Below are 72,089 nucleotides of genomic sequence, written 5' to 3'. Positions count from 1 at the left end.
TTAAACTAGTTAATTTATTGATTAGCTCAAGAAGCTAGAGGGGGAGAATCAAGCAAAAGCAAAGGAAAGAACATCGAATAGCCGAGTTGGAACCATTTTACCCAACACAAGGTAAGTCATTAAGCATATATTTGGTATTGATTTAAATGATCATAATATTTATGCAATTGTGTTTAAATGAGTTGATGTGTAAATTCAAATGTATGTGTATGGAATGATGCCATTGTTGAATTTATAAAGGCAGCAAAATGCATAAGGTATTGGTCTCGGCACTAAGTGTGCGGGTATAAATGGACACGGTGACAAGATTGGCACTGAGTGTGCGGGTTTAAAATTGTACAGCACTAAGTGTGCGAGTTTGATTATATAGCACTAAGTGTGCGAGCTGAATATATATAGCACTAAGTGTGCGGATTCACTATATGCTCTTGCATTACAATTGGCATCGAGTGTGCGACATTATCGAGTTAATCCCGGACGGAGGATCGGGTAAGTACCGTGAGCTCATGACGAATGGGCAATATGTTCATGCTCGGGTTGAGCTTGGTAAGCTTTAAATCTATGTGATGATTGCAATTGTATGATTGTGGTGAAAATGAGTTGGTGTGTAAAAATGCCTCAAATATCGTATTGTATAGAATATGAAATGTGGATGTATGATTTGGTATGAGATTGAACCGAAAGGTCCGAGGAATTATGGTATAGTTTCGATATGGATGGAGTACCTAGCCTCGCTTATTGTTTCATGTTGTGATAATTTTATTAATGGATGGTTGTCGAATGCTTATGACTTCTTGAGTTATAAACTCACTCGGTGTTTTCTTGTCACCCATTTTAGGTCTCTTGGACTCAGATCGTTTGCATGCTCGGAACCGTCGTTGAAGTCATCACACCGCTGGAAATCTTTTGGTATTGTCTTCGTAGTTGAACTAGGAGAACATTTGGCATGTATAGGCTATTTTGTTTTGTTGAATCTCGGGTTGTAAACTTTAAGCCATGCGAAGATGGCCTATGTGGTCGGTTGAGTGTGAATCTAAAACCTATAGGCACGAGCCTTAGAAACCTTAATTTTGATAAGGTGGCCATAGTTTGTATTATGTATGATGAAATAGTTGGCCATGGAAGAATTATGAAATAGTCATTGTTTGCTTTAGTACCAGATGCTGCCAGCAAGCAGTGAGGTGAGATGGAAAAATCACTAAAAATAGTAGAAGTAGAATTAAATAGTGAATAAATTATTAAATTGAACCTTGATGAATCTATTTTCATATGGACGAAACGAAACGACCGTATGAGCTGTATTTTAAGAGATATTCAGGTTTTCGCGAAACAGGGCCAGAACGGTTTCTGGATCCCCTGCTCCGACTTGGAAAATTTACCATAAATTATCCAGAAACAATTAGAAGTCATGCCTTATATTCATAGATTCCCCTTTGAGTCTAGTTTCATTAGAAACAAACGGAATGAGCATTAGAGCTCTGTACGAGATGATATCCAGGTCGTAATGCGCAAAGGTCAGTGTAGTCGAACCCTGAAACAGGGGTGACTTGAACTAATAAACTGTACCAATTGGCCCAACCAAAAATTCTAGAAATAAATCCATGGATGGATATATGAGTCTAGTTTCAGGGAAAATTGACGGAACTCATTTTCGAGTTCTGGAACTCGAGATATGATTTTTAAGGTGATAGTGACGCAGTTAACTAGCCTGCCTGGAACAGAAAAAGGAAAACAAAAAAAAAAATTTCCAAGAGAGGAATAAGTAAAGTAAGCCCGGTAACACCTCGTGGTCAAATCCGGTGACGGTCACGGGTTTGGGGTGTTACATTTAATTGGTATTAGAGCTATGGTTTAGTCGGTTCTAGGACTACCATAGCGCGTGTGAGTCTAGCTATACATGCCAAATCGTTAGTGCTTAATAATGTGATGACTTCTGACGGTTGAAATTTTATTTTGATTAGCAATGGAACCCGGGGTAGAGAGACCCTTGGCGGATGACGTTGAAAGTGTAGCGGCTGCTCCTGCTCAAGGGACATCGCCTGTTGAGCCTCAGTCATCCGCGAATAATCAAAATGAAGGGCGAAACAAGCCTTCTTCACCATGATGAATGAGTGGGTCGCATAATATGCCCGAACCAATGGCTGTCCAACCATTCCCGAATTTAAATAATCCACCCCAAGAGCCCTTAATGCCATCGCCATCGATCCGTGAGGTGAGTAAACCACCGTGGACTTGATTAGGAAGCGTGGGGCGAGGAGTTTAAGGCCATAGTTACCGATGATGCCGAAAGGGCGAGTTCGCTTGATAACACCATTAGAGTGTTTGATGAACTGTCATGCACACCGATGAATGTCTTAAGTGTGCTATATCTTTGTTATGAGACTCACCTACTATTGGTGGAGGACCTTGATTTCCATAGTCCCAAAGGAACAAGTTACTTGGGATTTCTTTCAAACGAATTTGGAAGAAATATATTAGTCAACGGTTCATCGATCGAGCGTAAGGAATTTTTGGAGCTCAAGCAAGGCCGTATGACAAGATCTCGAATACGAACATGAGTTCGTAAGACTTAGTCGGTATGCTCGGGAGTGTGTGGTGATGAGGTTGCTATGTGCAAAAGATTTGAAGAAGGATTGAATGAAGATTTAAAGTCGCTAGTGGGTATTTTGGAGATAAAGGAGTTCGTAACACTAGTCGAACGAGCACGCAAGGCGGAAGAACTTGGAAAGGAGAAGAAGAAGGCTGAATTTGAAGCAAGAGATTATCGTAAAAGATCGGCGAGTAAAGCTCCGTTCTCTAATCGTAAAGAAATTCAGGAGGACACTAGTAAGTCGAGGGCGATCGGGAATTTCCATCGAGCCCGACCATCGACGGACTCCGAGCTACTTGGTAGCTAGTGTGGGCAATAATCGTCAAGAGAAACCCGAATGCCCCTAATGTGGAAGACGACACCTAGGTGAATGTTGGGGTAAGTTTGTTAATAGGGCCTGTTATGGATTCGGTTCGAGGGACCACTTCATTAGAGATTGCACGAGCTAGATGAGAGGAATAAGACGCAAGGTGCAAGACCTAGTGAAACGACGGCCGGAGGTAGGCCCCAAGAATTTTCGGAGGTAGGGGTGGTAATCGAGAGGAACCTCTAATACTACCGTCTCGATTCGAGACCCGTGCTCTCGCTAGAGCATATGCCATCCGCAAGCGAGAGGAGGCATCCTCCCCGACGTTATCACCGGTACTTTTACTCTCTTTGATACTAGTGTGATTGCATTGATTGACCCCGGCTCTACTCATTCGTATGTATGTGAAACCTTAGCATCCAGTAAGACTCTACCTGTTGAGTCTACTGAGTTCGTAATTCGGGTGTCAAACCCTTTGGGTCAATACGCATTCGTTGATAAAGTGTGCAAGAGATGCCCCTAATAATTCGAAAATCTCGCTTTCCTACCGATCCGATGCTTCTACCATTTGATGAGTTCGATGTTATTCTTGGTATGGATTGGCTGACCGTACATGATGCAGTGGTGGACTGCAAAAGGAAAACCATTGATTTGAGGAGTGTAAATAACGAGGTAGTCCGAGTCGAGTCTACTGATTTAAAAGGAGTGCCAGTGATAATATCTTCTATGACCGCCGGAGGTATGTGAAAAGGGTGTGAAACATACCTTGCGTATGTGTTTGAAAGTAAAGAGACGGAAAGGAAACTCGAATCGGTACCGATGGTTTGTGAGTATTCGGATGTTTTTCCCGAGGAGTTCCGGATTGCCACCGATTCGAGAAGTGGAATTCGCATCGAAGTTGTACCCGTTACTACGCCGATTTCAATAGCCCCGTATCGTATGGCATTAACTAATTAAAGGAATTGAAGGTTCAATTGCAAGAATTGACGGATAGAGGTTTCGCCGACCGAGTTTTTCTCCATGGGGCGCACCAGTATTGTTTGTGAAGAAGAAGGATGGAACTATGAGATTGTGCATCGACTATCGCCGCTTGAATAAAGTGACGATAAAGAATAAATATCCGCTGCCACGAATTGACGATTTGTTTGATCAATTAAAGGAGCCTCGGTGTTTTCAAAGATAGATTTGAGGTCGGGTACTATCGGTTGAGGGTCCGAGAATCGGACATACCCAAAACCGCTTTTAGAACGAGGTACGGTCACTACGAATTCTTGGTGATGCCGTTTGGGCTCACTAATGCCCTGCGGTATTTATGGATTTAATGAATAGAATTTTCAGGCCATACTTGGATCGGTTCAGTAGTTGTATTTATCGATGACATTTTGGTCTATTCGAGAGATGAAATCGAACATCTTGAACACCGAGGCTAGTGTTGCAAATTTTACGAGATAAGCGTTATACACAAAGTTCAAGAATGTGAATTTTGGTTGAGAGAGGTTAGCTTTTGGGGCACGTGGTGTCCGTGATCGGTGTCGAGGTGGACCCGAACAAAATTTCAGCCATAGTCGATTGAAACCTCCAAGGAATGTTACCGAAGTTAAGAGCTTTTGGGGCTTGCGGATACTATCGACGATTTGTGAAAGGTTTTTCGATGATAGTTGTACCGATGACTAAACTACTCCAAAAAATGTTAAGTTTGAGTGGTCGAACGTCATCAAGAAAGTTTCGATCGACTAAAAACTTATTTAACCAAGGCCCAGTGCTAGTACAATGAGTCCCAGAAAGAGTTTGTCATATACTGATGACGCATCCTTGCTTGGGTTAGGTTGTGTGTTGATGCAAGAAGGTCGAGTTATGGCTTACGCGTCGAGACAACTAAAGCCGCATGAGAGAAACTATCCCACCCATGACCTTGAACTAGCGACCATAGTGTTTGCCTTGAAGATATGGCGGCATTACTTGTTTGGAGAAAGGTGTCATATTTATTCGGACCACAAGAGTCTAAAATATTTGATGACTCGTAGAGATTTAAACCCGCGACAAAGACGTTGGCTTGAGTTGTTGAAAGACTATGAACTCATCATTGATTATCACCGGAAAGGCCAACGTGGTGGCCGATGCTTTAAGTCGCAAGGCACCGCTCGCTTCGAGAGCGATGGATGCTCATTTATCCGTTTCACCCGAGGAGGTGCTAGTAGTCGAATTAGAGGCCAAACCGTTATTGAGTCATCAAATACTTGAATCTCGAAGGTCGACGTTGAATTGGTCGCTAAGCGAGCGAATGTGTTCGGATGAAGAATCGAATTTCGATTGACGACAATGACCGCTGACGCTCAAGGGTCGATTATGTATTCCAAGGAACTCGGAACTTGTTTTGATGATTTTGAGCGAGGCTCACAAGAGTCGAATGTCAATCCACCCGGGTAGTACTAAAATGTACAATGACCAAACGCCAATTTTGGTGGCCGGTATGAAACGAGACATTTCAATTTGTTTCAAGGTGTCGATCATCAACAAGTGAAAGTGGAACATCAAGTGCCATCGGGATTACTTCACCAATCATGATACCGAATGGAAATGGGATCGAGTGACAATGGATTTTATATCCGGATTACCAAAGGTCGGCAAGTAAGAAAGATGCGATTTGGGTCATTGTTGATAGACTGACCAAGTCTACTCATTTTATCCCTGTCCGTACGGATTTTTCGCCGATAAATTGGCAGAATTATACGTCTCCCAAATTGTTCGATTGCATAGGGTACCTGTTTCTATCGATCGGATAGAGACCCAAGATTTACATCACGATTTTGGAAGAAATTGCAAGAGGCTTTGGGTACCAAGTCGCATTTTAGCACTTTTCATCCCCAAACCGATGGTTAATCCGAACGGATAATTCAAATCCTTGAGGATATGTTGAGATGTTGCATCCTTGAGTTTAGTGGTTCATGGGAAAGATATTTGCCTTTGATTGAATTCGCCACAACAATAGCTTTCAATCAAGTATTAAGATGGCGCCTTACGAGGCTTTATACGGTCGTAAATGCCGCACCCCATTATTCGGATGAACTTCATCAAGGTAAAATCTTGAGGTTGATTTGATTAAGGATGCCGAGCGAAAGTTCGAGTAATTCGTGAAAGTTTGAAGGTCGCCGGATCGCCAAAAGTCGTATGCTGATTTGAAAAGGAAAGACATTGAATATCGGGTTGGAGACAAGGTATTTCAAAGTCTCACCCTGGAAGAAGGTGCTTAGATTTGGCCGTAAGGGAAAATTGAGTCCGAGGTTCATCGGTCCGTATGAAGTATCCGAACGAGTTGGACCAGTAGCGTACCGATTAATGTTACCCCCTGAGCTTGAAAGGATTCACAACGTTTTCCATGTCTCGATGCTTCGACGATATAGGTCTGACCCGACACACGTAATTACTCCATCTGAGGTCGAGGTTCAGCCTAATTTGAGTTATGAAGAAGAGCCGGTTCAGATTCGATGCGCCAAGTAAAAGAGTTGCTAATAAGAAAATCCCATTAGTGAAGGTGTTGTGGCATAAACACGGAATTGAAGAAGCCACTTGGGAACTTGAGGACTCTATGAGAGAGCGATACCCGAGCCTATTTACCGGTAAGATTTTCTGGACGAAAATTTCTTAAGTGGGGGAGAGTTGTGACAGCCTAAATTGACCCTAGTCGGAAAGTGGTTTCGGGACCACTAAACCGAAGTCATAAAATAATTAATTGTTATATTCTATGCTTACTATGTGTGTGCATGCATATGTGGAAGTTTCATTCTCTAATTTTACCAATTTTATGAGAAATTATTAAATAGGGATCAATGTGAAACATGGTGAAATATGATAGGCTAATTTTAAATGGCTTATTAGTGCATGTTAACACAAAGGTGGAGTTGCATGTCAAATAACCCATTTCCTAAGGTTAGTGGCTGGCCATGACATGATGATGGGCAAAGAAAACATGTCCTAGACATGTTGGCCTAGTGCATTATGGAAGGAAAATAAAGAAATGAAAAAAAAAAGAGTGTGGATGCCCCCCCTTGTTGCCGTGAGTTGAGGAAAAAGAAAGGAGAAAAATTTTGTTGTTCATCCTTTCTCATTTTGTTACAATTGCCATGACTTGAGAAGAAGAAAAAAAAAAGTGTCCATTCTCTTATTTTTCTTTGCATGGCCGAATGTACTAAGAAGAAAGGGGGGGAAGCTTGAGAAAATCAGCCATTGGGTAAATGTTAAGTGTTAAATGCAATGGAAATGCTAGATTAATGTTGCACATTCGGCTATAGTTAGGCATGTTTATGATCTCATTTAGACGATTAGACATAAAAAGGGTGGTAATGAGGCTGAAAATTGTTGAATGGCTAGTTGGGTAATGAATGTAGCATTCGGCCATATGGGGTAAAAATGGGTCAAATGTTCGTGAAATAAAACTTTGTGAATTGATGAATTAATGATGATAGTATTGTTGATGTCATGTATATATGTATAAATATTTGGCAAGACGGTTAAACTAGTTAATTTATTGATTAGCTCAAGAAGCTAGAGGGGGAGAATCAAGCAAAAGCAAAGGAAAGAACATCGAATAGCCGAGTTGGAACCATTTTACCCAACACAAGGTAAGTCATTAAGCATATATTTGGTATTGATTTAAATGATCATAATATTTATGCAATTGTGTTTAAATGAGTTGATGTGTAAATTCAAATGTATGTGTATGGAATGATGCCATTGTTGAATGTATAAAGGCAGCAAAATGCATAAGGTATTGGTCTCGGCACTAAGTGTGCGGGTATAAATGGACACGGTGACAAGATTGGCATCGAGTGTGCGGGTTTAAAATTGTACAGCACTAAGTGTGCGAGTTTGATTATATAGCACTAAGTGTGCGAGCTGAATATATATAGCACTAAGTGTGCGGATTCACTATATGCTCTTGCATTACAATTGGCATCGAGTGTGCGACATTATCGAGTTAATCCCGGACAGCGGATCGGGTAAGTACCTTGAGCTCATGACGAATGGGCAATATGTTCATGCTCGGGGTTGAGCTTGGTAAGCTTTAAATCTATGTGATGATTGCAATTGTATGATTGTGGTGAAAATGAGTTGGTGTGTAAAAATGCCTCAAATATCGTATTGTATAGAATATGAAATGTGGATGTATGACTTGGTATGAGATTGAACCGAAAGGTCCGAGGAATTATGGTATAGTTTCGATATGGATGGAGTACCTAGCCTCGTTTATTGTTTCATGTTGTGATAATTTTATTAATGGATGGTTGTCGAATGCTTATGACTTACTGAGTTATAAACTCACTCGGTGTTTTCTTGTCACCCATTTTAGGTCTCTTGGACTCGTATCATTTATGTGTTTCGAAACCGTCGTTGAAGTCATCACACCGGCTGGAAATCTTTTGGTATTGTCTTCGTAGTTGAACTAGGAGAACATTTGGCATGTATAGGCTATTTTGTTTTGTTGAATCTCGGGTTGTAAACTTTAAGCCATGCGAAGATGGCCTATGTGGTCGGTTGAGTGTGAATCTAAAACCTATAGGCACGAGCCTTAGAAACCTTAATTTTGATAAGGTGGCCATAGTTTGTATTATGTATGATGAAATAGTTGGCCATGGAAGAATTATGAAATAGTCATTGTTTGCTTTAGTACCAGATGCTGCCAGCAGCAGTGAGGTGAGATGGAAAAATCACTAAAAATAGTAGAAGTAGAATTAAATAGTGAATAAATTATTAAATTGAACCTTGATGAATCTATTTTCATATGGATGAAACGAAACGACCGTATGAGCTGTATTTTAAGAGATATTCAGGTTTTCGCGAAACAGGGCCAGAACGGTTTCTGGATCCCATGCTCCGACTTGGAAAATTTACCATAAATTATCCAGAAACAATTAGAAGTCATTCCTTATATGCATAGATTCCCCTTTGAGTCTAGTTTCATTAGAAACAAACGGCATGAGCATTAGAGCTCTGTACGAGATGATATCCAGGTCGTAATGCGCAAAGGTCAGTGTAGTCGAACCTTGAAACAGGGGTGACTTTAACTAATAAACTGTACCAATTGGCCCAACCAAAAATTCTAGAAATAAATCCATGGATGGATATATGAGTCTAGTTTCAGGGAAAATTGACTGAACTCATTTTCGAGTTCTGGAACTCGAGATATGATTTTTAAGGTGACAGTGACGCAGTTAACTAGCCTGCCTGGAACAGAAAAAGGAAAACAAAAAAAAAATTTCCAAGAGAGGAATAAGTAAAGTAAGCCCGGTAACACCTCGTGGTCAAATCCGGTGACGGTCACGGGTTTGGGGTGTTACAATCCGTTGCCGAGAATTGATGATTTGTTTGATCAGCTAAAAGGAGCGACATGGTTTTCAAAGATTGACTTGAGATCTGGGTATTATCAGCTGCGAGTAAAAGAGTCAGATGTGCCTAAAACTGCTTTTAGAACAAGGTACGATCATTATGAATTTTTAGTTATGCCATTCGGGTTGACAAATGCTCCTGCTGTGTTTATGGATTTAATGAATCGTATATTTCGGCCATACTTGGACAGATTTGTTGTGGTGTTTGTAGATGATATTTTAATTTATTCAAAAGATGAGACGAGCATCTTTGAGCATTTGAGCATAGTTTTGCAAACTTTGAGAGATAAGCATTTGTATGCTAAGTTTAGTAAAAGTGAATTTTGGCTCGGGAAGTTGGATTTTGGGTCATATTGTTTGGTGATGGTATACGGGTTGATCCTAGTAAAATTTCAGCCATTGTTGATTGAAACCACCGAAAACGTGGCGAAGTTAGAAGTTTCTTGGGGCTAGTGGGTATTATCGGCGGTTCGTAAATGGATTTTCTATAATTGCTACTCCTATGACTAGACTACTTCGAAAGGATGTTAAATTTGAATGGACGGAAGAATGTCAATAGAGTTTCGAAGAATTGAAAAAGTTATTAACTGAAGCACCAGTGTTGATACAACCCGAATCAGGTAAAGAATTTGTGGTGTATAGTGATGCTTCTCTAAATGGTTTGGGGTGTGTACTCATGCAAGAAGGAAAAGTGGTGGCTTATGCTTTGAGACAGTTAAAACCTCATGAGAAGAATTATCCTACTCACGATTTGGAATTGGCTGTGGTGGTATTTGCTTTGAAGATTTGGCGACATTATTTGTATGGTGAAAAGTGCCGAGTACATACCGATCACAAAAGTCTTAAATACTTGATGTCACAAAAAGACTTGAATTTGAGACAGCGAAGATGGTTGGAGTTATTGAAAGATTACGAGCTTGTTATTGATTATCATCCGGGAAAAGCGAATGTGGTTGCCGATGCTTTAAGCAGAAAGTTGTTGTTTGCTTTGAGAGTTATGAACACTCAGTAGAAAATTTCAGATGACGGTTCGATTCTAGCAGAGTTAAGAGCAAGACCGATGTTTTTACAAGAGATTTCTAAAGCTCAAAAAAATGATCAAGATTTTCTAGCCAAAAGAAAACAGTGTGAAGCTGATACGGGATCAGATTTCAGAATCGGTTTTGATGGTTGTTTGATGTTTAAAAATCAGATTTGTGTACCGAAAAATGATGAGTTGATTCAAAAGATTTTTCATGAAGCACATAATGGTTGTTTAGCGGTTCATCCGGGCAGTACGAAGATGTATAATGACTTGAAGAAAATGTACTGGTGGAGTGGAATGAAAAGAGATATTTTCGAGTTTCTATCAAAGCGCTTAGTTTGTCAACAAGTGAAAGCTGAACACCAAGTACCTTCGGGATTACTCCAGCCTATTATGGTTCCTGAATGGAAATGGGATCGGATTACTATGGATTTTATATCAAGGTTGCCGTTAACTCTAGGGAAGAAAAATGCCATCTGGGCAATAGTTGACAGACTGACTAAATCGGCTCATTTTATTCCGGTGCGTACAGATTATTCTCTTAATAAGTTGGCTGAATTGTATATCCGAGAGATTGTTAGACTTCATGGGATACCTTTGTCAATCATTTCGGATAGAGATCCGAGGTTTACCTCACGGTTTTGGCAAAAGTTGCAAGAAGCATTAGGTACAAAGTTAAATTTCAACTTGCCTTTCATCCACAAACCGATGGACAATCAGAAAGAGTAATTCAGATTCTTGAAGACATGCTCAGATGTTGTGTATTGGAATTTCAAGGTAGTTGGGAAAAGTATTTACCGTTGGTAGAATTTGCTTAAAATAATAGTTATCAGACAAGTTTGAAGATTGCACCTAATGAAGCATTATATGGTCGTAAATGTCGGACGCCATTGTATTGGACTGAACTCAAGGCAAATCAGATTTATGGAGTTGATTTAATAAAAGAAACCGAAGAAAAGGTGAAAGTGATTCGAGATTGTTTGAAAGCTGCTTCAGATAGACAGAAATCTTATGCGGATTTGAAACGAAAAGAAATGGAGATTCAAGTTGGTGATAAGGTATTTTTGAAAGTGTCTCCATGGAAGAAAGTCCTTAGATTTGGACAAAAGGGCAAGTTAAGTCCGCGTTTTATTGGACCGTATGAAATAATTGAAAAAGTTGGACCGGTAGCATATCGGCTAGCGTTACCACCCGAATTAGAAAAGATTCATGATGTGTTTCACGTATCTATGTTACGTCGGTATCGTTCGGATCCTTCACATATAATTTCATCGACAGAAATTGAACTGCGACCGGATATGACTTATGAAGAAGAACCGATTAAGATTTTAGCTCGAGAAGCCAAACAACTAAGAAATAAAAGTGTTGCACTTGTGAAAGTGTTGTGGCAAAAGCATGGGGTAGAAGAGACTACATGGGAACCTGAAGAAACTATGAGAAACCAATACCCACACCTGTTTACCGGTAAGATTTTCGAGGACGAAAATCCTTAAAAGGGGGAGAGAGTTGTAATATCTTGAATTAGGGCTTAATCGGAATAGTGGTTTCGTGACCACAAATCTGAGATAGAAATAATTATTTTACAATGATTTTGATGTTTATGATATGATTGCATGATTGTGTGAAAATTTCGTGATGAAATTCTATGCCTAAAGTGCTTAAATTGAAAGTAGGGACTAAATCGAATAAGTTGCAAAACTTGCATTCTAGAAGTTTTTAGTATGAAATTGTTTTGGAATATTAATGAGGAGGTCTTAAATAGAAATTTGACCAATTTTAAGTTCATGGACAAAATTAGGACATGGAAGGAATTTTTGGAAAGTTTAGTAGTAAGGGTATTTTGGTCATTTAGTTATTAAAATGAATTAAAAACAAAATTAAAAGCCAATTTTTGTCCATCTTCTTCATTAGGCCGAAATTTCAAGGGTTCTCCATAGATAGGGTTTGTTTCAAGCTTCCAAGCTCCATAGTAAGTGATTCCAAGCCCCGTTTTTAATGTTCTTTACGTTTTTGGAATCCCGGAAGCTCGATTAAGCTTATGCTAGCAATAATTCAACCTAAGGTTTATATTTGGAAAAATACCCATAGGTGAAATTTGTGTATTTTGATGTTTTATGATAGAATATGGGGTTTTAAATTATGTTAGACAACTTGTGCTACTCGGTTTTTAGTGAAAACGAGTAAAAGGGCTTAATCGGCAAAAATACCTAATAGTCACAAGTATATGTTAGAGAGATAATTTGATGTTGCCATAGAAGGGAAAAGTGATCAGCATGTTATAAAACATAAGAATAAGGAATAAAGTTTAATTCCCGAGCCTAGGGGTAAAAGTGTAATTATGCAAAAGTTTAGGGGCAAAAGTGTAATTTTTTTAAATTTCGTATTAAATGCTGTTTTGATGAATGTATGTATTAAATAAGATTAATTTGGTATTATAGATCAAGAAAAACGAGATTCAAATCGTGATCGAGGAAAAGAAAAGATTGTGGACTAAATTGCAAAATCTTTATATTTTGGTACCAAGGTAAGTTCATGTGTAAATAATGTAGCATAATTGTTATTTTTAAGTTATTGATGTTAATTATATGATACGCTGATTTTTAATCGTGAAATATTATGCTTTGTGTTTAATGTTGAGTAATATGCAAATCATGTTTACTACTTGATAAATATGAATTGCTACCGAGTATCGGTTTCGATATTCCATGGAAGACGGCAAATGTGAGATCGAGGGAAAAATCCCGTTTGAACCTTAGGAATAGATTAGGATACAAGTGACATGTCACTAGGATGGTTGAGCATCCGAACTCGTTGAGTTGAGTCCGAGTTCACTTATGGATGCGAATACCCGAACTCGTTGAGTTGAGTCCGAGTTCGTGAGATGTAACTAGGCATTCGAACTCGTTGAGTTGAGTCCGAGTTCATTTATGGATGCGAATGCCCGAGCTCGTTGAGTTGAGTCCGAGTTCACTTAGGGGCGGGTTACATGATTTCTTGATTACATATGTGGCACTTATGTGCAAATTATCCATGTATCCGAGTTGTATTCCGATGTGTTCAACGGGTGAAATTTCCAGTTTAATGGAAGAGCACTTAAGATATAAGTGACGTTTTGGGTAAGTGTTGTGAAATGGACACTTTGGATAGGTATGTTCTTAACCCTCGGGTTGAAAATAGATACAACAACGATAAGGTGGTAAGATGATGAATGATGTTTAAAGATATGATATATGTTTTGGTGGTACCATGCTAAAGTTGTTTGGTATATTTGTATTGTTATGTTACTTGTTATTTACATATGAACTTACTAAGCATTTATGCTTACTCCTTCCTTTTCATTCACTGTAGTTTTGAACAAGCCAGCTCGAGAATCGGGACGGGTCGAAGGTTCGATCACACTATCCAAAGGACTTTTATCTTGGTAAATGGCTTGTACAACTACTTAAGTATGGTATGTATAGCAATATACCTATTTTGTGTAAATAATTTTATGATATGGCCATGTTTGGTTGAGAAAATGTTTGATATTGATAAGTCATGGTGATGGCTAATTTAGATCATGTTTGATATCATGGAAGTTTAACAGTTATCTAGTTCATAAAAATTCATGGAAAGATGAAACTTGCCTTAAAATGTAATATTGTCAAAGAATGACATGAATTTGAAAAATCACTAAAAATAGTATAAATGGAACTAAATGATGAGTAAGTTATGAAATTGAAGCTTAATGAGTCTATTTTCATATGGATTGAACAAAACAGGAATATAAATTATGTTCGGTAACCCCTCAAACTCGACTCCGGTGATGGTCTCGGGCGTGGGGGCGTTACATTACGGCCGAATCTGACGTGCCACATTGAAGTTAAAAATCCACGTTTCATTTTAGCACTTTAAAACAAACTTTTGTTAAGCTTAACCAAGTGAATGGAAGCTTAGCACCAGGTAGGAATCCGTTACAGAGGAAGTGAGCCATGAAGGCTGCTTAAGTACCAAGCTCTTCGATTGGATCCAATCCTAGACATGCCCACTACCATTGCCACACTTGGTTATAACGAGTTAGAATTTCCTTGAGTAGATATCTTTGATAAATCGAATAACCGTGACGTTGTGTTATTTTGAAAACAAGTATCGTTTTGAAAATGCATCCTAAGTCTAGCCCATTTAAATTATTATCAACCGGATTAAAGTTATTAGAAATAAATTAGTTCCAGAAAAGAAAGAAAAAAATAATAAAGTTAAAATGGCCTTATTACAACCCAAAAGTAAGTAATAAATAAAATAAGCTAAAGAAAACCAATCACTTATTTTGAAAGCCCAGAAGCAATCACTGTGGCCACTCTGAATCCCCTCCGGCTCCAAGTCTCCAAATCAAGGCTCACCTGCAAGGTTAAGGAAGGGGGCGAGTTTGGAAACTCAGTGTGCAACAAGCCCCTTTCAGAGCCCAAAACAATATCAGCTTGCTGGGCCTAAGCCCAAATTCAATCTCAGCATATATTGGGCCGAAGCCTTTACATTATTCATATCACTGGGGCGAAGCCTTTTCATTATTCATATCACTGGGCCGAAGCCTTTTCATTATTCATATCATTGGGCCAAAGCCTTTATTGTAACAATATGGCCCATAGGCCCATTTCAATAATACATGCAACATCAATAAACATATGCAAGCCCAATTGGGGAGACTACTCAACCCACCAACCGCTACTCTCCACCCGTACCAACCAAGCTCTCCATGTGGGGAATAACTCAACCCACCCAACCAAACTCTCCACTAGAAGCATAGCTGCTTTATCATATAACTGGAGGCCTAGCCTCTTTTAATAACTGGGGAAAAAGCCCTTTTTGATAAACTGGGGCAAAAGCCCTTTTCGGTAAACTGGGGCGAAGCCCGTTTCGGTAACTGGAGCATAGCCCTTTTGCACTTCCTCCATCCATATAAACCCAACCCATGCATAAATGAAAACATCATGTGCGTATCATGCATATCATGTGCATATCGTATCAAATCATATATACATCAAAATCTCATGCATCAAACTCATAATTAAACCCTAGGGGTAGAATGGTCATTTTTACCTAGAGGCAAAACAGTCATTCCATATTATAAGGGTAATTTCGTAATTGTACCAAGTATTAGGGTTTTCCATGTTCATTATCAGCTACTAACAATCTCATGCATTTTGACAGCGACTCTAGCCCATTCTTAGCGAAACCGAGTTGGGCCAAAAACCCCTAATGGGCCCTACATAGCCGAATTAGTCATCTAGGCCCATTTAGCCCATCTACCATAACGGTCTTAGCCGTATTAACGTGCAATCTGACAGGATTCCATTTTCTACCAAATTTACCCAAATGGGCCCGGAAGCCCGTTGGGCCTGATTTTAGCCCCTCGAGGCCCAACTTACCATCGTGCACCAAATCGTGCCCTTACCTATTCCAACAATCCCGACCATCGAACTTAGCGAATCTAACTAACCTATGAGCGTTCACATGCTCACGAGTCCTCAAAATGCCAGAATTTTGGTACTTCAGCTACGAAAGAGGGTTCGTTACACACTTGATTTGTGATATTCCTCGACAAGATCTCCTACACGATTCCTCCTATAATCAACCGCTTATAGATTAGATCATGCTAGTAATTAAACCAAACCGAAGACCCCTATTACCAACACTTACATATTCGGCCACCATCCACAATGGCCTTAAAATTCATACCTTTGCCGAAATTGATGACTAGATTTAGTCACTCCGATGATCCAAGCTAATACAAGTCGACACCCTTCGCCTTGCTGCTCCTCCACTATACAAACCATAAAAGATTAAAAGAAGAAACCTAATAAGGCCTATACCCACATTCGGCCACCTCCCTAAACTATAGGGGTTTCGACTTTTGTCAATAGTTACTATAGAAATCGTTTTAGAGTTCGAGCACTTACCATAATCTCTCTTCTTGAATCCATTTAAGCCTAGCAGATAAGGGAATTGGCCACCAAAAAGTGAAAAGAAAAAGAGGGTTGCTGTTCAATCAAGAAATCAGCACCACAGGTTTCGACTTTTGTGACTTTTCGGCAAAAGTAACGATAAGGAAAAAGTGGTAGATGAACGGAAGGGAATAGTGAACAGGTTACGAAAGAGAATAGGAAGGAAAGGTGGATGGAAGGGTGATGGTTCGGCTAGAGGAGAAGAAAGAAAAAGAAGAAAAGAGTAAAACCAGGGTTACAGAAGAAAATGGCACAGCTAAACTCCTAAATGCCGAAATACCCACCTAATATCCTCTCTGCCGAAATCCCCTCTCCATACCCCCCAAACCGGCTAACTCTATCTCCTTCTCAATCTCTAAAATCTCTCCCTTATCCCTCCTTAATCCATGCATTTGACTGATTCAAACTCCCTCTCACAGAGTTCCATTTGGCTACAACTCCTACATGCTCAAAGCATAAAAATTAGCATCACATTTGCCATCACAGGGAATCGAACCCAGGTCTTCCCCCAACCACTTACACGCAACCTTTTTAGCTCCCTAGTGGCATCACTTAGCCACTTTACCAGAGGCTCATTTGTGATACATTTTACCCACAATTTTTAATAAGACCTCCTATCCAAAACCCCTAACTTCTTAAGTCCAAAATTCAAAAATTACACCGAGTTTTGGCCAATACATGGGCCGTCCATAAGGCCATTTACACCCTCAAATTATGAATTTCACAACCAAATACCTAATTTTAAACACTTTACCAAAATATTGAGAATCACGACAAAACCCAAAAATCAGGATATTACACCTCGTCCCTGCCTCGGCCACTTACGATCCAAGCCGCTCCAAGGCATCGGCTCTCCCTCCATCCTTGAGGTATCTACAGGCCATCTTGGCTCATACAAGAGAGCACCAGCATCGTCACCACCCACGACACCTATTTCTTCTGGAGTATGGCGAATGGGTATGTCATCAACATCGCCTAATTTATTGCCCTTGCCATTCGCCACCAGACGGAGCGGCACAGGAGAGGGGTCATCTCTATTGGACCCTGCGTGACTCGACTGGCTCGGCACTTTGGGCTCCTCAACACAGCAGCCCAATCATCCTCCCTCACTCTCATCGGCCAAATGTCCCCACAGGGCATCTCGAGCATCCTAAGTATGAGGATGATCGAGAAACAACATAGCACCTACCCTCCTCAGTACCGCCTCATCCATTCTACTGAGGAGGAGGATCCAAAGGATATTACTGATGATGTCCCTCCACATCATGAGGACCCACCGTCTCAGCCACCACCCCCTCGTCCAATTCATACGGCAACTTCATACGCTGACATCTCTAAGTACCTTACTCAATTCGAGCAGTAATGTTTTCAACTCTTCGACAACATTGATGCTACTCTACACCAAATTTTTCAGTACTTCCACATCTCATCGCCACCCCCACCTCATGAACCATCTAGCGATGAAGATGTTTAAAAACTTTTATTTATTATTTTATGTTGTTACTTTTATTCTATTCTAAGACTATTTTTTATTTTTCTTTAAGCTTATTTTTATTAGGTTTTATAATTATTATTTTATAATTTTTAATTTCGGTTATTTCATTACGAGTAATTATTCTTCTTTATATATTTCCTAAAAAGTTCCTGATTCTATCACAATTATAAAGAGCTCCAAAGCTCACTATTACTTAGGAACTTGAAACTCCACTGGGAAAGGTTCTCCACGACTTCCATGCCCTGCTCGACCACGACAACAGCCAATGATCGCTTCATAACAAGTAATAAATATTTATAATGAAGATCAAACCTAGACTAACTATTATCACGACGAACAGGCAAGGGCACCTATCAAACAATAGTATAGTAATGGCAAGACCGTGATATCGTACCCAAGGGAACCAAAAGTACTAGTAATAATTATCTTTTTATCATTTAACCTAGAAATAAAAATGGGTTGTTTATTAAATTGATTAACTAAACTAATTAACTACTTAAACTAAAGCAAAGAGAAAATTTGGAAAAAGACTTGAAGAAAAGTAATTGATAAAGGCGACACCCAAGGAGGAATCCACCTAGATTTCACTTGTTATCTGACTCTGAACCAGATGATTTATTCACTTGACTTGATCCGTGAGACTTCCTAACCTATATTATTATCTCTTTCGAGACTAATAACGTCTAACCCTTAGTTGAATTAATTGAAATTTCTTTCTTAATTAAAACCCCTAGGGAAGCAGTAAATCAATCTATGGACTCCCATATTAGGTTTCACCCTAATCCGGTAAAATCTCGTAACCCTATTTCTAGGTGTTCGATCAACTCTGCTTAATTATACCAAATCTACCCTTAGACAGGGACTTTTGCTCCTCTGCATAAGCACATCAAATCATGAATTAATACCTGAAATATTAACTCAAGCATTAAGAACAAATAATTAAGAACAAATCAAGTATTTATCATACAGTTCAGATAATAATAACAAGATCCATCATAGGTTTCAACCCCCTTAGGTATCTAAGGGGTTTAGTTCATAATAAAATAAGAGTCCATCTCAAAAGTATGAAAATAATGAAACATAAAGAAAACTCTTAAACCCCTAAAGTAATTCTGAGAGAGATCTTCAGTTTGGAGTAGCTACAGCTTTTGGGATGGATTGTTTGGCTTCCTTCAAGTAATTCCCGGTGTGTGGTTCTGTATTCCAGAAAAGTTCTAGAGGGAGGGCCTTTCTAAGTCATACTTAGGGTGTTTATATAGGCTTTGGATTGGCTTTCTTCCTCCATAAGTATTCTTTTCCGTGTAAAATACAATTCCTTGAAAAAGGGACACGCCCGTATACCACGGCCGTGTGACGTGATTTCTAGGCCGTGTTCGATCCGTTAAATTACACACGGCCGTGTGGGTCAATAGCCAGGCCGTGTGAATCGTGAAAGCCTTGGTCGACACCCTCGAAAGACACGAGCGTGTGAGCTGCCCGTGTGGCAAGGCTTAGGCTGTGTCATCTTTTCGATTTGGTCTGTTTTGTCCCTATTTTGCTCGTTTTTGGCTCCTTTGACTCTTGGTGCTCTCCTGAGTACAAAACACGAAATAACCGGATTAAAAGCACCAAAATCCACAAATCTAGTAATAAAAATCCATAAATATGCTAAGTATTTGGGGTAAAAATATGTATAATTTGGCGTTTATCAAATACCCTCACACTTAAGCATTTTCTTGTCCTCAAGCAAAACTCTCATTTACTGCTAGAATTCATTCCTTTTAATAACATAATCATTACTGATAATGTTACAAATTATTCCACGGAAAATCATACAGTGAGAATTTAACTACAGGGGTATTAAAAGCCTCAAACAATCTAAATCGAATATTTTGATAATAAAATCATAGGTAATCTCCTTCCTCTAAGTAATTAACTTTAGTTCTAAATATACAAGAGATGACATCCTCACTAAAGATTCACTCAAATCACTCAAAGTGTTTAAGGTTCAAGATTAAGCACTCAATTGTCTAACATGAGAAGTTATTACCATAGGCTTGCATGAAAATCAAATCTCCATCACTTGTAAATGATATGATACACAAATCAAAAGGTCTTTGCATGGTTGTAACGGGATTTAGGTTATGGGTATGGATACAAGCCGAAGAGACAAGGGTTAGAATCGAGATAATTTCAATATATTACCCCATTATCAAAAACTTAATTACTGAATCACAAACAAATATCTAGAACTATATTACATGAGCTCTCTTTTTTTCATGACAACTTTAGCTTGCTGAGGATTACAATAATAATACTGAGTTTTTCTCCTTTTTTAAGAACAAGTCAAGTCAATACAATATAGAAATTGTACTTCATGATTCAGTAACAAAAAATGGTGAACATAGTGAGGTAATAATATTAAAGTTAATCTCGATAAAAGGGTAAATTAAGTAAGAGGATTTCAACAATAATGGGTTAATGATGAGGGTTAATCAATAAAAAAGTTTAGTAGGCTCAAAGGGGTTCACTAAGGGTTTAATTATATGGAAGGCTTTTTATGGAGTAAGTGGGTTAAATCCTAAGTGCCTTTATCATCTTAATATATCAAATCATACGTGTGATCTTGACATGTATAATCAAAGCAAGTTCTAGAATAACAGTTCAATGTTGACACACTCAAACCACAAAAGAAATGAGCAAAAAAGAAATCTATATGCTCAAAAGGCTCAAAAATCTCACCAAAAATTTGGGTTTTTGATGTCATTCATGTATACTTAATATTTCAAGATAATACCTCAATTTAGGAAAACAATCTAAGAATTTTAGTTCTCAAAATATCAACTTATCATGCTCGATTCTCTAATGTCCTATAATCAAATAATCATGCATAATTCCCATGGTTTAATTCATGACATATCAATAATAATTATAGATCAATCAGAATTCATTCGATCAATATTATGAGAAAATCACTTAAACACAAGATCAAATTCAGGGATTTAAGAATAATGCAAAAAGTTAGGCATCATGTTCATGTTCACCCCCGCCCCCACACTTAAGATGTACATTGCCCTCAATGTACAAAGATAGACTATTCAAAATAAAGAAAATCATAAGAGGGAAGGAGGTGAAACTCCCTGTTATATGGATGCGATGCTTGATTCTGAGGCTGGAGTATTTGGGGAGGATGGTAGCTACCACTGATCTTGGCTAGATAAAGAAATTGGGTCATTGAACATGGCACTCGTGAGGTATTGTTCCCCATTTGTTTCTTCATTTTGTAAAATATTCCTAGCAGCTTTGCTTGGAAGTCTGTAGAATCATGAAGAGCTTATTAAGAGTGGGTGTGAAAGATAGCATAGTGGGATTACTTGTTAGAAATACTAGAAAAATGAAGAAAGTAAAATTTACTAATATAGATATGTCTTTCAAAAGAAAATAATAAAATTGAAATAAAATTAAAATTAAAATTAAAAAGATAAGAGGATTCAATGATCCTCGTCAGTGAGGCCCTCAGGTGGTGGCGCTGGAGTGGCAATGTGAAAGTGTTGGCACAACTGCTGCATCATGGCCTGCATGTCGTCCATCTGTCTATCACATCGCCAATCTCGCTCGTGAATCATCTCGAATTGTGTAGTACAATACTGCTCGAAGTGAGCGAATCAGTCAGAAAGGTGTGCCAATGAAGCAGCCGCATGAACTAGTCGTTCCCTAGGTGGCGTGGTAGAAGGCTCCTCGTGCTGTGGGAGGACATCATCAGGAATATCCTCAAGATCCTCCTCGTCAATGGCATGAGTGAGATGGTACTGAGGAGGATCGATCCCACGTCGGCGCTCGATCATCCTCATGTGTAACATAGTAGTAATGCCCTGTGGAGACATCTGACCTATCAGTGTAAGCGCTAATGACTGGGCCACGGTGTTGAGGAGGTTGAAGTGCCTGGCAAGGCGCGTCACGTAGGGGCTAATATAGATTACTCCCTTCCGATGCCGCTCGGTCTGATGGCGAATGGCGAAGGCGATGAAGTATGCCAAGTCAGTCACGTGTACATTCGCCATGCACCATAAATAGTAGGCATCGTGGGTGTTGATGACGCCGGTGCTCTCTCTCCTTCTAGTCAAGGTGTGTGCCAATATAGCATGGAGATAGCGTAGAGAAAGGGCGAGAGCTGAGGCCTTCCAGCGACTAAGGTCGTAGGTGGAAGAGAGTAGTGCCAAAGCCTTCTAACACAAGAAGGGAGAAATGTGGATATTGGGTGGTAATGCATTCATATCCTCCTCCTCCATAAACTCATCGGTGTAAAGTCCCAGAGAAACTCCAAACTCTGGGACACTCATCGCGCGAACTAGACCACCTAATCGGAAGTGAATGGTGCCGGGGTCGTCATTGTTCGTCATCACCACCTGTAAATGAAAAGTAAAGCATAATTCTAAAGTTAACTCTAAATAAGTGGGCTCGATAATAGCGAAGAACCGTTCCCATGGGTCTGTTGATAGAAGGGCGCGGATGGCATCAGCTAGCTGGACTTGCTCCACGGTAGCCCAGTTGATGTAGCGACCTATAGTGAGGGGTTGCGCGCGTAGTATCTGAAATAGCTCCTCCTGTGAAGCTTGCAGAAACTCAAGGAATGGGTGCTGAACTTCGGCTGTAGCACGTACCGAGGAAGAACCCGGTCCCCTACGTCTCTTTAAGGATGGGACCGCGTCCTTCTTACCTCCCGATAATGACATAATGTACCTGAAAATGTATGAGCAATGATATAATAGGTCCAAGATGTGTTAACATTTAACGATATCAAGCGAGAGGTGAAAATTTTATATGATTATTCAGAAAAATTTACTGGAACTAAAGATGCATCATCAGTTAAGCAAGAATCCTAAAACTAGTATATGCTATTTAGTAACTTAAACAATTCAAATATAGAAAATACTAAAGTAAATTCCTAAAGTATTCAGGTTGAGAAAGTGAACTAAAAGCTGCTGCAGGGTTGCGTACGGGCATGTGGCGTGGGGGTACAACCGTGTGGAGGAAAAATAGAGGGAAAAGAGAGGGGAAAATGAGGATTAACGTAGAGGGAGTGGAGTTTAAGGTGGTTTGAGGGTTGAGGAAGTGAGAATCTGGGGAATGGTGGCCAGAATAGGGATTAGAGAGTGGAGAAGGGGAGATTTCGACTAGGGTTTTGAAAGGAAGAAGAAAATAAACAGTGATTTGTTTATATAGGGGAGGTGCACATAGCCTAGGGCACTTTGAAGGTGAGCCCGTGTTTTTCAAATTTTGCAATTTAGGTCGTTGCCAGCTACTATCCCATGCCCGTGTGTCTAGGGCGTGTGTGACACACGGCCATATCACACAATCGTGCCTAGATTTGTTCGCTTCTCCCACGCCCCTGTGTTAGTGTACCACACCCGTGTAATGTTGTCCACAGCTTAACGGCACGGGCGTATCTCATTCCCGTGTCGAAGAAACAGAATTGAGTATTGCCCCTGGCACGCCCGTGTTTTTCCATTCCCACGCTAGTGTTTACCTATCAAGTTCACCCACGGCCATGTCGCACGACCGTGGGGATTTATCGCATCCCGTGTTATGGGGAAATCATGTCCTGCTTCCACACGGCCGTATCTCACTGCTGTGTTTCTTCCCCTGCTTGGCCACGGTCTTAGGCACACCCGTGTGCCTGGCTGTGTGGGCTGAAAAACTTTGCAATTCAAAGATAAATTTAATTATTTAAAGTGTTAGAAATTAAAAATAAAGAAAACAAAATATGTTAGTGCTCGGGTTGCCTCCCGAGAAACATTTATTTATAGTCTAAGCTCGACTTACCTCTCTAGTGAATGGTCAGGGTGGTTTGAGGAGTTCGTACTCCTCTCTCCTACTATCAATCTCATCAAAATAAGGTTTTAAACGGGTGTTGTTTACCTTAAAAGTGCCGAACCTAGGATGACTCACCTCCACCATACCGAATGGAAAAATACTGAGTACGTAAGAGGGATTTCCTCATTCGGTGTGGTAGTAACAACGTGAAGATTTGGGGCATCTAGCAAGACTTTATCGCCAACCTTAAGTTGATTTGGAGAGGTATCGAACTCATTCCGGCGTAATTTTGGTTTATCGTGTGTTCTTGGTTTATGTGCTCTCCATTCGTCTAGCTCCTCTATCCGTAGTCTTCGTTCTTCATGAGTGTATCCTCTATCATTGCTAGAACATGGCTCGCAAACTTCTTTGAAACTCAATTTCTGCAAAGTAGGCTGTGTCATATTGTTAGTTTTAGTAGACTGGTGTGGGTCATTACCTTCACTGTTCGATGTGATGCCAGAACTATGAGCTTGAAGGGTGATCGTTTCATCTCCTACGCGAAACGTAAGCTCACCTGTGCCAACATCAATAATTGTTTTAGCAGTTCCTAAAAAGGGCCTCCCTAAAATCAAAGTGGTGTTATTATCCTCCCCTATGTCTAGAACAACAAAATCAACAGGTAATATGAACTTATCTACTTTCACTAGTACATCTTCAATAATACACCTAGGAAATCTTATAGTTTTATCTGCCAATTGAATGCTCATCCTAGTTTGTTTAGGTTTCCCAAGACCTAGTTGCTTAAACATTTTGTAAGGCATGACGTTAATACTAGCCCCTAAATCAGCTAATGCATGACTTATATCTAAACTACCAATTAAGCAAGGAATTGTAAAACTCCCTGAATCATTCAATTTGTGGGGTAGCTTATTTTGTAGAATAGCTGAGTAGACTGCGTTTAGCTCCACATGCGACGCTTCGTCCAACTTCCGCTTATTTATTAAAAGCTCTTTTAAAAATTTCATTGCATTTGGCAGCTGCGACAAAGCTTCAACAAACGGTAAGTTAATATGTGATTTTTTTAAAAGTTTGAGGAATCTACCGAATTGTTCATCTGAGTGGTCTTTCCTTGTCACGTTAGGGTATGGGACACGAGGTTTATATTCGACAGTCACTGGTTTGTTTGTATTTTAATCTACCTCACCTCTCCCTTTACTTACCACTATTTCTTGCCTCGGTTCTGGTTCAGGCTCAACGACTCCTTCGTCTTTTTGGATATTAATTGCGTTGAGATGTTCCCTTGGGTTGGGTTTAGTGTTACTTGGCAAGCTACCTTGTGGTCGTTCAGAAATTAATTTAGAAAGCTGGCCTATTTGAGTTTCGAGCCCTTGGATCAATACTTGTTGATTCTTAAGTGCTGTCTCGGTATTTTGGAAACAGGTTTCTGATATTGATATGAATTTTGAGAGCATCTCCTCAAGGTTCAGTTTCTTCTCTTGTTGATAAGGTGGCTGTTGAAAACCCTGAGGATTTTGTGCCGTTTGATTCCCTTGACCACCCGAGGAGAAATTTGGGTGGTTCCTCCAACCTGCATTATAAGTATTACTATATAGGTTATTTTGAGATCTAAAGTTATTATTACCCATATAACTGACTTGATCCTCTTCAGTTGTAGGATTGAAGGATTGATATTCTGTATGCACACCTTCTCCACTTGAGTCACACCTCATTACTGGATGTACCTACGTAGAACTAAGTAAACCATCAATCTTTTTTATTGAGAAGTTCTACCTGATTAGAGAGCATGGTGACTGAATCGATGTTATAAACGTCAGCTGGTTTCATTGGCTTCATCCTCATAACTTGCCACTGATAGTTATTCAGTGACATTTCCTCTATAAACTCATAGGCATTATCCGGTGTTTTATTGTTGATGGTTCCACCATCAAATACGTCAACCATTTTCCAAGTCGAGGGATTCAGACCATTAAGGAATGTTTGAACTTGAAGCCAAAGCAGTAACCCATGGTGAGGGCACCTTCTTAGTAAGTCCTTGGTGAGGGCACCTTCTTAGTAAGTCCTTGTATCTCTCCCATGCATCGTAAAGTGTTTCTAAATTCATCTGCATAAAAGAAGAGATATCATTACGTAACTTAGCTGTTTTAGCCGGCGGAAAGTATTTTAGAAAAAAAAATTCGGTCATTTGTTCCCAAGTTGTGATAGACCCTCGCAATAACGAGTTCAACCACTGTTTAGCTTTATTCCTCAATGAAAAGGGAAACAACCGAAGACGAATGGCATCATCAGAAACGCCAATGATTTTAAATGTATCGTAAAATTCCAAAAAGTTTGCTAAGTGAGCATTGGGATCTTCATCCTGCAAACCATCAAACTGAACAAACTGTTGTATCATTTGAATTGTGTTAGGTTTCAGTTCAAAAGTATTTGCAGCTACAACCGGTCTAACTATGCTAGATTCAGTTCCTATTAAAAAAGGTTTAGCATAATCATACGTAGTACGTGGAGGAGGATTTTGATTAGCCACAATTGCAGGAGGTAGCTATTGCCTTGGTTTTCAGCCATCTTTTCAGTTGGGGTTTGAGTATCGTCTTCTTGCTCGTTCTCCGTGTATCGTAAGCTGCGCCTTATTTCTCTTTGATTTCTACGAACTGTACGATCGATTTCTTCGTCAAAAAGTAATGGTCCCGACGGGTCTCTTCTAGTCATAAACTATAAAAACCTCAAAGAGCAAGAAAAAGTAAATTAATAAATAATAAAAATAAAATAAAATAAAATTGCAAGAAAAATCGAGATCTGAATCTGGGATCCCGGTCAGAGATAATCAAAACTGGGACTCCATGAAGTCGCACAATCTCCGCCACATACAACTTGGCTAACTTTTGGAGTGAAAAGTCAGTACATACAGGTATGAAATCGGCTGATTTGGTCAACCTATCCACAATCACCCACACCGAGTCTTTCTTCGATGGTGTCAAAGGCAGCCCACTCACAAAGTCCATGGTTACCCTCTTCCACTTCCAAAGTGGTATCTTCACTGGCTGCAACAGTTCAGAAGGTAATTGATGCTCAGCTTTCACTTGCTGGCATGTCAGACATTTCCCTACAAACTCTGTTACTTCTCGTTTAAGTCTAGGCCACCAGTACAATTCTCGCAAGTCGTGATACAACTTGTTCCCTCCAGGATGCATGGCACAAAGTCCCCCATGAGCTTCCTTCAATATTGTCTGCCTTCAATCAGAGTCCTTCGGAACACAAATTCTTCCTCGAAAGCACAGAACTCTATCGCCATTTAACCCAAACTCAGAAGTTTCCCCTTCTTTAACTTGTTGAAAACGAGCGACCAAAGACTCATCGTTCAACTGCTTTTCCTTAATCTGATCCACCCAGGTTGGCCTCACTTGCAACTCATAGCAGACTTCCATCATCATACGACTCGACGAGCAAACATTGTTCTCGGATCGATCTGCTTCTACAACTCAGAGCATCGGCTACCACATTAGCCTTACCTGGTGACACTCGATTGAACAATCATAATCCTTAAGCAACTCAATCCATCTCCTTTGCCTAAGGTTCAGCTCCTTCTGAGTCAAAAAATACTTAAGACTCTTATGGTCTGTGTATATAATACACCTTTCTCCGTACAAGTAATGTCTCCAAATCTTAAGTGCAAATATCACTGCTGCCAACTCCAAATCATAAGTAGGATAGTTCCCCTCGTGAGGCTTAAGCTATCGTGATGCATATGCAACCACCTTACCCTCTTGCATTAACACGCAGCCCAAACCTACATGTGATGCGTCCATCGCACCTGATAAAATCCTTCCTGACTCTGGTGAATTAACACAGTGCTCCGTCGAACTTTCTTCAACCTCTCAAAAGCTTCCTGCTGCTTCTCAGTCCATACAAACGGTACTCCTTTCCTTATGAGTTTTGTCAGAGGTGCTGCCATCACAGAAAAACCTTCCACAAACCTTCTGTAGTATCCTACCAATCCTAGGAAACTCCGTATTTTCGACACTGACCTAGGCGGCTTCCACTCCAAAATTGCTTCAATTTTCTGAGGGTCCACCCTAATCCCCTCTGCAGAGACCACATGACCTAAGAAGGTTACCTCCCTCAACCAAAATTCAAACTTGCTGAACTTCGCATAAAGTTCCTTCTTCCCTAACACTTGCAGCACTATACGGAGATGTTCATCATGCTTCGCTTTCGTTTCAGAATATACTAGGATATTGTCAATAAAGACTACTATGAACTGATCCAAAAATGGTTGGAACACACGATTCATCATATCCATAAACGCTGCAGGAGCGTTTGTCAATCCAAATGGCATAACCAGAAACTCGTAATGACCATACCGAATCCTGAATGTCGTCTTATGGATATCTGCCTCCTTGACCCTTAACTAATGATATCCAGATCGAAGGTCGAACTTGGAAAATACAGAAGCTCCTCTAAGCTGGTTGAACAGATCGTCAATCCTTGGCAGTGGATACTTATTCTTAATCGTCAGTTTGTTCAACTAGCGATAATCAATGCACATCCGCATCGTACCATCCTTCTTTTTCACGAATAGCACCGGTGCTCCCTATAGAGGCACGCTTGGCCTAATGAAGCCCCTATCCAACAACTCTTGAATTTGTGCCTTTAACTCCACTAACTCCTTCGGTGCCATCCTATATGGTGCGATGGACACGAGCATCGTTCCAGGTATCAAGTCGATTCCAAACTCAACTTCTCGGTTCGGAGGCAATCCCGGAAGCTCCTCCGGAAAAACATCTTGGAACTCCTTTACGGTCTTAACCTTATCCACTGTCAGACCCTCCTCTTCCGACTGACTTACAAATGCCAAATAGGCCTCACAAACTTTCCGAATCCACTTTTCGGCTCTTAATGCCGACACCACATTGGACAAATAATCCCTTCGCTCACCTATCACCATAACCTCCTCATCCTCTATGGTCCTTAACACCATTCGTTTAGCAGCACAATCCAAAGTCGTCTTATGCTTAACAAGCCAGTCTATTCCCAGAATAAGATCAAACTCTTCGAACGGTAACTCCATCAAATCTCCAGGGAAAATCCTACCTTGAGTTTCTAAGGGTACATCCCTATACAGTTTATCTACCCTAACCGAGTGACCTAAAGGACTTAGCATAGATACCCCACTCACAATCTTCTCAGAGTGCACACCCAACAACCCAAATATGGCACATGCAACATAGGAATGAGTAGATCCAATATCCACCAAAGCAGTATACGGTATGCTAGAAACCAAAAACGTACCAGTTATGACGTCAGGTGCGTCGCCCTTCTCTCTCTATGACGAGCTACATACACCAATGCTGGCTGTCGAGCTTCAGCATTCCGGCACCTCTGCCAGGTGCCCCTCGACCTCGACCACTTCTATTTCTGCCCTTACCTTGTCCACGTCCCCCCTGTGGTTGTGGTCTACCTCTCATAGGTTGAGCAACCCTCTGCACAGCAACTTGAGCCTAATCAACTCTCTGAGGACAGTCCTTAACTCTATGCTCCATAGATCCGTATCGGAAATAAGCACCGGAACGTTTCCTACACTCGTCCAAATGTACCTTACCACAGTCTCCACAGATTGGTGGTCTAACAACATTCATCGGCACTGCTCGAACTGGTTCCTCCACTCTTACTCTCTTAACATTTCTATTAGCACCACCCAAGGGTCCTGAATCCCTCCGAAAACGGTTTTGATCCTTCTCCCGATTCTGCTTTTCAGCACGCTTAACCTCCTCAGCTATCTTCGCCTTCTCCACCAAGACCACAAAGTCTCGCTCCCTCTGCGGAGCAATCAACACCCTAAGGTCATCTCTAAGACCATCCTCGAAGTGCACACTTCGCTCATATTCCGTAGCGACTATGCCCACGGCATACCAGCTCAGCCTCAGAAACTCGGCCTCGTACTCAGCAACTGTTTACCTCCTTGCACCAGATTCAAGAATTCCTTTTTGCAGGCGTCCACATAACTCGCCCCAACATACTTCCCTTTAAAGGCCGTCTTAAACAGTTCCCAAGCTACCCTATCAGCTGGGGTCCCTTCTCTCACAGTGAGCCACCACTGATAAGCCTCGTCCCGTAGCAACGATACGGCTCCCTTCAACTTCTGCTCCACAGAGCAGTCCAAGTCGTCCATAATCCATTCTGTGGCCTCCAACCAATTTTTCGCCACATTCGGGGCTACACCAGACACGCCCTTAAAGATCTCCACTCCGTTAGCCCGAAGTCGTTCAGAAATAGATCCCCGAATTCCGTTACTCGTACTTGCACCGGAAACCCTTTCTAGAACACGAAGCATTGCCTGCAACAGGGCATCATCCCCGGCACCGCGGTCATGAGACTCCACCTCTATTGCCGGTGGTACCGGTGCTTCTGTCGCCGACATATGTCCCAAAGACGAAGATCTCGCTCGAGCAGTTCCTCGACCCCGTCCGCAGCCTCTTTTACGAGCGGCTCTTGTACTCATATCGTATTATCTGATTACAAATTTTTATGCATTAATTCAGTATTCCAGTGTTTATTACAGATGTTTTATGAATCAAACAGTAATTCAAAGTTTGTTTTCGCAGAATCGAAGTCTAGCTACAGTTTCAGTCTCTTATCAAATTTCCCTAGGGTTTCAGTATCATCCTATCTAGAGTATCCTAGTAGAGTTTCAGTACAGACAGATAATTTAGGAAAATATTCAGAAAAGTTCAGAGTAATACTTACAGGCTTTGGCCGGAGATTCAGAATGCCACCTTCTAAAGATCTAAATTTTGAAAACTCAGTTTGTTTTTTCTTTTTTTTTTATAATTTTTTTGTTTTCGAAAATCTTTGTTTTTGTAAACCCATTCCACAGCAGAGTTATTGCAACTTGGCTCTGATACCACTAAATGTAACACCTCAAACCTGGCCCAGACGTTATGGTCAGATCCGACATGCCACATCGAAGCGTTCAAAACATTTCATATTGTTGATCGAGAAAGACTTTTTAGTGTTTTAAAAGATAATTTCATTGTAGGTTAAAGTGAATGAAAGCTGTGCACCAGGTAGGAAACCGGGAAAGAGGAGGTGAGTCCATCGGACTGCTTAAGTACCAAGCTCCCTTCGAATCCAATCCTAGACATGCACACCGCCATTACCACACCTTAATGTCATGTATATTTCCAGGAAGCCAATTTGATTAAGTCCTTTTTAGGAAAAGTGATTAATTTTGGAAAATATTTTCATCGCGGAAGCTTTGCTTGTTGTCGTGTTATTTTGAAATCAATTATTATTTTTGAAAACGCGTCCTAAAGCTATCCAATTTCAACAGTTAAATATAAGTAATACCTACCTTAATAAAACATATTAAAACCATCAAAAAATAATTAAGCGGCCTTATTACATTTTAAAAACCCAAAACCTTAAACGTAAATGAAAGGATGTCCAGTTCACCAGAAGAAAATCAACTTGCAGAACGTGTGGCCACTCCGAATCCCTCATAGCTCCAAGCCAACTATGGTTGGGGATTACCTGCGTGGATGAAAATAAAAGGGTGAGTTTAAGGAAACTCAGTGTGTAAATTAACCCAACCATAGCCTATATCGGTTCAAACCACGAAGAATGAATAAGTTGGCCTTAGCCCGAACAAAGATTCGAATAAAGCCCATAGGCCCACAACAGAACAGAACAGATATTACATGTTTATGCAAAACCCAACCCATATCCAACCATATGCACCCCCATACCAACCTTTCACTATGTGGGGAGACAACTCAACCCACCCAACCGCTACACGCCACAGAAATATGCAGTATGGCTGCCAGAATAGATAATGTGACAGAGTCACCAGATACAGATAATCGTGGCAAAGCCACCAGAACAGATATATGTGGCAGAGCCACCAAATCAGATAATTGTGGTGTAGCCACCAGGACGCTTCCTTCATAATATAACCCATATCCCCATGCAACAGATATACAATCATGGCATACATCATACAGAATCAGATCGTCATGCTTTTCAGTCAAAAGTAACCCTAGGGGTATAATGGTTATTTTTCACCTAAGGGTACATCAGTAATTTCCATACATAGGGATATTCAAGTAATTTCACTATTCTTAAGGTTTTCATGCATAGCATAGCCATTTACGTACGACCAGAAACACTTACCGTGTTTTCTTACCGAATTGGGTCCGTTGGCCCACTATCCCGATTTTGGCCCATTAAGCCCAAAAATATCGAAATGCACGGAATCGTGCACTCTGCAATCTTATCACTTTAATTTACCACATACATCAACTATTAACCTCACGATCATTCGCACACTCGCAAATTCTCAAAATACTAGTTTTTCAACATTTCAGCTTTTCGGTTTTTGCCGATCTAGTCTATAAGAGGGTGTCAGTTACACACCTGTTTGCGACGATATACTGCGAGATCCATACATGAACTGCCTACAATTGCATTACTAACACGTTAATCTAACTATCAAAAACGAACTACGTATTAACCCTTTACCATATTCGGCCGAAAGCACCTTAAGCACTAGCGATCCTACCTTTGCCAAAGTTAGCGATTATGTCTAGATCCAGTGGTTCCACTTGTCCAAGCCTTCGATCAGCAGCCTCTAGATCCCACTATTATCAAAATAAAATAGTTATAACAACCCTTTGAGCTACAAGCCCAAATCGACAGCCTCCCTAACCTTTAGGGGTTTTGGCTTTTCTAAAACCCGAAATAAAGATTAAGTTCAAAAAAACTTACCACCGGTTCCTTCATTCAATGATTCCAATTAACTCCTACTCGATTTTGATACAGATCTAACCCCTCAAATGATAACAAAAGTCGAGCCTTTAGTGATCTTAAAATTCGGCTATGTTCCTATGGCTATGCGTTTTCGGCTTTTTGTAAAAGTGAAAAAAAAGATGAGGGTTTTGTAGTGGCTTTGTCGACAGAGGTTTAGGGTTCCAAAAAAGAAAGAATTGGTCAAAAAGGATGAAAAAGATCAGTAGGTTTTTGCTAGGAGAATTCGGCACAAACAATATGAACTTTCGGGATTTCGGCTTTTGTGATATTCGGCTGTAAGGCTTAAAAATAATAGTGAGAAAGTGGTGTAGAGTAGAGTGGTAGAAGAATTCAGCTATGGAGAAAAGAAGAGGAGAAGGTAGATGGAGAGAAAAATAAAAGAAAGGAGGAGGAGGAGGAAGGATGGTCAGAAAAACGGCACAACTTACCCCAAATGCCGAATTTATACTTGGCATTTAACCTAGCCAAAATTTTCCCTCTAAAAAGAACCCTTGGTCGGCCAACTCTTGCTCCCCAAGAGTCCATCATTCGGCCAACACTGCTCTCCCTAATCAGCTACTAAATCCTCTCCCTTATCCCCTCCTTACTCAATCATCTGAGCAACTCAAACTCCTCCTGACAGTCTTTTACTTGAGTTCCATTACTTACCCTTTCTAAACATAAAAATAATTCTCTTAATATGCTCCCATTGTGACTTGAACCTTGGTTCTCCCTAGCATCCTCACGCCACTTTTATAGCCTTCCCAGTGGCGTCAAATGCCACTTTGCCACTTGCTTCTTTTGTTTTATTTTGCCCAATTAATACTTAAAAGCCCAGTTAACCAGAACCCCTTTTTTTCTTATGGAACTAAAATTAACTAAAATTACCGAGTTTTAACCTAAGCTTGGGCCCACTAACATAATTAAACCTACACCAAACAGACAGAACACAGAAATTTTAAATTTTTGCCAACATACACAGAATTCCTAAAAATTGGGGCGTTACACATAGACTGGTACACGAGCATGTGGCTGGACGTGTGGCCAAATCAGTAACCCCCTCTAGGTTTCACACGGCCTGGCACATAAGTGTGTCCTCGGCCGTGTGGTACAAGTCAATATATATGCCCTATTTTCACAAGGTTTGTGTGACCCTTTAATGTTGAAAAATTTTCTAAGTTTCTCAAAGTTTGCAAATGTTATCAGTTTAGTCTTGAACCACTTCTAAGCATGTTTTAAGGTCTCGTAGGACCTTAGAAGGGACAATGTGAATGTGTTGAATGGATTTTTATTACAAATGCTTAAATGTATGTAAATGAGGTGTATTATCCGGTAATACCTCGTAACCCTATTTCGGCGATGGATACAGGTTAGGGGTGTTACAAAAAAGTACTTGTGTTTTGTGCAAGACGGAGCCAAAATATTCTCAGCTTTCAATCGAACAACCTTCTCTGCTATCCTTGTACCACAAATTACATCGAATGTGGACTCAAACAATAAGAACCAAACACAGAACAAAAATGATTTATTACTTTCAATAGGAAAGTAATTCTCTTAATAAAAACTGGTAGAAATTATTATTCCCAGAAAATAGAATTTATTCTTAGAAAATAAATTCTCACTTCTTTCTAGCAGAATAAAAATATATGAAACTTATGTGTTGATAGCTTTACCAGTGTCATCTATTTATAAGGAGAGATAGGAGAATTCTGATTGAATAAGTATAACACAAATAATATTTATTTAATAGAAAAGCACTCCCCTAGTTTAACTAGAAGAGGGGGTCTCACACCCTAAATAAAGATGCTAAGGTTGTTGCCCCTCATATGTAAAATGAGGGAATTAGACCTCTCATATATTGGGTCCAATTATATATGTTTTCTAGACTTTTGACTCAACACTTTATAATTTAATCCAATCTAATATTTGTTATCTATTCCCAAAATAAATAGTGTTTATTTAATTAATTATATTAACTAAATTAATTTATCAATTAAATAATTTTCTCAACTCAATTTTAATTCTATTAAAGTAATGATGATTTTACCGTAAAAGAATCTACGAGGAAATATATTTAATGTTCATATCCAATGGATCCATAATGACTAATTAATTTAATTCAATTTTCAAACTTCAATTATTTAATTACAATTAACTAAATAATAATTCAAAAATAGTAAATTAATTCTCAAGTCATTATATACTCAGTGAGAAAATGCGTTCATTTGTGAATGTGACCCATTTATCTAACTTTTTCATTTCTATTCATTTTTGTTCACATGGTTCTACATGCACTTCATTTCTGGCTTTAACGAGCTAATGGAGGGACCGATTGGGAAAATGTAATTAGGGCTCAAATAATTTATAATTAAGTTCTAACTTTTCGCCTATTAATTATAAACTTATTTAATCATGAAGTCATTCCATTATGGTATCGTGGTTGAGCTCTCCCTAATTACATATCATTACAAAAGTTGCTTAATAAGTGTTCGTTTAGTGACCTTATCATCAGCGTGTTAACCTCGTAAGATATTCTTAGTCTCTTAGGGATAAATTCGTTCTCTCAATATAATCCTATTTTATCTCATGGCAACCATTACACCTTTTTCATGAGAAGTCAATTACTATCAACTATTAATTAAGTCATTTATTACAGAGACAACTGACTCGTGACCACGCTTGCTTTTCATTTTTCATATAATGTCGATGAGAGGATATCATTTACCTATTAGTTGGGCTATGAATTTTACTATTCTAAATGATGTTACATACTACAGAAGTTATATACCCAATGTATTAGCTTTTGATTTCTTATCTATTTGAACTCAATCATTACAAGTCACACATACATAGTCAATTATCCACTTAGGATTAAGGTATGTCACACTATGAACCTCACAAGTGAATAAATCAATAAACGGATCTAGGATTTATTATACTTGAGTTCTAGCCGATGTACTGTCAATCCAGTCAATCGTATCTATGTCTCTATCTTAAGGGAGTCATTCGCTCCGATGCTAAAAAAAACATCTTTCCAATTGGACTTGATAGATGATATATTAGTTTTTCAATCAGTTTACTCTTTTTTTTTTTTAATAGACTAAGGACATGTTTAGATTTATCTACTAATACAAGTTGTCTTTCCGTATTACAATCTGACCATGTAATATCACTTAGTATTAGTTAAACGTTAGACAACCAGTGAGTCAATATTTGCTTCCATTTTGCTTTGCGTGCAAAAGCATTAAAGAAAATATATAAAGAGTATTAATGTAATTAATGTATGTTATTGTTAAATCATTTTGTTTGAAAAATATAAGTATACAAAACGAATATACTACACTTAGGGCACCAGATCCAACAGTTTAAGCTTTCTCTTTCTAGCTTCATTTTCTCACACTAATATCCCTCAAACCCTAGGCTGAAAATAAGGTACTTGAATATGGAAATGGGTTTTGAAGATTGTTTGCTAACAGATTTTAGCAAAATCTCAAAGTTTGATTGTTGGGTTTTTAGAAAATTTAAGGAGGAAAGTGAAGAAAATGAAAAAAGAAGAGAAGAACCGTGGATGAAAGGGAGGGGCGGCACCAAAAAGAAGAGAGGTTGACTGAGGGGTTTCTCATCTTTTCTTTCCCTTTAAAAATACACCAAACGAGCCTCCAAGCCTACCTGCCATATTTTAAGCTCAAGCTCACTATTTGGATCCGAATTTCCTCGTATTATAGTCCAAAAGGTCCATGAAAATTTTAATTATCAAATATATCTAAATAATATTTTCATCAAAAAATACTTGAAAAATGACCCAATTATTATTTTATGAAAATCTACTATTTTGCCACTTTTCAACTCTTGTATGATTTTTTTCTCAATAATAGGAATTGTCGATCTCAAATCTACTTCTAATGACTATTAGAGTCTTAAAGTATATCAAACTTATCTTAATGGCGAAGCCAGAAAAATTTTTTAAAGGAACCGAAATTAAATTCTAACTTTTATAATAGTATAATTTTACCATTTTAATAGTCTATATCTTTATAATTTTAAAAGATTAAATCAAAATTTTATCATTTTTAAGGGTCAAAGTATAATTTTACCTTTACAAATTTAAATTTTAAAAGGTTTAAATAAAAATTTTCTATTTTAGGAGTCTTAAGGTCTTACCAACCCCTAACTACGCCCTTGACTTATCTTAATCTTGATATATATCCACTTAATAATAAAAGATTCTGACATGAATTTTTTTATTTTTATAATTAAACTTTTATTATATTCAGATTTACTTCTATGCTCAAATTTTTGTAAATATACTTGCCGTCTTTTATATTTTGCTTTTTTTAATATTTATTTTATAATTGTTTTTTTAAACTGGTTGAATCTAAATCTGAAGGTCCAACAAAATTCGGCCTCTTTGGTATTTTCAACTACTGTTAACACGAGGACAAGACTTGATCCAATTACACGCGTTGACATGCGACAAAGATGTAGAAATTCGTATATTAGCAAAAGTTGAATACGTCCTTCAGTTAAAATATTTACTTCTATAATGATGAAACGAAGGTATAATTTACACGTCTCAGCTATCAAATACTCTAGATAATAATACCCGCAAGGTGCAGATATGGAAACCATTGTATTGAAACCACGAAAAGACTGGGATCGAGGAACATACACTACGTTAATGGTAAATCTAATTGCAATTGTACAAACAACGAACCGCCCCAGAATAAACTCAATGGCAGCACACATTTCCCATTAGCTGATCCTCTACAAGGTCATAAATGGCTCGGTCTCCTTTTACCTGCATCTGTTCTCAACTTTTTCACAGGATTGGCCCAACTAACACTCGCACCGTTCGGCAGATGAGCAGGCTGGTGCCAACTTTGCTGATGGGCAGTCTGCTGGGTCAATCTAGCAGCATCCTTAGAAAATGATCCTGTTGTTGGACTCTTGATGCTGCGTGCTATACTTGGGGGTGAAACAGGGCCAGCCAATCCAGTCCTGGGCTTCACCATAGACTTTTCCCTGTCTTTCCTCTTCTTCTTGCAAATAACTAGCTCTCCAGGATGTGTCAGAATAGAATCGTCTTGCTGGTATAGTTCCTTGGTAATGCCACTTACACACCCAACCCTTGATTCCTTTTGGGGCATGTGCACTCTAACCCTTGTGTCCTCACCAGCATGACTGGACCGGCGTTGCAATGACTTTTGAGTGAGTCCTGAATCAGATTCCACCTCATTTATCAGCTTCTGCCTCTTGCCAACAGCAGCCTGTCTGGCAGATGAGCCCATGGTGGAGGTAGTTACCAGACTAGAGAAGGAGAGAGCATTTCTAGCTTCTCGGAAATCAGTATCCGGAAATGCAATCTTCAACAAATCAAAAAACAGATCATGTACTTTCCTTGCTTCAGACCTGACCTGCACACCAATTACATTTCCAAAGTACATAGATCAGGACATCAATGAGAGAATTATAGGAAGGGGATTAGAACATTTTCTAGGTGATACAAATTTCTAGCCTTTTCTTTTGAATGAATTTCTAGCCACTTGAAAACACAAAATACTTGTATGTAAACTTCTTTGAAAAGCCTTCGAAGCAATTGCTCCCAGAAAAGACCATCCACGGCAAAATTCAAAAGAGTGATGCAAAAGTGAGTTGGCTTATGAACATGTAAAGATGCTGAAGGACAAGTTAAATAGATATCATACCTCGAGAGAAAACCCATAAAATTGCATTGCACTTTTTAACACTAACTGCACATCTGCAACAAGCTCCATAACTGCACTGTACTCTAATCTGTCAACACGCTGATCAATCTTCTGCAAATCCAAATTATTACTTCCACTTCCACCCATATAACCAGATTTCTCAATCCTCTTCCACAAATCTGTTAACAAAGGTACAATTTGTTCACCCTCCTTATCTATTCTCCTCTGAAGCTTGCTAATCACATTTTTACACTGGACATATGAGAAATTTTTAGTCATTTACTTAATAGAAAATAGCATAACATGTAACCTAAGCAGTTAAACAGGTATTAAGGTCAAAGGATAGAAGTACTTGCTTTTTAAAAGGGAAGATATTTTGATATACCAAGCTTCCAGTTACTTGGCATATGGAAACCATGCAAATTATCAATGACTCAAGACAAAATAACATGAAGATCAATTCTGAAAAACACAACATAAACGGACATGGCAAAGCAAACAAAAAGGTAGAAAAAAAAGATAAAAGCATATTATGGAACACAAACTTCCTAATCTCAAAAAGAAAATCCTCATCATGCAAAAAATGCACCCCACTTATTCAAATGTGTGTTCTAACAAAACCTAAAGCTATTTCGTTGATGAGAGCACCCACTTAGGTGAAATCTGTGTATCCTGCAGTATTGGTACAATAAAAAAGATGCAAAATGAAGAAACCGAAGAAATTCAGGACCATAGCTTTGCCTATTAAGGGCCTACAAGCAACACCATCAAGCAATTCAAAATACAAAAGCAAGGTTTCTAAATCCAACTTAGCACTAATGACCAGCAAAAATCCATGATGGATAAAATAGTAATAAAATAAAAATAAAAAAATAAAAAAAACAGATTCACAATCAGACACTACCAGAATTAAAGTCACCTCAAGTTTACCTTTCTTTGGATGAGATCAGACATCTTAGCACCAGAATTCGAAGACACACTTGTATTAACCAGTTTATTGTCCCAACTCTCTCTGGAGGATTTACCAGCATCTACAGGAGCAGACTCAGAATGCATTTTACCAGACTTCAGAGATGCATGCAACTTTGATGTATTAGCTATTTTTCTTGAAGGTAAGTTCCTCCTACATTTTGAAGATGAATCATTTGGATCATGCTTGATCGCATTACGCTTGCAAGTTGCTTTTGTTTCAGTGTCAATCCTCAGTTGTGATTGGTATTTTTGGTCTAGCTGGAAAGGCAACAAAAATGAATCTCCACATTCGAGATGAGGCACTTCGGTGACAGATTTTTCCTCTGCCCTTTCTACAGTATGACGAGGTCGAACCCGAATACTACGCTTTCTTTTTATCTTGGGTTGGACAACTTGTTCAAATTCACCTTCATCACGATCATGAATCCAACTTTCAGACTGCTGGTGGTCCACGTGAGAATCTCCTGATGCTGCAATTTCACCTTCCTCTAGTTCATCAGGCTGCCAACATTAACATAACATAAGAAAATAGAAGAATTGAAAAATGCCATAATAACAAATCAATAAAGGAAAAGAGACATACCAGCCTTCTTACAACACAACCAGGCCTAGCATCTAATGCGGAAAGAGAGCCAAATTTCTGAGGAGAAATGGGAGACCCTATCTGCTGTGGTTTTCGACTGTCCAATGATGATCCAGAAGAACCAGCTTTGTCAAGCATCTGATCATTTCTAATGTGTTCTGAAGTCTGGGCATATTCATACCCATCATCGCCAAGAGGGCCATCTTCTGACTGGTACTTAGTAATAGGTGGGTCCCCAACAGCACCACTAAATTCATCATCTTCAACTTCTCCAATTTCCCTCTCTTCCTCATTCCCAGAATAACCATTTCTCTCATCAGAACTTGCTTCAGAGTATTCCCCATTCTCATTATCTATTTCCTTATAGTTAGGATGCTTTTTCCCCTTGGGTCGACCCCTTTTTCTCTCTGTCTCCATTTCATGGGATTCAGCACCAACACTGGCAGAAAATAAAATATTCTTTGATGGCTTTTTTGATAAAGTAGCCACAGTAGCATTCACTTCACTTGTACTGGCTCGAAGCCACTTAGGTACCTGTTCATGGCAAGTCATCTCCGCAGTCCAATCCAGTTCTTCATCCATTTGATCAAACAACTCCACTTCTTCCTTGCTTCTTGCTATCATGCGGTTTACCTGGTGCAACGAGGGAACATCATGGACAGTTTCCTGATACCTCTCCTCATCATGTAATAAAGTTTCTAAAGTCATGCGTCTCTCTTCATGTGTTGTTCTCTGGTCAAAACGTCCAGCATTGATTACTTCATCAGCCATGTCGATTTTATATTGTTGAATGTTATTCCTTATGAGGCTCTCAATTGACCCCATATATCTATCCTTACCTGCAAAATCATCCTCAAAATCAACTGTACCCCCACTCCTTATTTCATCCTCCTGCTGCTGACTAGAGATTTTGTCAACAACTGCTTCCATGTAAATGACTTTGACCTCCCTTGTTTGTCCAATTCGGTGAGCTCTAGCAACCGCCTGTTCCTCATTTTTAGGATTAGGATCAGGATCATATATAACAACAGTGTCAGCAGTTTGAAGATTTAAACCACGTCCAGCTGCACGTATACTTAGTAAGAATATGAAGCATTCAGAATCAGGACTATTGAAGTCAACAATAGCTGATTCACGATCTTCCAAGCTAGTTGTTCCATCAATACGTCTGTAAACAAGCCTCCTCCACTGCAAGTATTCCTCCAAGATATCCAAAAGCTTCGTCATGGTACTAAAGAGTAATACACGATGCCCAGTTCTCTGCAGTTTTATTAGGATCCTGTCTAGGATCCACAATTTCCCACAAGATCTTACAAGGAAATCTTTAGATAAGTCATTGAAATACGGGTAATTAAGCAAAGGATGATTGCAAGTCTTCCTAAGCTCCATACACCGGTTATTTAAAGTTTTATACACCTTAGCTTGGTATATTGGGTTCTTTTGAACCCTGCGCTTCTCATCTTCAGGATCAACTCGAAGAGTCCCAGTTGATTTTATCCAATCATAAATGGCACTCTGAATAGCCGACATTCTGCATCTTAAAACTACCGAAACCTGCAATCAACCAATGAAATAATGTCATTGGAAACAGCAGTATGTTAAGTGATTATAAAAGAAAGACAGCAATAACAGTATACCTTCGGAGGAAGTGAACCTTCCACATCTTCAATGCGACGTCTAAGCATAAAAGGCTCAAGAATTTGATGAAGTCGGTGGATGATGATAACCTTCTTCTCCGTCTCAAGCCAATCATCCTCTGCATTCTGGATAGGGCCTTCCTTTTGAAATGGTTGTGAAAACCAATCATGAAATGCCTTGCGATTATCAAACACTTCAGGAAGGAGAAGATTTAACAGGGACCAGAGTTCTTTCAAGTCATTCTGCAGTATTAAAACAAATAAATAAATAAATTGTTAAAATTATCAAATAAGCAATAGGCACACACGCACACATATAAGAAAGTGAGCATGGGAAAAGAGAAAAGGTAAATAGGTTTATTAAATGAATCAAATACGTCATACTGTAGGATATAAACTAAAGTGTAAAAAACAGACTAACTAAATGAGACACACTGTAAAAAACAAAAGAAAGGCAAGAAACAGATAAAATATGGTTAGGAAAGTACACTCTAATTCCTACCATGACTCATAAACAACATTATAAGACATAAGCATCCATGTGGTACCTCCTTTTTCATCCCTCACATGGATATTTAGTGAATAACCAATAACAAAAGACATGAAAACGTAGCAATGGGAATTTAGGATATCTCAAGTTATGAGACACTTTTCATAGAGGGCCTACCCTAAATGAAGATGCTCTTGTGTGCGTGCCTCAGCATATGCAAAGTAAAGTTGTCGAGAAAAATGGTGGTCATATTATTTCAAGTGGATGCCAGTCATGGAAGTAAAGCAAAAGAGTTGTTTAAAAGTTTTCTATCTGTAAGCATATATGTATGTGTACTTTTTTCTATTTCCAATCATATCAGAGAGCTGCCTTAACAGACCTGTAATGGTGTCCCAGTAAGAAGCAAACGCCTTTGGCAACGGAACCTATCAAGATCACGAGCTAAAACAGATTCTCTGTCTTTCATTCGCTGGGCCTCGTCAATTATAATGTACTTCCAATCAATTTTAGAAAGTTTAGACCAATCGTACATGATGAATTCATAAGTTGTCACAAGGACATTAAATTTCATAGCCAAAACCTCCTATGAAACAAGTAAACAAAAAGAAAGTTCAGCAAGTTTTGACACTTCAAGAAATAACTAATCACAGAAAGTTGTAGTTCTTACTTGAGAAAATAATTTTGAACGTTGTTCTTTTGCTCCAACATAGTAGATGCATGACACAGATGGCAGCCAATTATGGAGCTCACTCTGCAAAAGGACTCAGTTATATCTATTCAAAGATATGAGGAAAATGTCAAAGCCATCAATATACATCAAAACAAAACTAACCTTCCAATTTACCAGAACTGCATTAGGAACAATTATAAGATGTGGACCGTAGTTTCCTTTAAATTCCATCAAATAAGCAATCAAAGCCATAACCTACACATTAGGGCAAAATCTAAGAAGTTATCAACAGCGCTATTGTATCTTTTGATTATCTACTGAAACAATAAATGCTCTAACTAATCCCAACACCTGATCTAACTCCCAAGTAACAATACCTGAACAGTCTTCCCAAGGCCCATCTCATCAGCCAATATACCATTTAATTTATTGTTATACAAAGAAAGCATCCACTGCAAACCAACCTACAAAATAAATTACGTAGATGTCAGAGAAATTTTAACTTGCTATAATTAATAGTACTAAACTAAAAGGGCCAAAAACCGAGAAACAAATTTTTAAAAAGGAAAGAAGCCCAATATTTTTAATATAGCAACCTACAAGCTGATAGTCTCGTAACGTTCCAGCTCGTAGCATCGACGGTTGCCTTATGACTCTTTCATTAATAGCATGAGCAAGATTATAGTACCTGTTTATGACCACAAAAAACAACAAATAAATAAAATTGCCAGAATTTTGGTGGCTTCTAAGAAACAAATGCCCTTATAATAAACAAAAACGTAAATCTAAATTGACCATATGAAATGATAGTTGTTGAACTAAACATGAGAAAAGACCATAAGCCTCATCTAACTGTCACATAATTTACACCCTATTCCAATCACGCTTTGTAACTGAAGAACCCCTCTATATTATCAGTAAGTCCTGGGAAATGAACTTTATAACATAACTTACTTGCTCACGGACAAACCATCCCTGGGTGCATTCATTTCCATAAAACGATTTCTTATCATTACTTCCTCTCCAGCACAAGCTGCTGCAATCCTAACTTCTTCTTCTGATAAACCCTTTTGTCAGGAAGTAGAAAACAAGAAATAAGTAAAACAGAAACAACCTAAAGCTTATGAGGAAAGGAAATTGAATATTATATTTGGCTCCAAAAACAGTCCAAAAAATTCGAAGAAAAAAAATACACAGAAGAGGGTACAAAGAGTGAATGTTTAAGAAATCATGCCTGCAACCGTGCAGCAACAGCAGCAGCATTTGCTGCCTCCTCCACTTCCTGCTGACTCTTGGCAGCTGTTATCTTACTTCCCAGTTTATGAAGATACTCTTCAGTCTGTGTCAAGAATGATGAAAGAACTTCATATCTCTCTGCAGAATCACCAGGGATATTTGTCTGCTGCTCAATCAACATCTCTCTGTACCTTTCAACATCATTATTCTTCAGGGCCTCCATCCTTTTGTTCCTATCATCATCTTTCCTCTTTGAAAACTCCCGTAACATTCTCTCATGGTACTTGGCAACTCCCCTATTGTGAGCAGTTCGTGCATCACGGATGGCCCAGTGAGCTTCCAGGAGCTTCTTGCGCCACTGAAAAATGGATTTCAATTGCTTCTCTCTCAGGGCCTTCTGAGTGGCTTGTATTTGTCTTGCCAGCTCCATACGCTGACGCTCACACAGGCGGACAAATTTTCTGTACGGTCTGTCAGGCATAGCCATTATCTCTTGTTGCTGCTGGTCAACTTCATCCCTCAAACGTGCCTGCACATCTATAAGTCGAAGCTTTTTTTCTTCAATTTGCAATCGCAGAACAAGATCTGGCCTGATCCTTTTCCTCTCCAAATTTACTGCTAGTAAACCACCAATCTTCCTCAAATTTTCTGATCGTTTCTTGCTAAAGACTTCCACACCTTCCTGAAAGAGAAGCTCTTTGACATCATAAGCCAGAGTTAGATTATTATTGCCGTTAGGCATCACTGAACCATACGAGTCATGTTTCCTAGTGAAGAAAGGAAAATCAAATAGTGGTCCATGATACTTTCTAGCGGAGCCAGGATCTTTTGGCTGGGGGGCAGAGTTTGCCTGCACCGGTTTTTTAACTTGCCCTCCATCAGATGCAGCAAGTTGAGGTGCAACAGCCTTTCTCCTATCCAAACTAAAATCACTTCTAGCTGGAGTTTTTTGAAGACTGTGTTCTACTTCTTGGTCGGACATGGCAGAAATGACAGAACCTTGCTGCTCTTCTTTTCCAGCAGGTAAAGTAGATGAAAATTCCTTGGCCAAAGATGACACCCCTTGCATATGAGCTGTTGATGAAGTTGCTTTATCATCTCCTCGATATGCTTCCTCTTTAACAATATTCTGTCCATTGGTAGACGGCCCAGCCTGTGAAACCTTCTCCTTTGAATCTGAATATTTCTGAGGATCTTCTACAATCTTTCCACCATTTCTGTCCTGGTTATTTCCACCTAGAGGAGGAAGTTGTGGCTGCTGCAGCTCAACTGGTGGGGGAACAATGGCTCGAAGAAGCTCATGTGGAAGTGTACCTTCTCCTTTCTGTTAATGACCACAAGAATCATTATGGCCCACACATTATTCTTTAGTATACTTTGTGCAATTGGTAGAAAGTAAGGGAAAATGCACAAATGTCAGATAGGCAAGGATAGGATGGGGAGAGAGAAATAAGCATACCTTCAGGCGCCTAAATGCTAGTATTTGTGCTTTGAGAACATGGAGTTGTTGTTTAGTAAAACCAAAACGTTTCTGTGGCATCTGCATAGCTGCTTTGCCTTGTGCTGGTAAGTTTTTAACAGACCCTCCATCATTATTAGGAGCAGAAGACTGTGGGAAATTTTCATTTAACTGTTTACGATACTGCATTTCTGCTGTTTCTGTGCCACCTAATGAATTCTTTGTGAGCAAAGATGGATTGCCACTCAGGCTAATATTTGGAGATGATTGCGAAGATTGCACAGAAGGCATCTCATTTCCAAGAACAAGTGGCTCTCTGGGAGGGACCTGTTTATCTTGGCCGTCAATAGCTAACTGCTGCATTGCAATGTTGTCAGCATTGTTAACCACCCCAGTGCTGGAAGTTGTGCTAGGTAGAGCTGTTGGCTTGGTTTTTGTAGAGCCAGACTGGCTAGATATATCACTTGATGAACGGCCACGGGGAGAACTGTCACTTGGAACTGATGGAGAAGTGGCCTGTCGCTTTGACACAAGCACAGGTGATGACTGAGAACCCATATTGCTTTCATTTGTTTTTTGGTGGGCAGCCATCCTAGATTGCATGAGTGGAATGAGTTGTGCCATCAAATTAGCATTTGCAGGTTGAGACAGATCAATATTACGCTCAAGTGCCCATGACTGCAACTGTGCAGCCATAGCAAGTTGATCGTGTCCCGTGTTTTGAACAGTTTGCTGAGCTTGTTGTGCCTGCATGGCCCTTAGAACATTCCCATGCATTAATTGTCCAGTAACTGTTCCTTGGGTCGGTGGCTTGGGCTCATTTCTGTGGTCAGTAGCTGACTGTGGTCCATGCTCAATCTGCTTTTCAACACGACCAAGCTGCTCAGATAGGTTCTTAGAGGATGATGCCTGAGCCTGATTAGCTGCCTGCATAGAAGTAAGTTCCAGCATTTTAAAGTTTCCAATTCGCATGTCCTGATCCTTAACAGATGCAGAGCCCAAAATAGCCATCTTAGCTTGCTGCTGCGCCAAAAGTGTCTTCTGTTGCTGAGCAGTCTGGTAAGCATACTGATAATAAGCTTGCTGAAAGGGAGTCAGTGTTTGTCTCTCAACACCTTGACTCCTATTCTGACTGTCCTGGGCAGAAGCATGCTGTTGAGCCAGATCAAAAAACTTCCTGGACTGTTGAGGCGGTTGCATAGAGCCCGGAGATGAAGGGAAATTGCTTCCTCCCAACATACCTTGAAGACCACTGGCCTGATATGCTAGGATGGCTTCATTTACTTCAGGTTTTCTAAGTAGCTGTTGTGACTGCAAGAACAAATATAAATGCAAAAAGATAACTCATGAACTTCTCAAAGAAAAGCATAACCATTAACTAGTAGCTAGAAGCATTAATGACCCAATGAAAAGAGTTGAGCAAAAATCAAGGGCATCTTCATCATTCTATGTTGCTCAAAGAGTAAGATAGCAAAGCACCAAAGTCATAACAGTAAGAATATTATAGAATTTGGAGCCCCCAGGTGATTCCAGCATAAACAAGAAGTGACAGACAAAACAATGATGCTTTAATCATCCTTAAAAGAGAAATGTAGAAAGAATGGTGGTCTCACTACAAGAACATCTAGGAGTTAATGCCATAAAAGTTTAATCTGTACTATATAAACCAAAAGGAAATCCAAGGAAGGGCATATAATTCTGGGGTGGGAATGCTAATTTACGTAATAATATAATCTAAACACTAAACAGTAGGCGCAAGAAACAAAAGGAAGGTAATATTCCAATACAACCAGTGAATAACACTCAAACAATAAAGATTCGATATCGATTCTAAATGGGATGAAGAAAAAAAGAAGGCTAGGTTCTTCTACACATCATCTAAGGAGATTTGAGGTCAATTAAACAAAATTTAGAAGCTAGTCATGGTAACCACACATATTGTATCAAAAAGAAAAGACTAAGTCATAGTAGCATGCTATCAATCAAGAACAATTTCACCAAGCTTTGATAACATGTCTGTGGCTCCTAACCTTCAACCATGCATCTAAGTTGATTAATTCTGTAGGAGAGCATAAAGAACAGTTCCATATCACTCTCTCTCACACTCACTTTCAAAAAAAGTGCTGTGGAGAACGAGGGCAGTGTAAGCTAAATACTTGGAATTCAAATGTTTCTATTAGCATTTCTAAAAGAAAAGGATAAACAAAGCAACAAACACTTGAACCTAGACATAGGGATAAAAAAAATTCTGCTCTATAAGTTCGAATTGAAAGGCCTTTATTCATCTTTCTAGAAACAAATAGCTTAGTATGGTTGATTCCCTTCACACCAATGAGCTCAAGAGTTTAATGCTACTAAATATAACTCACCTTTAACAAACACCCCTGGCAAGCTAAGTACCAAGAACTAACTAATCAACCTTGTGTCCTAACGTAATTATATCAGAAATAGCACTTATTCACAAAATTAGAATCCCCAAAACCCGCCATATTCACGAATTCATCACTCCCCGTCTGCAGAAACATACTGAGCTCCCAAAATCACTTGCCAATACAACTAAACTTCCCTTAGGTTGACTGAAATTCTATACACACTCTACCTGCCTAAAAGCTATTTGCTGCTGCGCCTGCTGCTGCTGCTGTTGCACCGAATCATATCCCCAGTGAGGGGTCGAAACGGCCGATGACGACGAAGAGGGCGAAGCTGCCGACGATGTGGATGCAGCCTGTCCGACCGGGCCCACTCCCAGGTTCCGGCAGGGCCCAGCTCCGCCACCACCACCAGATTGCATAAAAAAACTTGCCCCAATTGTCTTCAACAAAAATTCCCTCGCAAATTCCAAATTATTACAATAAAAATTCAAAAAAAGGAAAGAAAACCCCCCACCACACTCACAACTTGAATCCCTCCAAAAATCCTTTTTTTAATGAAACCCCTTTTTTGCCCCCCGATCCCAACGTTCAATAGAAAATTTAAAAATAAATAAACTAAAAACAAAAACCAACAGTTGAATTTACTTTGTTTCTCTCTAAAGAAATCCGAAATTTACGGTAGAAATGATAGGTCGATCTTGCTGAGCTGAGAGAAAAAAGCGAATTTGAAGCGAACGACGAAAAAATAAAATAAAAAGTTAAAAACCGGTGATTCGACTCACTGCCCACTAACCACGAATCTCCCTCTTTCCACGCAATTGTGTAAATTTTTGTTTCCTCACGGGTCACCCAAACCCTAGTTAGGTTATTTTTAAATTTCCTTTTTAACTTTGAAGAAAGATTAATTTTTTTTCCCTCTTCTGGTTGTAATTAAGAGGAGGCATAAATAAAAGCTCTCTCCTTTGCATTATGCTTAGTGGTTAGTGAGATGGGGTCCACTGGGGTCGGGGTGTGCCTACCGTTAGAAATTTACGGAAAGGGCAGAGCATGAAACTTTTACCCTAGCGTTTTAGTGATATTTACATGGGAGACCCCTAATGATAGGAAAAGTGCAAAGCAAATTATTTGACGCGATCCTACACGGTCAGAGGTATAAGTAGCTAAACTTTTTTACTATTTTAGTTTTCCACGTCAAAAAATAAATTAATTAATTTTTATATATTAAATTAATGAATAAAATAGCTCTTTCCTTAAATGTACATTGTGAAAATCTTATAATTATTAGATTTTAATAGGTGAATTTTGTTATTTTTAAAAAATTAAAATTTTATAACTTTATTTATAAACTTCTATATAATTTTTATGACTTTTTAATAATTTTATATTTTAAAAGTACTTAATTTATTTTTAAAAATTTGTTACTAAGATTTTTTTTACGCTTTAGCTTTGATTAACTTCAAAAATTTCTAATTTACTTCTAATAAAAGAATAAGGGTCAAATTAAATAAATGTGTAAATATTGAGGTTTAAATTTATTATTATACATTATATATAAACACTAAAACAAACATTTAACCATGCAATTTTGATCGAGGGGCTGCTTTGCTCACTCATCTAACATATAGGGACTAATTTGTCTATTTTTACAGTAGAAAGACTAAAATATAATCCAAGTTATAATATAGGGGATTTTGTGGTACTTCTACCTAAGTTCAACAATCCATGAATTTCTTCTTAATTTTGTATTGGTACATAAAAAAAAATCTAAAGGAAAAAAATCAATACGAATAAATAAATTTAAAGTGCTCTCATTTTGGTCACCCAAAAGAGTCCTTACAATTTTTTCATCCAACTTTTAAGGCGTTTTCGTTTTAGCCACCCAACAACAGTTGACTATACAGATCCCATCATGTTTTACATTTTTATTTTGATCACTCAACTTCTAGGTCGGTTTCGTTTTGATCACCCAAAAAATATCATTTTTTTAAGTATTGACCAGGGTAAAAGAAACATTTAGGATTAAAGTGAAAAAGCGATATAAAAATAAAATAATGCATTAAAAATTTGGTCATATTGTATTTGTTTACCTTATTGCCGAAAGTTCTAAAATTCCTTTTCTTTTCAATATTGAAATGCAACACACTAAACCCACCCCAATCATCGGGTCCGAGCTAAAGGATGTCACATTCATTATTGGAGCAACTATAAACATTTACATTTAATTTATACTATTAGATTATTAAATTCTACCAAGACATGCTTTTGATACGGTATAAAATCATTTTCAGGTCTTATACGAGCTTATAAAAGCTTTAAAGATAACCCGAGATAGAAATAGGACCTAATTGTAAAGAATTCAAAATACAAAGTTAACGTCGCAACGTGATGGGGTTTCTTGTTGCACCGTAACATATTGTTTTGGCCTCATCGAAATGACGGGCTTCCTCATTATGTCATGGCATGGAGTCCATATCTTGTCACAATGGCACCCGTATAACATCACAATGTCACATATTGTTTTCGTAGTTTCTAATAGACATCAACCTGCAATTTCTTCCCAAATATTCACTATACATGTTCAGCTCATAAATAGCCAATGCAAAGGTCACATTCCAAAAATCGGGTTAGTAGAATTAGGTTAGTGGACCGAATATCCAATCCAAATTTCAAAATTAGGACCATAGTAATTAATTAAATAGAATATTATAAAACAATAATTGGGATTAAATTTTAGGTCAGAAAATTTAAAATTAAGTGTTTGATTATTAATTTTCTTAAAACGGATTTTAAAAACGAAACCAAATTTGAAAATAATTAAGGAAATGGTTTTTAATTTGAATTAAAGGACTGATATGAAAAAGAGTGAAAACTAAAAGTGGCCAAAAGGAGCAATTACCCAATTTTTAAAAATTGGTTTGCCTATTTAAACCACTTATGTCTCATTCCCTCCATTTATCTTTCCTTTTGAAGAATTTCTCAAACAAAAAAATATGAGATTTTCTCTCAAATTAACTCATCCCTATTAATTGTCTAGCCTTCCAAACACGATTTCTTCCTTTAGTTTTAAAGAGAAGTCTTCTTTTCTTCATCATTTTCATCATTGTTCTTCAAACATTTTTCATTAAATTAGATTTAAAACTCGTTGTTCTTCTCAAATTCAGTAACATTTTGATTCCTATTGATAATTCTAAGCTTTTTGTTTTTATAATTTAAAATTTGATCAACTATTACAAGATTTCAATAGATCTAAAGCTTTTAAATTGAATTTTGGTTCAAAAATGGTGAAATTCGAGATATTAAGTCAACTAGTTGTTTTAAATTGATTTTCAACTTACTTTGAACAAATTAGAAGGTTTTTTAACTCAATTTAATAGATCGTTAACAATTTTTTATGAATTGAGAGTTTTCCCTTTTTTAATGTGCATGAATGATCAATTTTCTAGAAAAGTAAAATTCAAGAAATTAGATGAAATTGATGGCTTATATTTTTAATGATATGATATTTAGAATGTTTAGAAACTTGTTTGGTGATTAGGAACGAAAATTGAGCAAGAAAATATGTTATTTCGGTAAAACTAACTAGATTTAGTATTGAGAAAGAAGAGCTTAGATCTGTGTTTTTAATGTGACTTGAATGTGTTTGTGGTTGTTCATAATGTGTTTATGAACAATATGTTTACATTGTGTTTAATATGTATGCAAAGTTCTGGATTCATCGGGAGCCTCTATGAGCAAGGCGAAAAGGAAAGAAAAACTTGTTTTAGCTTTCAGTGTGTGAATGGAATTGACTAGGTGAGTGATCTGGTGTGATGCATTTATGCACAAATCAAAAAGTTAAAAAGGAGCTTAGGTTAGCCTAATCACCTATCTTGATTTCTAAGTGTAAGTGATCTTACTTAAGGTTATGATATTTGGTAATAAATGCTTAATGTTGTGATTGTTATATGTGATGTGTTATCATGACATATGCTATATGTATATGACAGTGAATGATAAGTGATTTGTTGGATTTATGCACATGCATGCGATTTTAAGTGAATGTGGCTCTTTGAGCAATTGAGATAGCACTTATGAATGCATTAAAAGTGATTGTGAAAGTGATGTGTATTACTATTTTTGACAAGTGAAAGTGTGCATAAAAACAATAAGTAAATGTGTGTATGAATGGATATGTTGGCATTGTGACCTCTTGGAATTATTGGATATCATTGGCATGCCATAGGATTGTGAGTACTCACCACTATTTGCTTTTGTTTGGGCATTGAGGCCCCTGGACTGGTTTGGAGAGATAAGGGAATATTGAGCTTAGCTCCATTCAATGGGAGTGGTTGGTGTGTTTGGAGAGTGTTAGCTTTATGTTATACTTATATGGGACTAATAAAGACTCTTTGATTCATTTAGAGTGTTTGTAGATCTGCTTATCCAATGCATATGTTTCATACATGTTTTACAGTCACAATATGCCAATATATTAACATGAGATGCTATAAAGATATGATTGACGCAATGCCATGAATAAATGTTATAAAATGCTTTATATTAACCTTGATATTGTGGATTTTTTATACAAATATTTGAGCACTCATTGAGCTTGATTAAGCTCACACTCTTAAATGATTATTTTTGCAGGGAAATAGTTAACATATAAGGAGGAAATGAGCAAGCAAGCAATCCATCCATGGCATCCTATTTGAGTATGTGTGATGTGTTTTCAATTGCAAAAAGTAAGGCAATATGGGACTATTCTAGAGGGATTTAGCCTTTGATATGTTGCTGGGTTGTAAATGGACATGATGTGGATGTAACAGCCCGTTTTTTAATGGTGTCAAAAATAGTGGTTTCGGAACCACAATTCTGATGTATCAACCTGTAAATATTAATTATTTAATATTTCTGAAGTTATTAGTGCCATATTAAATTTTGGTCTAATAATTTTAATGTTTGGATAGTTAAGTAAAGAAAAAGGACTAAATTGTAAAATATAAAAAAGTTGCTTGCTATTGATTTGCTTAACATAATGGCCTAAATATTTAAAGTAAGAGGATTTATGTTGTAATTAGACCATAACATTTTAATATGGATAGTTATGGGTTGTAAATGTTAAGTTTTAAATGATTAAATTAAGGGCAATATGGTAAATAATTAATTAAAACATAAAAAAATGAAACAAACAATGTTATCATCTTTCTTTTTGTTCTTTGCCGAATTTGGGGGAAGAAAAAGAGCCATGGAAGTGGCTTGAATGTTCAATTATTTGAGGTGTTGCATGTAAGTTTGTTTTGAACCCATTTCATCTTATGTTTTTGAGATCATTGTAGCTTAATTTAGCTAGCTAAGGACTATTTTGTGAAAATGTCAAAGTTAAGAAAAATTAGCATTAATGTTCTTGACGTCTATGCTTTGGTTTGAAGCTAAATGAATTTTAATAGGTTTGGTGTTTAGGGACTAAATATATAAAATGTTGAAATTACTTGGTTTTCTTGTGAAATTTCAGTATGTGTGGGCTGATTTGGAGTAGTAAAAAATTTGGTTCTATGGGTATAGGGTAGAGGTGTTCATGGGCCGGGCCGGTTTCGGGTCAGGCTCAACTAAAAAATCATGCCTATTTATTGGGCTCGAGCCCGGCCACCCAAAAAACAGGCCTAAAATTTTGCCCAAGCCCGACCTGAATAAAAATACTAAAACCCAGGCCTAACCCGACCCGCCCGTATTAATTTTTTTGGATTATTTTTATATTATTTTTAAATATATATATAATTCATCAAAATACTAAAACATCAAAATATATATTTCTCAACAAATTGAAAATAAATTTTAAAAAATATGTAGACTTAAATAACACTAAAATAAATACAACTTAACAAGCAATGCCTCTAAAATAATAATAAAAATTTAACAAATGTCTTTAAAATAATAAGAAAATTAACAATAAAACAAATTTTATACAATATCCAAATAATAACAACAAAATAGTAGCAACATAATAGTAAAATGGTAGCAAAATAGAGAGAAAATAACAAGAAAATAACATTAAAAAAAATGCAGATTTTTTTTGTCCTTTAGTGAATTCGGGCGGACCTAGCCGGGCCCGGGCTAAAAATACCTTACTTGAGGCTCGGCCTATTTTTTTAACGGGGCTTATTTTTTTGTCCAAGCCCATTTTTCGGGCCTATATTTTTGCCCAAACCCTCTCACATTTTGGGAGGGCCTTCGGGCCGGGCCGGGTAGCCCGGCCCATGCACACCTCTAGTATAGGGTTTAATTTTGAAAATAATCTTGTTTCGGTTTTAAGGACCAAATCGAGAAAAGTGTAAAAGTTTAGGTAATTGTGAAAAATTGTAAATAGGGGGAAACATATGCACTAAATTGAATATTATATGAAATTAAAGCTGATAATTGAAATAAAATTATTTTTTAGATCAAGAGCCGATAGATATTCGCGAAAAAGGAAAAATTACTGATTAGTCCCTAACATTACAATATTTGTTGTTTAGCCCTGGTAAGTTTATACGGTATTAATGAATTATCATTAAATGAATTATATATATACGAGTTAAGTGTAATTGCATGCTGGAGTATATGTCGAATTTATGATTTAATGAAGCGTAAATATGTTCTTTTGACTTAGTTAGAATATGGTTGTGAATGTGTTGTAATATGCTCTTGTTTAACCTTTGATGTTGTGTATACTTTGTGGTTATTCTGACATTCACTGATCTTGTTTAAGCTCACACACTCTTTCTAACCATTGCAGATATTTAGCGTTTGTAGTGCGAGTGCTGCAAAAATTCCAAGGAAGTGATCCAAGTTAGGCTTTAGTATTTAAGTAGGTGAAATTATTATTATTATTATTATTATTATTATTATTATTATTATTATTATTAGTTGAACTATGTAAATAAAGGTAATGTGGTTAGAACTTTGCCTAGTTATTATTATGTTCTTGTTGGTTTAGTATGATTGTGAACTTCTAGAATTTTTGCTTGGTAATTGTAATGCGTAGGTCTGTGCAAGTGTACACAGTCGTTATCAAGTAATAAGTAAGTAAAATAGTTATCGTCTCCACAAGGACTATATATGTTAATCAATTAATTGTAAATTTAGAGTTGACAATCTGGTGATAAAAACACAATATTCTTGAGTGGTGTGATGTAAAAATAATTACTAAATGTAAGATGATCCCTAATGCAATTTTAATCTGAATGCAAAGTATGAAGTGAAATGTATGAAATGAGTTTAGCAGCAAAAACACAAAATTCAACAATCACTAACATGAATAGTTTAGGATAATTACACCATTCAACTTAATTAATTTTTCTCATGCTTAACAATGTTCGGAAAATATTGCATGGCAACTCGATCTTTCATGAGTTTTGAAACTAAATTAAGTCCTTTCAGAATCTTTTACTTAGTAAAACATGCATTTTACTAATTATATTAAACTAAGGGTTTCTTAGAATTCATGTGAAGTAACAGGGATGGGTTAGGTTTCAAACAATTTAATCACATAAACCTAAAAACTATGCAAGATAATAAAGTTTGTTAAAGTTATTATTAACCTTTAATTTAGTCAGGTTAGGATCTAAATTAAGAATGCACTTTTCAAATATTGTGTCCATTAGTCGTCGTCTAGTTAGGATCACTCAACTAATTCCAACACATCCAATCACGTATGAATGAAATATATACTTGATTTTAATTGAAAACATGAATGACTAAGGCACAAACACTATAAACATGATTTAAACAAACTTTATTGAATCGATGCAACCATCCTAGCTAAACAGTTTTAAGCTACCATTACTGATGGCAAGATAGCAAAGCACATTGCAAACATGATTAAAATCAAAGTAACAAGTAAAGGAAGAATAAACTCTATCGAATCAGCAACCTTGCAAACTCTGATTGAAGAAGTTTCCTTCTGTTCTTGTATTGCTCTTTTCCTAATGGCTCCTCAAGGTGGCCGACCAAGAGATGATCTTATCAAGGTTATTCTGGCTAAGAAAGAAAGAACTATAGGATGCTATACGTGGGAATGAAGAAAGGAAATGAAAGAATGGAAGAATAATATGAAATGAGAGATAAGGGATTGAGCAAGGGACAAGAGATATGTGAGTTGGGAGTAGAAATTTTTACTTGAGGGTGGTGGGAGAGTTTACTAAAATAGTGTGAAAAATATCAGCCGACCACACATTGTGGAAAAGGGTGGATGATGGTTGCTTGATTCAAGCATGAAATCATGCTATAATCAAGAAAGGGTTGGACGGTTTCAAGGGCAAACTTCACGATCTCTTTTTTTATTTAATTTCAATTGTAGGCACCTCCAATAAATATCCCAAAACTAATTTTTGGGCAGCCAACATGCTTGTGCCGAGTTGGGCTTATATTCCCCTTGTTTGGACAGTTTTATGACCCATTAAATAATCAGACTTGTCCACCATGTAACATCATTTTTAACTAGGTCAAAATAACATCTCCATGACCCAATTTGCATGGTTTTGTCGTCCAAGTAAGGTGGAATTGTTCATGTCTATGCAAGAATTATAATAAGCTTCATATTATATCAATTTCATGGTCCTCCTGCATAATAAAATATAACATATTAATAAATAACATGAAATAATTTAATTTATGCACAAAATTAATAGAATAAAGCACATATTTGCATTTTTTTATAAATTCATGCCCACCATCAGAATATAAACAAAATTCACCTAATTAACAAACAAATACTCGGAATTAATATTATTTTTAAGTTAAAAGGTGTTATAAACTGCTAAAAAAACCTATATAAATTAGAGTTTACAATAATTATTACTATTTTTAAATGTTATCACCATGATTTGGATCGACAAAGTAAATATGTTGTGTTGGACTGTGTTTTGGGTAAATTTGATACTTGATACTGTGAGGATTAATGCATATTAGAATAGAGATATGTTGAGCTTGTTAATACTTTTTTTTTGTGTTTTTGCAAATCTGAGTAGAGGTATCGATACTCGAGACATAAATATTGATACCTTGGAGTTGAATTGCATCTTTTTTAAGTTAGTAGCTTAATTTGGTCTCGGTACCCAATCACGAGTATTGATACTCAGGGTGAAAATACCGATACCTTTGCCCATGTATCGATTAAATGCTTTCGTTTAAAATTTTGATAGAATGCTAGTTTGGTATTGATTTTCTTACTAGTATTGATACTTATCTTCCAAAATATGAATACCTGTAATGGCGTATCGATACCTACGTCGACTTTTTTATAATTTTATCAAATGGTCTCTAAGCATGTTCTTAAATTGTTTATAATGTTGATTAAGGTATGTTAAGTCATTTTAAATGTTGTCTAAGGTGTTTAAGACTCATTGCTCGTCTAAATATTTGAAAGTGACGATGGTTGCATGTATTTGAGACTGTGTGAATATGTATGAGTTTGATGTTTGATGTAAGGTCGTCTTACTCGGGCTCGACAGTCGAGCCGAATATAGGGTGCTACAGTTTATTATGAGTATTGATATAAAGACTCACCTATTGAATGTTGTGGTTGGAAGAATTATAGTTTATTAACTATTACTGTGTAATTTATATGTTAATATGGTAAGCTTATCTTTTTAACCGTTGAACTTACTTACTAAGCTCTAGTAAAGCTTGCTCGTGTCATTTCTTCTATTTCTTTGTAGATTACGTTTTGTGGAAATCAGGAGATCGGATCAACTCTAAGAATCACACTATCCAGATATCTTTTGGTAGTTTTTGAATGTTTATTTTTGGGTTATATGGTATGTAATAGGTGTGTTATATGTATGATTTGGATAATGTATTCATGTTATACAACTTTGGTTAGTATAAAGTTGAGTGAACTTGTTTGTATATGTATATTTAGCTTTAGGTATGCAAATGTTCATGTAAAGTTGTTCTAGTATTTGATGTGAATTTTGTGAAGACATTTGAGATGTGGTAAGTTTGATGTATGTTTTAGATATGGATATGTGAACTTGAATGCTATATCTTTTAGTGTGAAATGTGGATAGTTTTTTTTATAATTGAATTGTGGTATCGGTGAGGGCACATTAGTTAGGCACTTAAGATGTTGGTTTTGGTATGTTTTAAGCTTATTTGAATATGTTTTTGATATATGGAAATGATTGACTTTGGGTTAGCTTGGTAGGTAAGATTTGGTTAAAAGATGCCTTGTTTTGAAAGCTTTTTAAGGTGCACACGGCCCGGGACACGGGCTGTTACACGACTGTGTGCCACACGGTCGTGTATCTTTTTAAATTTTAGTGCAGGTTTAACTCACACAGCCACAGAGAGTTACAGGGCCTGGCAATACGACCGTGTGACATTATTTCGAGTTGTGCACGGTTTGGCCACACGACCATGTCCTTGAGCCACACGGCCTGGGCTTTGTCACACGGCTTAGCCACACAATCGTGTAACCCCTGTTTTCAAAATTTTCAAATTAGTTCCTGATTTTTCCCAAACTATTTTTAGGGCCCTGTAAGCTTATTTTAAGGCCCGTAAATGTATTATGCTATGAATGTTATTTTCATTTGAATATTTATTATCTAAATTAATATACATATTTTTTAAATTATGTTAAATGTTACAATATGTGTCATAATACTTCGTAACCCTAATTCAACTACAGAGACAGGTTAAGGGTGTTACAATGGACTGTTAAAAAGGTTTTGGAACTTTGGATTTGGTTTTGGAATGATGTTTGTGATGGTTGATCTGAGCATGCATGATATTTGTTGAATTTTGTGATAATTTGTATGCAAGTCTCTTGGTTAACATGTGATATGTAGGTGGAATGACATGTTGGACAGTGAGTTAAGTTTAAAATGACCAAATGGTACAAAATGGACCTATAATGCACTTAGAAATGCATGAGATGCAAAATTGGTATGTTGAATATTTTGAATAGTGACTTTTTAAATGCATGTTAGCATAGCTAATTGGTTAGAGTGTCAAATTTGGATAATGTATGTCTTACTGTAATTGGACATGATTGAAATCATCTATGTATGCTATATGACACGTTAGAATTGTGGATTTGGTCAAAATGCACGAAAGGATAAGTTTAATTTTGCAGCAAAGTGTCATATGCAAGTTGCTAGCATGTTGTTGCAGAAATTTCAGATGACGTTGGTATGATGTCGTGACGAGGGATTGGCGTCAGGATGCCAAAAATCGCGTTGTTAGGATGAAAAGTCTTTTCCAGATCACGTCACGATGAGAGGTTTCGCGTCATCACGATGATACTCTTTGAGCGTTTTTAACATGTTGTTATCTTTATAATTGAGTCCTAATTTTTGTTCAATGCAATTGGAGTCCTTAAATGCTATGAAATGTCTTGAAACTTTGCATGATTAATTAGTATATATTTAATTTCATAAATTTACTTTTAATTCTATGAAAATATTTTCTGGATATTTTTCCAAATTTATGATTTAGTCATTAAATATTTGTCTTAAAATTTCTTGAGTTTTACTTATCAATTTTGGTTGGTTCTTTCAAATATTGTTTTAAATAATACTCTATAGACTAAATGTATGCTTGATTTAATGTAGGGTTTTCTTCTTCTCATACATCTAGTAGTTCTTCGCCTATTTCAATAGCTAATATGGGTGTCTTAGCATTATTAGATGAAGTTCGCGAGAATGAAGGAGTTGTCGCCACGCCAACAGCTAGTAAGACTCAGAAAAGGCTGAGGGTGGAAGGTAGCACCTAGGATATGTTGTTGACTCGGTTTGTGGTATGTATAGCAATAAACCTTAACGAATTCATACTTGTGTTTTTGCCTTAACGGACATTCCTTGTTCCCAGCTTTCAACTAAATGATCTTCTTTGCTATTCTCGTACAATGAATTACTTTGAGTGTGGGCTTAAACCAATTGAATCGAAACAAAGAACTGCAAAAAGTTTTCTTTCCTTTTGGGATAAAACAAAAATTCTCTCTTTTTAATAGAAACTGGTAGAATTGTTATTCTGAAAAAAATATATATAATAGTTGAGAATAAACTCTCCCTATTTTTCAATAGAATAACAATATCTTAAAGTTGTGTTAATGGCTCTTCCGATACCATCTATTTATAAGAAGAAAAGGTAGAACCTTTATTCAGTTGTAGTGGTTTATTTCAAATAGAAAAACAACATTGTACTTAGAATAAGACTAGGTTGGACGACGCACCCTAGTATTCCTACTAGGGTTGCCACCCCTTTCATGTCCATGAGGGGTTTTTGGGCCTCTTTCACAGCGGGTTCAAATACAAATGCTTCTTAGGCCTTTTTGACCAAATACTCTATAATATGATCCAACTTGATTCAATTTTTCTATTTCCCAAAATAAAATTTAATATTTATATATAAAATAATTTTCTCATTCTTATTTTACCCTCAATAAAATTTTAACAATTTTACCCCTAGTAAAATTTGACGATTTTACCCTAGTAAAATTTTGATGATTTTGCCATTGGTAAAATTTCAAGAAATTATGTTTAATATTTCACAACTCAACATGTTCACTATAAACGAATGGTTTATTTTCATTTTTGGGCTTCAAAACAGTCCAAAAACATATACTCATTCCTCTAATCATTTTTTAAGTAATCCACATAGGATTGAAAATGGATCATTTCCATTTCCATTTCCATTTTTGGAAACCTACATTCATTTCAAAATAATTCAATTTCTCCATTTCGAAGAAAATCATAATCATTCCTAAATGTTTCTTATTTCTCATTTCCTATTCATTCTGTTCATTTTTATTCAAATATGCAATTCATTTATGGTTTCAATGAGCTAATGGAGAGACTGATTAGACATATGTAGTTAAAGCTCAAATGATTTATAATTAAGTTCTGGCCTTTTTCCTATTAATTATAAACTTATTTAGTCACGAATTCATTCCACTATAGTATTGTGACTGAGCTCTCCCTAACGACATACCATTACAAAAGCAACGACTCAATGCTAGTCCAATGAACTTGCCATAAGTGTGCTACCTTCATAAGATATCTTTGATCTCTTTTGGATAATATTCATTCTCCCAAAATGATCATATTTTATCTCATGGTAACTATTACATCTTCCTTCATGAAAAGTCAATCACTATCAAATAGTGATAAAGTCATCCATCACAAATGTAATAACCCGTTTTTGGTCAAATCAGAACAGTGGGTTTGAGACCACAAATCTGAAGTTGAAATTATTATTATTTTTATTATTTTAATATTTACAGTATGATATTATGTTTGTTTGAATATTTCATTAAGAAATTTTATTGTTTAATTGGTTAATTTGAGAAAAATGACTAAATCGCATAAAGCGTAAAACTTGAGTTCTAATAGCTAAACGTGTCTAATAGCTATAGAACCTAAAAGTTAAGGTCCTTAAGTGTAAATAGACCAATTATTGCATGAGTGGACCATTATGGACAACTATTAAGTGATTATAATAGTTTTATAATAAGGTTATTTTTGGAATTTGATAATTAATGATGAATTAAATAAAACAAAGCATAAAAATTATTCTTTTATCATCATCTTTGGTCGCATGAAGCATGAATAAAAGCTAGTTAGGGCTTGAAAACTTTGGCTACTTCAAGATCAAATTGTAAGTCCATTTTTGTTCGGTTTTTAGTGATTTCTATGTTTTTGTAATCGTTGCAGCTCAATCTAGCTAGCCCGTACCTTTATTTTCAAAATTGTTAAAGATATTAAGAGTTTCCATTGATGATATTATGTGTTCTTTGGTGTTTGAAGATGATTTTTGTTGAATTTTTTATGATAGATTTTCATGTTTTTGAAAAGTGATTTTTGTTGAAAATGCATAATAGGATTAAATTGTGAAATGTGAAAATTGCGTGGTTGAAATGTGAAATAAATGAAATTTTTGGGTTGCTAGGGACGTATATATAATTCTGCCAAGCATGGGTTTTGGTTGAATTGTGTGAATTTTGTATTTTGTGAAATAAGGACTAAATTGTTAAAAGTGTGAAAGTTTAGGGGCTAATGTACAAATAGGACTAAATGAATGTTTTTGACTAATTTGAATGAATGGTTGATTAAATAAGTTAATTTTAAAAAATATTTAGATCAAGAAAACAGAAATACGGACTTGGATCGGGGAAAAGATAAAGTTATCGACTAATCGACTCGATTCGCCGTTTTAACATCTGAGGTAAGTTCGTATGGTATAATTTTATTTCAAATGTATTTTATGTGCTTTGAAATAGCATGAATTGTGATTATGTGATTACGAACAAGTTCGTAAATGATTCGACGAAGATTCAGAAGTTGGAATCCCAATTGAACCTTAGGAATAGTTTTGGATGCTAGTGACATGTCATTAGGGATACCTTGAATTGGCTTCGGGCCATGGTTTAGCACTTCGGGTGTGAGATAAACTAATTTGGCTTCGAGCCATGCATATCGACTGATTTGGCTTCGGGCCATGATATCAGTATTTTGGATAAGATACCTTGATTTGGCTTCGGGCTATGGTATAGGTACTTATCGTGTGAGACCCTTGAGTATCCGATTTCTATTTCGAATGGTTCAACGGGTAGATGAAAGATGAGAATGTATATGAGATTGGTACAAGATGGTACAAGTATGTGAATAAACCATTTTAGATTTGAATCGAAGAAATAATTATGAGAGTATTTTAGTACTTGAAAGGTTTTATAGTTAATGAATGTTACATATTGATTTATGTTTAAGTGATTGCACTAAGTTTATCTCATACGAGCTTACTAAGCTTAAAAGCTTACTTCGTGTTATTTTTCTATTTTTTATAGTGAATCAAGGCTAGCTCGGATCCGGGAGTCATCAGGAACATTATTGCACTATCAAATATCTAAGTTGGTACTTTTGAATTATACAATTATGGTGTATGGCATGTATAGGCTAAATGTGGCATTTTGGTTGTGATTATAGCCATGAGATTTGGCTTGTAAATGATGTTAATATTGATGTGTGTTTGGCTATTAGAAATGGCTTGTAAATGTATATGTTTTGGTTTGTATATATAGCCATGAGTGATGGCTTATTTTGGTATGTTTTGGTATAAATGTGGTGATGGTTTTATAGTTGCTCAAATGGTTAATTGATTTGTGGAGTATAAATGCTTCAAAAATGCCTTGATGAGATATGATTTTAGATGTTGTGTTGGTTATTTATAGGGTAAGTTATGTATGTGTAAATTATGGTAAATGAGCCATATTGTTTGATATTGTTTTGGCATGTATTTGGCTAAGTAAATGGTAGTGATTTGAGGATTGGAATAGATGAAATTATAATGGTATGAATTGTACATTTGATTAATGATTTTAACTGCCTAATTGTATAATAAAATGGTACCATTTTGCTTTGTATAGGTATTTTGAAGTTGGGGTGGCAAATTGGCCTTGCAAATGGCCTATTTTTTTCCACATGAGCAGAGACACGGGCGTGTGTCTCAACTGTGTGTGACACACGTTCATGTTACACGGTCGTGTGTCCCCTGGTGTTGAAATTGAATTAAAGTCAGTATGCTACACATGGTCTCACATACGGGCGTGTGAGTGGCCGTGTGGTACAAGTCAGTATTCCTCCCTAATTGGCACACGGCCTAGCACATGGGCGTGTGACTTGGATATGTTGCATAAGTCAGTATACCCTAAAGATTTGGCACAACCTAGACACACGGGTGTGTGTTCGGCCGTGTGACCCAAGTCAATATGTATGCCTTGTTTCCACATGGCCTGAGACACTGGCGTGTCTGGAGCCGTGTGATGCACACGGCCTGTTCACACGGATGTGTGACCCTTATATGGTTAAAATTTTTCTGCATTTCCAAAATTTTCATATGTTATCAGTTTAGTCTCGAACCACATCTAGAGTATATTTAAGGCCTCATAGGTCCTTATAAGGGACAATGTGATTATGTTGAATGATTTATGAGAATGAATGCTTTATGTTTGATAAATGTATGCTATATGTTGTGAATTGATCAGTAATACCTCGTAACCCTACTCCAGCGACGGATATAAGTTAGGGTTGTTACAACAAAGACGGATGATCTGTGGCCATGTTTACTTTTTATCAACCATGTTATTCCAATAATAAGATATCATTTACCCATATTTTGGGTTATGACTTCCATTATTGTGAATGATGCTACATACTATAGAAGTTGTACACCCAATGCACGAGCTTTCGGTTCCTTATCTATTTGAACTCAAGCTTTTAATTACATCAAAGTGTACGAGTCATGCATACATAGTTCTTTATCCTCTCAAGATTTAGGGATGCCATACTATGAATGTCGCAAGAGAATAAATTCATAAACGGATTCAGGATCTACTCTGCTTGGGTCATGTTCGATGTACTTTCAATTTAGTCAGTCACATATATGTCTCTATCTTCTGAGAGTTATCTGCTCCAATGCTCAAGACAAGGCATCTCCCCAATTTGACTTGATAGATAGTCTTTTGATAGGTTTGTTCATTTTCGATTAGACTAAAGACATGTTTAAGTTCGTCTACTAAGACAAGCTATCTTTACATACTATGACCCGACCATGTAATACCGCTTAGTATTAGTTAAACATTTAGACAACCAATGAGCAACATTTGCTTCCATTTTACTTTGCATGCAAAAACCATGTGAAGATAATTATACAAAGTATATTAATGTAATCAATGAATTTGTTTTATTATCCAATCTGTTCAAAAAAAATTACAAGTTTACAGAAGAATATACTACACTCAGGGCACCAGATCCAACAGTCTGCAACTTGCCCTAGTGAAGTTGATGAGTGATTTTTGCATTCTTATGCTCTCCACGTGTTTCTCAAAACTCTTAGCTAGTAAAGTCTTGGTAAACGAGTCCGTAAGGTTGTCTTTAGATGCGACATTGACTACATCTATGATTCCATCTATAGCTGCCTCTCTTATGATATGATACTTTCGATTGATATGTTTTGCCCTCTTGTGGTTTCTCATCTCCTTGGTATTAACTATTGCCACACTGTTGTCAAGATACAGTGTGATCACTTTTTCCATACTAGGTACGACTTCATGATCCATGAGGAACTTTCAAATCCATATTGTTTCTTCGGTGCCTTAGAAGCAGCCACATATTTGGCCTCCATAGTGGAGTCAGTAGTACAAGTTTGCTTTACACTTCTCCATACAATGGACCCGCCGCCTAAGACAAAAACACAGCCCGATGTCAATTTCCTCAAATTCCAACACGTTTGGAAGTTAGAATTAGTATATCCGATAGGAGTAAGGTCTTCTCTTAAATACACATGCATATAATCATTTGTTCTCTGTAAATATTTAAGTATATGCTTAACTGCTTACCAATGCCTTGGTATTGGATTCATCTGATATGAACTTACGAACCCTACTGCAAAACAAATATATGAGCGTGTGCATAACATAGAATACATGAGACTTCTACTGTCGAAACATAAAGAACCTTTCTTATGTTCTCTCTTTCTTCCGCTGTCTTAGGACAATCCTCCAAAGAGAGATGAAATCCCAAAAAGATTGATTTCCCTTCTTTGAATTGGTTATTGCATAATGCTCAATACCTTATCTATGTATGAAGCTTAAGATAGTGATATCACTTTACTTTTTTTAATCCCTCAAGATTCGAATACCTAGAACAAAATTAGCTTATTCTAAGTTCTTCATGCTAAATTGTTGGCTTGACCACAGTTTAACCGATGGCAATGTCCCTACATCATTCTCAATGAGTCGAATATCATTGATATATAGAATGAGAAAGACCATATTTCCATCCCTTAAACGTTTATAAACACAAGGTTCATTTACGCTTTGCTCAAATCCAAAAGTCTTGATCGCTTGATTGAATCTTAGATTCCATGAGTGGGACTCTTGCTTCTTAGATTCCATGAGTGGGACACTTGCTTAACTCCATATATGGATCTAAGCAGTTTGCAAACTTTATGCTCATTTCCTTTAGCTATATATCCGGTAGGTTGTATGATGTAGATGCTCTCTTTAAGATAGCCGTTCAAAAACGTTGTCTTAACATCTATTTGCTAGATCTCGTAATCGAGAGCCACCACAATGGATAGTAATATGCAAATTGACTTAGGTATGGCAACTGGAGAGAAGATTTCTTTGTAATCGATGCCTTCTTTCTGAGTATAACCTTTTACTACAAGTCTAGCATTATAATTTTCCACTTTTCCATCCTCATTTCTTTTCATCTTGTAGATCCACTTAGACCTTATGGGTTTTATCCCTTCAAGTAAGTCTATAAGTTCCCACATTAAGTTGTAATACATAGAGTCCATTTCAGCTTTCATAACTATTTCCCAGAGCTTGGAATCAGCAATCTGCATCGCTTCGTCATAGATAAATGGGTCATTATCTTCCTATTTGGAAGACTCAGTGTTAAAAACACTTCCTCCAGATTGAAAGAACTCAATCCTATGAGAGACCCTCCAACTATGACGAGGCTCTCTATGCTGCTAATCGTTTGCAAGTCTACTATTAAAAGTTAGTTTTGGAATCATTTCCGTAGGGTTTTGTATATTTCCCGAAAGCTCCTCAAGTACCTGTCACACCCCTAAACCGCATCCGTCACCGAAATAAGGTTTCGGGACATTACCGAGTGATCATAATCTAATCATTCATTTCAAACATTTCAAAAATAATAAAATGATTCATCATTAACATGCTAAAATAATCATCCTAGGTGCCTAACCAGTGTACCCTCATTGGTACCACATTTATATCATCAAAACATCAACCAAATTAAAATTATAAACATGTCAAAATTCATCAATTTGGCCTAATCAAAACTACCTAAAACATTAACTTAAATTCACATGCACATATCTATATTGGGTTCAATTTACCATGCCATAATATGGCTTCAAACACAAACACATGTTTATATTTATATTCCAAACCAACATTACATTTATAATCCGTCCACAAAATAAATATCATTTAGACAATAGGTACATGCTGACACAAAAGATAAACAACACCACATTTGAATTTGGGTTTGTTGTTAGATTCTGAATCGGCAATCAAAAGTGAAGTACCTAATCTGCGCACGGAAAAACAAAATCGTACACTGAGTAAAACTCAACGGTATTTCTATAATCTAAATATTTAAAGACAAGATAATATAATATGCACAATTGAATTATATGCACATATTAATGTCTAGTATCATAACTATCATATTTAGTCTTTGTAATTTATATATATTAGCATATCACTTTATATTATATTAGGTTTACACATGCTATCATATTTCATTTGTTAAATAATGTCCCAATTCACACAATTGCTATATAAATAGTTATTCACATATCAAACCACATTTATTTGTACAACGGCATTAGTCATTCAATACTCAATTCATGAACACATCATTTCATACCATACTCAATTCTCATCACTTGATATATAATAGCTTTTCACAATTTGATCTACATATCATTTAAACAAAACATTATCCTTTCCGATATCCAATTCATGAGTGCATAACTCATGTATCTCATTTTCATGTTTCAAATCACTATCCCATTTTCAATTCACATACAATATCATTCAATATCAATTATAGTAACATTTTATTTAATTACCCATATTAACATGACTCAGATGGATACACGGATCCAACCAACACACCAGTTTGACACCCAGTGCCTCATTGGATAAATCTGAAGTAGTAACTGCGCCCAGCGCTATATAAATTTGACACCCAGTGTCTTATCAGTTAAACTGAAATAAATGGCACCCAGTACCTCATCGACTCAAAGTCGAAGAAATCCCTAAACTCTTCCACTCCTATCGCATGCCATCTATATCCGACTTAGCCCCATACAGTTAATAGGATTTAATTTCACATTTCAGATATAACCAATATCCAATACTAATTTTTCATATAATCACATATATACACATGAATTAAATTCAATCTATAATAATATCAATATCTAACTTTCACATTAACAGATATATTCATTTCAATTCAATAATCAATACATTCAATATGTATCTACCAATTCAATCCATTTCAATCAATTATCAAAATGTCAATTACTCACCTCAACACTTACTATATGCATTAAATTGAATTATAACAATTAACAACTAAGTTCGGATTATAAAAATACAAACCATGAATTCCGAGCTATTCCACGTCGATTTTATCTTTCCCCTTTTTAGTCGAGGATTCCGGTACGACATTAGCTACAGAATTAAAACAATTAAAATTCATCAATACAATAAAATTTCAATTTCTTATTGAATATTGAATATTTAAATTTTTACTCAATATTTTTCTAAATTCCAATTTAGTCCCTAAACTGAGACTAATATTTATTCTTCAGATTTAATTCTATATTTTCATGCAAATTCCACTTTAAACTAAATTTAACTCCTTATTCTCACTTAAACCCTAAATTTTAAATTTTTTACAATTTAGTCCATATGACTCAAAATTTACAATTTATTTTACAATTTAATTCTTTTTCATTTTAGCTTAAAATTTATCAATTTAATCTCTAATGCTTAAACTATTCAACAATAAAAACATTTAAATTCTTCATAATTGCTAAAATTTCGACATGGGTCGAGTTGCCCTAGATACCAAGATTCCAAAAACATAAAAATTACAAGAAAAGGGACTAAATTGACTAACCAATTGAACTTTGAAGAATTTGGAACCCTTGGTCATACGTCACCTTATTTTCTTCTTTCTTTTTTCTTTTTTCTTTCTTTTCTTTCTTAGTTTTGTATCTTTTATTACTTATCAAATTAAAAGAGAAAAATAAAATATTTCTCTTGTTTTTCTTCTTCAACAAACCGCGTAGCCATTTTTGAGAGAAGAAAAGCTTTGGTTAGCTAGGGTTCATCAATAGGTAAGTGTTTTGATGCCCGTTTTTAGTAATTTTTATATTTGCGAGTTTGTATTAGCTTAATCTATCTAACCCAAGAACTAATTTGTGAAGCTGTTAAATGTTACAATTCTTTTCATTGATGAGTTGGATTGTTATTGAGTGTTTATGGAAGATTATTGAATATTTTTGCTAGATTAAACTATTTTATAAAGTAATTTTTAATAGTTTTAATGTTTAGGAACTAAATTGTTAAAATGATAAATTTTCTTGTACTTGAGGTGAAGTTATTGCAAATATAGGTTGTTGGGAGGTTATAGATGATTTAGCTGAATTGGGTTTTAAGAAAAAAAAAGGTTAAATTGCATGTGTTTAGGGGCTAAATTGAATAAAAGTGAAAAGTTAAGGGTAATTTTGTAAAATGCCCAACAAGGACTTAATTGCATAAGATGACTAAATTTTGTTGTTGATTTAATTAATTGAATGAATTTATTATTTTAGATCAGGCATGTGTTTAGGTAACTAAGCAATTGGGTGAAAAATAAGCATGATTTGGGTCAATTTTAGGCACACACGGCCGTGTAACCCCTGTTTTGAAAATTTACAATTTTTCCCTGAATGTTTCAATTTGTTCTGATTTGGCCTCTGAATGTTCGTAACTTATTTTTAGGGCTTCGAAGGCTCAATTTAAGACCCATAAATGTATGTTCTATTTTATTGTGAATCTTATATGAATTTATGCAATTATTTTATAATTGGATGCTAATTAAAATGAAATTGTTTTTACTTGCACAGTAACACTCCGTAACCTTATTCCAGTAATGGAACGGGATATGGGTGTTACACAAATTACCCTTTGTTCCCTTTGGATATCCTACAAACATGCACAGTTTTGTCTGTGAGTCCAACTTCCTTACATCTTTATCCAATACTTGGGTCGAGCATCCCTAAATCCTAAAATGATTAAGATTTAGTTTCTTGTCATGCCACGATTTGTATGGGATTTTCAATGCTGCCTTAGTTGGCACATCCTTCAAAATATAAAAATCCGTTTGTACAATATATCCCCAAAAAGAGATTGACAGATTCGAATAACTTAACATCAAACGTACCATGTCTAACAACGTTTGATTTCTTCTCTCTGCCACACCATTCTGTTGTGGAGTGCCCGACGCGATTAACTGAGATAAAATCTCATTCTTTATAAGATACCTCAAAAACTCATCAGATAAATATTCCATACCTCGATCAGATCGAAGTGCCTTTATGGGTAAACCTAGTTGTTTCTCTAGTTTCACATGAAACTCTTTGAATTTATCAAAGGTTTCACTCTTGCGGTGTATCAGGTATACATACCTATATCTAGAATAATCATTAATAAAGGTTACATAATACTTGTAACGACATCTTGTACTAACACTCATAGGGCCACATACGTCAGTCTGCACAAGTTATAGGGGTTTTCTAACCCTCATTCCTTTTGCATTAAAAGATCGTATAGTCATCTTACCTTCCACGCCTGTGTGCTAAGCCGTATGGACAATTTAATTTTCAAAAATAGGTGCAAGATTCACACGGCCGAGACACACGTATGTGTGTTAGGCTGTGTATTTCACACGACTGAGACACACGCCTGTGTCTCTTCCCGTGTGACCAATTCTGAGCATTCTGTTTCTCAATTTTTAAGTTGCAGGGGACACACGGCCAAACCACACGCCCGAGCTATATCACACACGGTTGAGACACACGCCCGTGTGTCTACCCGTGTGGAAAAAATAAGGCCATTTCCAAGCCTTATTTCTAACCCAAATTTTTCCTTGTACCTACATTAATACTTGCATACATATACCAACCAATTCAAGACATTAAACCAAGCCAACAATAACATTACACATGATGTATCATCACATGTATTCAAACTTACCTTTTTCTTTTTTATTTTTTTTAAAAACATTATAACCATACCAAATACACATATATTAATCATATTATAACCTCATATATATATTCACTAAACATACCATCACAAGTCATTCAAATGGCTAGATTACAAACAACCATTTACATGCCAACATTGTGACAGCCCTAAATTGACCCTAGTCGGAAAGTGGTTTCGGGACCACGAAACCGAGTCTTATAAATAATTAAAAGTTATATTTTGTGTTTATGATGTGAGTAAATGCATGTGTGAAAGTTTCATGCATTAATTTGATCATTTTTATGTGAGTTTATTGAAATGGACTTATATGAAACATTGTTGGAAAGTGAGAGGTTAATCTTACAATGGTCTAATAGTACATGCATTGAAAAGAGTGGTTTTGCATGTCAATTTACCCATGATAAACATAGTGGCCGGCCAAGGAAAGAATATGCTCCACTAATTCAAAATTAAAATAATTTTGTATTAACAAATGATTTAAATAATTGTAATAAAAGGAATTAAATAAAAGAGAAGAAAGAGGATGGTGTTCATCTTCTTCTCATACCTCTCTCAAGCCGAAACAATGATGAAAAAGAAGGGAAAACTTACCTAGAGCAATTCGGCATTCATCTTTAGCTATTAGGAGGTAAGCTTTGAATTTGTTGATTTGGCTTTATAATATGCTAAGTTATTTTGTGGATGCACTCTTGGTAATGTCAAGAAAGTTGAGATTTCTTATGGTGATTTGAGCAATATGCCCAATGATTAAGTGTTGGAATTAGGGGTTATTTTCATGTTGTATGGAACAATGGGGGAATAACTAGAATGGGGTAAAGATTTTTTGATGAATGGCTTAGAGGCACCTTGTACATTCGGTCAAAGATTGAGTCTATTTAGAATGTAAATTTCTTCCTCTATGATTATTTTCCTTGCATGTTAAATGGTTCTTGATAAGGCCAAATGAGTTATGAAAGTTATAAATGTATGAAGTTCAAGGTGCAAAAATAAAAAAAAAAATTTAGTCTTGATGCTATGAAAAATTTGGTTGAAATATGGAGAATGAGAGCTGTCATTTAGGTTAAGACCAAAGGAATGATCAATAGGCATTAAAAGGTTAAATGTGTGAATTTAAGGTATAAGAACCTATAGGTAATTACATGGGTAATGTTAAAAATTAATGTGGTATATTCGGCCAAGTAGAGTATATCCTAGAGATATTATATTTAATTCCCTATAATCGGCTAAAATGGGTGATAATGGTTTATAATGTTGAATTGAATTATGATTATGTACATTAGAATTAGATATAACAAAAAACTATGTGAATTTGGATGCAATATTACATTCGGCCTAGAGGCATTAGATGAACATTTGTGGAAATCTCAAAGTCTTAAATAATGGTGATTGTAAGATGATGAAAAAAAAAATCATTGAATTATATGTATAAGTAGTTAGCAAAGTGATTAAACTACCGAATTTAATTATTAAATGAGTTCTAAGCTTGCTGAATTTTGAGATGTGATTGGGAGTAAATTTGACATGAGCATATTTTGTTAATGATATATTGATAAATGTTGAGTTATGATACCATGATATTAACTTAATTATCAAATTGCCGAATGCATTTATAATTAAGTAAGGTTAGTAATAGAGCAATGAGTGGCTAGTAGAATCTAGTAGTCTTCTTGTTATATTCGGCCATGAGTTTGTATAATTGGTTTGTAATAGATTAAATTTGTTTATTCAAGCTCAAGAGCTTAGGGAGTCTAATTCGGAAAAGAGAAAAAGCTACCTAACCGAATAG

At 36.9% G+C, this 72,089-nt stretch overlaps 1 protein-coding gene and 1 non-coding gene across 2 annotated transcripts; one reads left to right on the top strand and one right to left on the bottom strand.

Moving 5' to 3' along the window:
- The first annotated feature begins 25,602 nt into the window (after nt 1-25,602).
- LOC128295813 (small nucleolar RNA R71) lies at nt 25,603-25,710 on the top strand. Its single transcript, XR_008286362.1, has one exon. It is a non-coding gene; the product is annotated as a small nucleolar RNA R71 (small nucleolar RNA).
- Nucleotides 25,711-36,875: 11,165 nt separating this feature from the next.
- Nucleotides 36,876-48,457, bottom strand: LOC108450440 (ATP-dependent helicase BRM-like). The gene is made up of 14 exons (XM_017748069.2): nt 47,709-48,457; nt 45,110-46,420; nt 43,649-44,974; nt 43,369-43,481; nt 43,015-43,102; nt 42,792-42,878; nt 42,577-42,669; nt 42,412-42,495; nt 42,124-42,327; nt 41,255-41,497; nt 39,618-41,171; nt 38,993-39,535; nt 38,063-38,314; nt 36,876-37,771 (listed from the first exon to the last, which is right to left on the bottom strand). Exons 1-14 carry the CDS (start codon nt 47,898-47,900, stop codon nt 37,130-37,132), a joined length of 6,732 nt encoding a protein of 2,243 aa, XP_017603558.2. The 5' UTR covers nt 47,901-48,457; the 3' UTR covers nt 36,876-37,129.
- Between the last annotated feature and the right edge of the window lie 23,632 nt (nt 48,458-72,089).

This window comes from Gossypium arboreum, chromosome 7 (assembly GCF_025698485.1).
Source record: "Gossypium arboreum isolate Shixiya-1 chromosome 7, ASM2569848v2, whole genome shotgun sequence".
NCBI lineage: Eukaryota > Viridiplantae > Streptophyta > Magnoliopsida > Malvales > Malvaceae > Gossypium > Gossypium arboreum.
This window is presented reverse-complemented; position numbering and strand designations above follow the sequence as displayed.

Excerpts from the sequence above, each read along its gene's own strand:
- LOC108450440 (XM_017748069.2), bottom strand. The coding sequence starts at position 47,900 with ATGCAATCTGGTGGTGGTGGCGGAGCTGGGCCCTGCCGGAACCTGGGA. Across the intron at positions 41,172-41,254 it reads AAGGTTCACTTCCTCCGAAG|GTTTCGGTAGTTTTAAGATG; the intron begins GTATACTGTTAT and ends GGTTGATTGCAG. Across the intron at positions 37,772-38,062 it reads TTTATGGGTTTTCTCTCGAG|GTCAGGTCTGAAGCAAGGAA; the intron begins GTATGATATCTA and ends ATTGGTGTGCAG.